We start from the raw sequence: 67,235 nt of genomic DNA, 5'->3' as shown, positions 1-67,235 counted from the left end.
TGACAAGTATCCCAATTCTTCGGAAACATTGCTAGAAAAATATGTTTTAAATATCTTCTATGTGGAGCTGGGCAGTTTTGGTGATTGGGGGCTTTGTCTAACTGAGAGACACAAGATTTATACCTAATGAATACTTGCATTGGCATGAATTGTCCCTAGCAGCCCCAGCACTTTACCGAGTGAAAAATATAAACCTCAAAAAGATTCAACATCCTTAGATTTGCAGCGGAAAGATGTAACTTGAGCCAGGACTGTTCTAAACCCAATGTTTCTGAAATGTTTCTACCTGTTTTTAGAATCCTTGATCAAATCCAATATACTGTAATATCTTTGACCAACTCCAAACTTAGCAACTCCATTGAGTTTTGTCTAAAACCCAACACTGTCAAAAGGTCTTAGGGTTGGAAGGTCATAGTTATTTAAATGGCCATAACCATCACTAATGTGCAATCTATGGTACTGTATTCTTGGGCAGGGGAATGTGTCTGCGTATCGGAATATTCAGGGTATACTTCTAGAGCAACGGTTGTCAATTGGTGCATGCAGGATTTCTTGAAATGATACCCAAAGACAACCTAACAGAAAACCACTATGACAACTATATTTTTCTATCCAGTCAAAAAAAAAAAAAAAGACTTTATTGAGTTTATAGAACAACTAACCATAAGCTTGGAGTCTATTGGAGTTAGAGTGCCTATAAATTATAAATAAAAAACAAACAAACATGCAACTAAGAAATGTAAGAATAATTGAGATCCCTTTTTATCATCTGCTTATTTAGAGTAAATAATTTTAAAATTTATCAGCAATAAGATGCACTATACATTTCCTTGGCCTGAGGAAGGAAACCACACCCACTTTTTCAAAGAGGTGAAGCTTAATATAAAAGACATTTGGAATGGTGTTCAGAAAGAAAAAGTAAAACTGAAGAATTGTAAAGAACATTTTAAAAGCTCATCTACTTTTTCTACTGCAGTGACTTAGTTTAAAATACACAGTGTCTGGTTAGTATGAACATTACTTCTGAAAATATTTCCTCCAAGAATAAAGAAAATCTGAAAAATCATATTCATTTAAGCACAATTCCTAGAATGAGATGCAATGCAATTTCTTCAAAACATCAATATCAGCTTCAGCTGTAAGGAAATACATTGGTGAAAAATTGGGAAGGGAAATTATAATTTCAATTTTTCTTTCTCTGGATAGCAATCAATAGATAGCACACAAACTACTGAATGCCATAATGTGCTGATTTAACAGCTTGGTGGTTTGTATGGCTTTTTAATCTTTTAGTTTTGTTCCTTGAGTAATATTCCTCTGGTTCATTTTTTAAAATCTTATTTTCCCAGGACCATCTCAGTGCACCTGACATAAATAGCCAGTTAAACAGTCAGCAATCTGCCAAATAGCACACAGCACTTTGGTTTTCGGCAACTGCAAAGGAATTAAATATTTCTTTAACCAATGCAAAACGGTTCAATTAAAATCAAGTATGTGTATGTGTGCAGAGCTTTTTCTTAATAAAGATAAGAATTGCCCTATGGAATGAATCTGTATATAAATATTCTGTAAATTTTTGTGATCTTGTTTTATAAAAAATATATTTTAATTATGGCTGTAAAATTATTTGTCTAATAAAGGACATTTTCCTAATTCATGACTCCGTATATTTTCTTAAACAAAGTTATGGGGTATTTTGTATGAAACTTCACTTGGATATGCAACACTCATGAACAGTTTGACACTGAATTGAATAAATCATTAGGTTACTTTTTAGTTCAGAGTTCTGTTAAAATAAAGTTCATATCTATGGAAATAGGTGGCATAAAACAGTCTCTAATGTAAGTTCCAGGAAAACCTTTCTTGTCATTAGAAAATTATTGTTATGACCTTCCTTGCTAGTTAATAGATGTGCTAAAATATCTCTCCATATATTTTAAACAAATATTCATGTTGAGATTCTTGCAAAAGTGTATTTTATTTATTTAATGTTGATTGATTATATAATGTGAATTTAGTTGCGATATATAAAAGAAATGTATAAGCTATTTATCATCCAAAAGGTCTAGGTGAATAGTATTATCTTATATATAGATGTTATCTTGCCCTATCTTACAATTCTCAGTGGCCAATGCATGATTTTTAAAAATCCCACAGAATTTTTTTTTCAAAAACCAAAATCATTGAAATAGTTTCCAAAATTACTATGGGTATTCAAATATTTAGTCAAATAAGGCAACTTTGTATATCTTGGTTCCAGTGAGATCTTTGGAACAATCAAGTTCAATAATCTACAACAGGCAGAATTGAGGCAGGAATCAAAATAGATCTGAATCTGTATCACTGAAAGTGAAACCCATGCTCTAAAATTAAGAAGATTGTGTTGGTTCTTGGCAAGGTCCCTATTCTGCACAAAGAGCATTTCCAAGTTGTCAGACACAGCTGACTCTGGAGCCTGATTGATTTTAGGCAGATGGATGTTGAGATTCAAAAGCCTGGAACAGTTTGAGCCCTTCTATATCTTCACATATCTGTGATTCTCCTTCCTGACCCTTTTGATGAGAACTGTGTAAGGCAAAGAGTTCGAATTTTATTTCCCGATGTTGGGGAAACATCACACAGAATGTTTTCCAAGATCCATGCATAGTGTTGACCTATAGGATCTGCCAATTATACACACTAACCTGGTGATTTCCATCTGCCAGATGTATGGTTTTTAAGGGGAGGTGGGCAAATGTATACACAGATAACAATGATATGATGCAGGCATATTGCAGGACAAAATAGCAATAGCAGTTAGACTTATATACCACTTTACAGTGCTTTACAGCCCTCTCTAAGCGGTTTTACAGAATCAGCATATTGCCCCCAACAATTTGGGTCTTCATTTTACCCACCTCGGAAGGATGGAAGGCTGAGTCAACCTTGAGCCTGGTGAGATTCTGCCAAATTGCAACCAGCCAGCAGTCAGTAGAAGTAGCCTGCAATACTGTACTCTAACCACTGTGCCACCATGACTCTTAACTGAGGGGTGTGGTGGGGGAGATCATAATGAAAAATCAGCTTGATAATCATATTCTTTGTCAATAAACCATGTTAATTTCTTGGATGGCTCATCAAATCATGAGCAAAACTCTGACCATTTTTAAAATTATTATATGGCACTCTAACACTTTTAAAAAAATTTCTATACTTAAAAAACACTATGGAAAAATTATTACTGTTTAAAAGAAGTATAGCATCCTGATGGGCAGTTTATATTCAGCTCAGCTCTTGTTTTTCCTGTCACTGGGCCAACACTGCAAACTACTTCTTCCTCTTTCCTTTAAGGAAATGATTTCAAATTACTTATTTAATCATTCAGTCCTCTCTCCTTGTATTCAACAATATCAGATAAAGGAGAGAGGGTTGTTGTTAAAATTCAGCATCCTCTTCCTTGCATCTTTTGTTATGGATAATCTTCTATAATGATGAGATTTTCATCTGCTAGCTGCTAGCATGTATGGATTTTTTCCCCCAGACATTCTCTTGAGCATTTGTAAACTAAGATTTATCAGAAAGACAAGTGCAATATTAGCAACAACAGAAATCCAATTTATTACAAAGGGGGATATCTGCTGCTTACAATTCTAATAAGCATAATAAAGCTGGAAGTTTTCTACACACAGTATAAAAAAAATTCCCGTTCAAACTCTAGCTCCAAAAACTAAGGGGCCCAACCTGTGATGAATCGTATGGCTCCAAGACTTAAAGAGCAAAAAATTTAGTACTTTATCAGGTATAAAACACAGATTTTATATTTCCCTTGTTAGTGGGCTAGTGGGTGACATTATCTGCATTTTTAATCATCCACCATACATTTGAGGACTAAAAACTAACAAAAATACAAATCTAAGAAAAGAAGTCTAAGCTGTTAGGACCCTGCGTACAAGCTTGTGTGATACAAGACTTATTGACAGATTAGTTTTTTCCACTGGTAGTCATTTTGTACTGAAGCCATAGAAGTGATGAAAGATTCTCAGAAGGCATGCTAGTGAACATTAAACCAGACACAATAAAGCCATGGTTCCATAGAAGCTGCTGTATTATGATTTTTGGCCTCTGTAGTCCACACATCTGGGATGTTATCCTGCACATGGATCTAGGAGAAACAGCCTAAGGATAGTAACTTGAAGACACAGAAAAGTATTTAATTGGAGTGTGTCGTGAATGAAAGTGTGTATACCTGATTGCAAAAATCATAAGATGCTCTTTCAAACAAAGTCCTCTTCTTTTTTTAAAAAAATAATTTTTTATTATTACACAATATGACAATCACATAACATACAACATATAAATATCTCCTCTCTTTTAAACAGTGTTTCTTCGTGGTCTTCCTTCCGTTTTATATTTTTCCTCCCATCCAGTGGTGGGATTCAGCCAGTTCGCACCACTTTGGGAGAACCGGTTGTTAACTTTCTGAGCAGTTTGGCACACTGGTTGTTGGAAGAAATCATTAGGGCAGAGGACCGGTTGTTAAATTACCTGAATCCCACAACTGCTCCCATCTCTCTCTTACTATTTCATTTTTTTTTCCCATTGTCCTTTTTCCTTTGGTTACATTGTATTTTCCAACACTGATAATCTTAATATTATACATTTCTATACACTTGTTAAAAACATATTTTATACTTTTAATTATAAGCTTAATTTTATACATTTCGATATATTTGTTATATACATATTTTATACTTTTAACTTCTTCCCTGTAGTTATTGTTCTTTATTTCTGGACTCAAGCCATTCATACCATTTGTTCCAAATTATTTAGTAATCTGTCTCTTCTTTTTCTTTAATTTCTTTTGTTAATTTGTCCATTTTGGCACATTCTAAAACATTTTTTATCACTTCTTCATCTGTGGGAGTCTTTTCCTGTTTCCAATTTTGTGCATCTATGATTCGTGCTGCCATTATAATATGTAGAATCAGATATTTTATTTCTTTGGTATATGTTCTCATAAATATTCCTAACAAAAAAGTCCTCTTCTTTGTGTAGGCAGAAACCCTTTTAAAAATCTAACCAAATTATCTCCATATTTGTTTAGCAGATCTGATCAGATAAAGCGATCTAGCCTCATGCCACTGAAAGCATCCTCTTGAAAGGCTTCCTGCTCTGTGTCTGCAGGAAAGCACCTCTTGTAAACATCGGAACTTACTGTGATGTATACATTGTAGGAGGTCAGCCCCCTTAGTTTATAGTGGCAAAAAAATCAAGAAGAATTCCGGTAACCCTCTTTTTGACTAACACCTTTTATTAAAAGTTCTAAGATCATCTTTCTGCAGAAGAGTGCTGTACCTGAAACACCGCTGAATCAGATTAATGGTGGGTGAGATTTTGGAGAAACATCTCATCTGGAGTGAATCTGGACATTGGAAAAAACCGATACAAAGCTTCACTTGGACCCAAGCCTGGAGTAGAGTGAGCCTTCATGGAGCAAAACAACAGTTGTGCCCACAAATCCTGGAACATGTGACTGGCTTTCTGCACTCAATGCCTGCTGGGCAGCTGGAGTTTGACAGCTGGAACAGCTTCACTGAGCGCGCCAGAGGTTAGTGTGGAGACTTACAGAAAGCCTATTCAGTGAATTCTTGTTTGGTCTTTAACAAATATCCCCATTCTTCCTTAGAGCAGCTCATGTTATGTAATTCCTCTCATTTATCCTCATAACAACATTATGAAGGCTGAGACTTTTTAATTTATTCCACAGCAGAGTTGGGGCGATGTCTCGGCTTAATCACTGTACCAGTCTTGCCCACCCTGGGAAGGGCGTGATTGGAGTTGGAAGTTCCCAGCCTACTACATCCAGCAGAATGGGCATGTGCAGATCCTGTCTTAAGCAGCGGCTGGAGAGTTGCAATTGCAAGATGGGTGGCTATATTTATTGACTTTAAGTATGAATTATTTAAATCAAAGTCCAAGACCCTTGGAGTGCAATAAAGGAAATACTGTATTACATCTCTTATGTATTCATATTATATGTTACAAGCAGCCTTCCTAAACTGATAAACTCCCATCATTCTGAGTCAATTAACTGAGGAATTTTGGACTTAATTACAAGAGGGATCACAGTGAGGATCCTCCCTGCAAGTAGTCTTTGATTTACAACAGTTCGTTTAATGACTGTCCAAAGTTACAACGGCACTGAAAAAAGTGACTTATGACCATTTTTCACACTTACGACCATTACAGGATCTCCATGGTCCTGTGAATAAATTTGAGACGCTTGGCAGCTGACTCATATTTATGACAGTTGCAGTTTCTCCCAGGAACATGCAATCCCCTTTTGCGACCTTCTGACAAGCTAAGTCAAGGGGGATGACAGATTCACTTAACTAAGTGTAATTAAGTTAACAACTGCACTGATTCACTTAACAGCTGTGGCAAGAAAGGTCGTAAAATGGGGCAAAACTCATTTTAACAACTGTCTCACTTTTAACAGAAATTTGGGGCTCAATTGTGGTCATAAATCGAGGACTACCTGCACTGACTTTAATATGAATTGGGTCTTCTACCCAATGAACTTTTGGAGAGGAAGGTTCTGCCCTCCAAAAAACAGGCAAAGAATGACCCTGGAAAGAGGAGGGAGAGTAAAGGCAAGGCGTGCCCAGAGGCTTTTTACTCGTGGAAAGGCGAAGCGACCGAGAGGCTAGCAAATGTTGCCGGGCACCAGAGGAGAGGACAAACACCTGCCTGACCTCTTGCAAGCTCACGTGGACCGAGCTGTCTTCGTGATCGTGGACGAAAACACCTCTCGGTGGAGCCAGCGAGGCACCGTCCTAGCCTTCCGGAGGTTTCTCCGGTAACTCCCGTTTGGCTTCTCCTGCCCCGGGTGGCGTCGGGATTCCGTCAACTCCCGCGGCCGCCCAGTTGAGCTCAGCGATTCCTCGGCGCCGAAAAAAAAAAAAAAGACAGACAGGCGGGCGGGCAGACGGGCGGCGGAGTGGCAAAGCCGGGGTCGAGCGAAGCAACAACCTTCGGACAGGAAAGGAAGTGCGTCTTGTCCTCTGGCAGGGCGAGAAGATCTTTCTCCGGGCTTCGACTGAGCCGCCCTCGGGCAGGAGAGGTAAGCGGCCGCCCGCAGACAAACTTCGAGGGAGCGAGCGAGCCCCGCCAAGCACTTCCTGAGCAGCCGAGCCAAACCGAGACGGCGCGCGCCAACAGGCAGGCCGACCGGCGCGCGGATGAAGACGGGACCTTAAGCCAACCCACCCCTCCCACCCACCCCCCGATGGCTCCCGTTCTCAAAGGGTCCTACGGGAGCTCAGACCGGGACCGCTCTTGGGAAGCCTTCGACACTAACCCCGGCTTTCTCGCCCCCTAAAGGTACGGCCGCGCCGAACGACTGCTCTCCCTCAGCCCGCTTTTCTCGCGCGTCCCGGGATCCCGCCGCTTAGCCCCCTTCCTCAGGTTGGACGGGAGAGAAAAGGACGAGGCGGAGAAAGCGGACTGTTTAATGCCCCTTGGACGAGGAGGTGCAGCGACGGCGCAGAAGAGGCCAGTTTTGGCGGCTCCTCGTTGGGTGAAGGGTCCTGAGGAACGCCAATTCTGCTTTTACAATTCTGGATTCTCCCAGAGAATCCCGGTTAAGAGAAAGCTTTTGAGCGGCTTAAGGACGGGGTCTCTCCAAAAATCTCTCTGGCTCTCCAATCGTTTGGGGTGGGGTGGGTGAGGGGCGAGGGGTGTTTTGGCGCAGATCTGGAGCGGGAAGGTTTTTTGTGTGGTGCGAGGGACAAAGTTGCAGTCTTTGGGAAGGAGGTGGGGGGGGGTTGAGGGAGGAAAAGAGGAGCCGCTCTCTCGCTCTCTCTCTGCCGGATATCGATGCTTCCGTCTCCTAAGCGACAACATAAGCCAGTGTCCCGTGCAGGGAAAATTGTCCCTCCGGCAACGGGGCAAGGCGGGAAGGGAAAAAATGCAGCGCGGCAGACTCGAGCCCAGTAAACAAGGGCCATCTGGACTGGAAGGGCCCGAGCGCTGGCGGGCCGGGGCTTAGCGACAGGTGCTTGCCAAAAAGACTCGGGGTTGATCCCTGCAAAATGGAGCCAGCGGTGCTCCCCTCCGCTACCCGCCTGGCAGGAGCGGGTTAATTCTGACTTGCGTTTTCAAATTCCTGGCAGAAACACTTCGCCCTTGTTTCCCAATTACCCTCCACCCTGGGACAGGAAAAACTGGAACAGAGGTGCGAGGATGGCTGCGATTGCTTTTGGGAGGCGGCTTGTCGGTTGGTTTGCGCAATTGCTAGCTTGTGTTACAGGGCCTTGTGCCCCTCAGAGCATTTCGCTGGATGGCTGCCCTCCTGCAGCCGGGGCCACATAGCAGCTTCTCCTCCTTTCATTTTACTGCTATTAATATAGCCCAAAGAGCCTCCTCAAAGAAACATTTAATTGACCAAACATTGATTCTTCCTGGCTTAAATGGGTGAATTGGAACTAATGGAAACGTTTATGTTGGAGGTGGCACCACAACTCTGTTTGTGATGTCTGAAATGTGCCCAGTTTGCTTGTTGATGTTTTCATGCACAAAGACCAGAAATTGCTTCATTTAGCTTACTGGCTGGTACTCATCAAAATTTTACACAATTTTCTTTCTCCCTACTTAGAAATGCCCAAAGGGTTGAATTTGGAACTTCTGCATGAAAAATCTGTGATCTATCAGCCTTTGATGTTTCTGCCATTAAAATGATTAATATTCATGTGAGCACCAATGCAATGAGTCTCTTAGAAGTTGTGGGAATTTCTTTCCCATCTAATTTCAGACTCTTTGAAGATTTCACCAAAAGTGTTGGTCCCCAAATCCTTATCCGTCAGCTGGTGGAAAGGCAGGAGTATAAGATGATGGTGGGCAAATGTGGCTTCAACTGATCTCTAGAGCTTGAAATTGCATGGATATGCTTTACATTTCTGTTAAGTTTGTATTCATTTCTTGTGGTTTTTGTGATCTTGATGGATCAGTTGCTTTGAGTGCTAGCCACACAGAATGACAAGTGCTTTCATACTCCAGTTAGGTGCAAAAAATACATTTAACCAGGTCACATAGCAAATTTGTACAGCTTAATAATAGTTCATTTGTTAGCAACTTGTTAGCAACCCAGCCCCTTTCATTAGTTTATTACTCAGTGAATTGAGCAAGTCCTGAGTCAGAACTTGGGAGGAATGATGAGACCTTGTCTCCATTGCTGCCCCAACCAATGTTGGACATGACCACTTCTGTGTAAAGTTTTGGAGGCAGAACTACTTTTACAGATGTTTGGATATGCTATTTCATTTTATGAACAGATTCAGCAACATGTTGGATTTCCTTCTGTATTATCTCTTCTGTTGATATTCTGAAAATGACACTGGAAATAACATCAGAGATGCTAAATGCCTTCTGGAAGTCCTCACCCCCATCTAATTAAATGTGATGAGTTGGAGAAATTCTCCAAAGGATCTTTCATGTTTAGGAACTGATGTGCATATCCTTCTGGCTAAAGCTATAATTCACAAAACACCTGATATATGGGGAAAGCTCGTAACTTTTAAAAACATCAACTCTATGAGAATCAATCTATTTTGCATTATATATGAAATCATAATCTCTTTTGCCAGCTTTCAGCCACTTCTTGGAATCATTACCACATTCTTTTACAAGTCACTACGTGTTTACTTAGGAATAAGTCCCATTGAAACTAGTAGGCTTTCCCTATGATAAAATATGCATGGAATTCCACTCCCAGTTTCTGGTTGTCGACAGCAATTTACCTGCTCTTTTTCTGCTCTGCAATATGCTACTTTTCTCCTTGGATGCATCATTTTACTACAGAAAGCAAAAAAGACATTGGTTGCAGCTTAAGACTAAAACAGGCCACTTAACCACTGAACTTAAAATATAATTTCTGAGCCATGCCCAACTGACATATTTTGTTGCATTTGTTTCTAAGGTTACCATATTGACCTTTACAGAGGGGGTATAATTTCTGAATTCTTCAAGATTATCTATAGTCCCGAAAGCATTACACAAATATTGTTGAGTTAAAACAAATGAGGTCTTTAAATGCATTTACTTAATTTAAATTAATGTTGAAGCTTAAATAATGTGTTGTCCCTACCCACTTCTCCTGTCTCCAGCCACTCTTCTGCAGTATGCCCTCCACATGTCAGTAAAAGATTAAATTAGCCTCTGTCCCAAATGCTTGTATCTGAGCTTTACAACAGTACATATAGTACCGTCTTTCAACTGAGGCTGTCTCTTCCTGGGTTTCCCCAAGCTAAATCCCAATATAGCAATAGACTTTGCAAGTTTTTCCACCCTCATTAAAAGGAAAGGGAAGACCCAAGCTAAAATTAGAATTGTATAGAAAATGCATTTCTCTGCAGTTCAGTATTGTATTGATGTCCTAATAAGCTTCTGATTTGCAGATGTAATTTCTTCAGTTTCACTTTGACATATTAAGCTACCTTTAACAAAAAAGGCTGTTGTTACATGTAAAAGTTAGGGCTTATAGTTTCTGGAAGCAAGGATAGAAGGTTGAGGCCAAACTAAGCCAAGCTTCTAGATTTTGATATTGATATATGGAGGAATGGGGTGGTTTTCCTAGTGGTTAGAATGAATGTATAGAATAAGGTAAAGTTAACTCTCGATTGAAAATATGCTCAGAAATCTAAGTAGTTGTTACAAAAAGTGTATGCTTTTGTAAAAGTTGCTTTTTAAAAATCTAAAACTTTCTGCTTTTTCTCCTGCTTTATCACTGTAAAAGATTTTGGAATTTGCAAGGTTGTTACTTATGTTAGTCTATACAACAAAAATCACAAGAAGCTTTATGGCACATGTAAGAATTAGCAGATATATTAGCCCATAAACTTTTCCTACATAAAAGGAACAGTTTTCAATGAGCCCATTGAAACTGCTGTGTAAAATGAATTTGCTACCTTATCAAATATTTTGAAACCAAATAGCATCTATTCTCTGAACAGATACAGTACAGATTCAAGACCCCTCGAATCTAGCTTGATTCTTGGTGACTACATAAACATTTCCACATAGTTAGCAAATGATGCAGGATCCACAGACCATTAGAGCAATAAAATAAATTTAGTAAAAAATGTAAATCACTTTACTATTCATCTATTCAATTTCATTAAACTTTAATTAGTTCCATAGCTTTTGTAGTTTTTAGTTTTCTGGAATTTTTTTATAGTTTTTATCTTACCATATTTTAATTCTAGTCATTGCCCTCTAATTTGCTAATTTCCTAACCTCTACATTTATGGTGGTCGAGGACAGTATACTGCAAAGTAAAGAAACAGTTCCTCAAATCCATTTTATTTCAGTGTGTTGAGTGGGATTCTACTTCTAACTGGATAGACTTGTGTTCCCATTTATGCTAGAGCTGAGTTGGAAGTGAGGTAATCCTTTTTTTTTTTTTCTTCTTAAATCTTAGTGACAATACACTAAACAACTATCTGAATGAAATTCTGGACCTAAAACCCATGAAGAAACATAAATGTGCCCTCCCCAAAACAGGGATTATCAGAATGAGGTAGGCCAGTATGACATCTTCAGAAAGATAACTCAGACAAGTGCTGATCTTTTAACAAAGCTATAGATAGAAAGAACTGGGTGCAGAAACAGCATATATTTTTAAAGTTTTGATATATAATCAGCACAAATCAAATTTCTAATTGCAGTAGGATATGATTCTGTGACAATATACAGCCTTGATGGTGAACCTGTGGTATGTGTGCCAGAGATAGCACACAGAGCCCTCTCTGCTGGCACGCACGCTGTCGCCCCAGGTCAGATCTCTGTGGTGTTTCTTTTGTGAGATTCTGTTTCCCTGCAAACATCAAAACAGAAGCTCACGAAAGAAAAAAATCTTACCTCTGCTGGTGTTGGGATGCCCCACCTCCCACCGGCCAAGCTGGTCTTTGGGTCTCTGCTGTGCATGTGCGCATGTCTGCGCATGCATACATTCACACACGCACGCACCTTTCAGTTTGGGCATGCGCATCTGCACAGTTTGGGCACTCAGTGTCTAAAAGTTTCGCCATCACTGATATACAGCTTGTCCTGCCTGACCTGTCACAGATCTTAAAGAAAGAGGATGTGAGCATTGTCCTATACAGGTAGTCCTCGACTTACAACTGTTCATTTAGTGACTGTTCGAAGTTACAACATCACTGAAAAAAAGTGATTCATGACTGTTTTTCAGTTATGACCTTTCCAGCATCCCCATGATCATGTGATCAAAATTCGGCCGCTTGGCAACTGGTTCATATTTATGACCGTTGCAGTGTCCAGGTGTCATGTGATCATCTTTTGCAACCTTCTGATGATCAAAATCAATGGGGAAGCCACATTTACTTAGTAATTGGGTTACTAACTTATCTACTGCAGTGATTCACTTAACACAACTGAGACAAGTAAGATCGTAAAATCAAGTGAAATTCACTTAACAAATGTCTCGCTTAACAACAGAAATATTGGGTTCAAATTGTTTTCATAAGTTGAGGACCACCTGTAAAAAAAAAGAGAAAGAGCAATCAATTGGCTACAGAATGGCTTGCTGTGATTCCACTTGCTAAAGAGGTCTCTTGTAAATTGAGCAATTCTCCTTGCTGTAAGTATGTGGAGCATAGGCACATACGTATTAAATATGTATTTAGGGTATACATATTAAATATGGAAAACACAGGCTTCTAGGAATACTAAGCTGGTATTCTGGATGTACGGTATGTTTATAAATATGGGTTTTTACTATAAAGTAGTTACTGGTACTTTATGATCGGCATCATTTCACTACTTATAGATAGATCGATGACATTCACTAGTCTGATGCCCTACAGATGTGTTAAAGTATGAATCCTATTATCCTCTAGACAGCATGATAGATCCCAAAAATAATATATCAATAACTTCCAGGGGGATAAAGAACAAAAAAACAGGTAGTTGAAATTGCCACTATTCTTTGTCTATGTATTGACTAATAATTTAAGGCAGTTCTGGCAAATATCCCGCATTCAGTTTTAAACATACTTTACATTATTCAACGGAACTTTGAAGTGAGTGTGCTTAGGACCACATGCAAAGTCAGGTTTCCTGAGAATCGTACATAAATAATAAAGAGATTGGCATATTACTTTTCAAGAATGTCAGTGAAAAACAGTGGACTTAGAAATCAAGGAAACCACTGAACTGTTTGCAAGATAAGTCAGTTTTTATTTCCTCAGATTTGAGCAACTACAAAATTTGCTTGGATTTAATTTTCTCCTAAAACTAGCAGAGGTGCATGTACTTTTTATTTTGCTACATTAGTCAGGTGCATAAGAATAAACAAAGGTAATGTTGAACAAGTGGTTATGCCAATGATGAAGTAAACCAGAATGCATGAGGAAAATTTCAAACTATTTTGATTGCCTGGAATGAAAGGCCATCTTGTGATTCTGAACCTTACTTATCTCCCCTCCCAAGTATGGAGCTCAGAACAGTTGCCTTATCTTAAAAAAAGTCTCAATGACTTATACACAGCTATGCGCATTGTACAAACTAAGCGTGTGGCTACAGTTAATATCTAAGAATTGTCTTCCAGATCCTCCGGAAACGCAGGGAAATGCTTCATTGTTTGCTGTTGCTAAATTTCAAGGTTTGAGCCAATGTCTGTTGTAGAATTGTTTCCTTAAGAGTTATGGGAGTTTGGAGACTGTTTGTAGCTTCAGCAGTCACTGATGGCCCTGACAAAAGGTGTAAAGAGGAAGTTTGTCTGCAACAACTTCTGCCTCGACTGGGGTCTTAAAATAGAAAACCGGAAATGGTTAGAGCTGTTTCTGCAATAAGGCCCACCCATGATGAGAAATGAAACTTTTAGTCCTCAAAAAAATTACTAGTAGAATCATTAGTAGAAATATAGGTGAAGTATTTTGAATGGACACATGATCAGATGCATTTTGCACTGTGATCAGTTCAAATATATTTTTGATGATTAAAATGTTATATGGATTGAAATTTATTAGCCCACATTTTGGTTTTGAAAATCTAATGCAGTAATGACTTCTACATATCCGAGATGGCGAACCTATGGCACGCGTGCCAGAGGTGGCACACAGCGTCCTCTCTGATGGCATGCGAGCCGTCGCCCCAGTTCAGCTCCGCTGCGCGTGTGCATGCACCTCCCACCGGCCAGCTGGTCTTCGGGTCTCTGTCGTGCATGCATGGGGGGGTGCATGCGATGCATATGAGCGCATGCATGGGATGCATGTGGGGGCCACATGTGCAGGAGTGGGGTGCATGCGGGAGCTGTGTGTGCATGCGCGGGGTGCATGCAGGGGCCACATGCACATGTGTGGGGCCACACATGTGTGGGGGCTGTGCATGCATTGCATTTTGGGGGTTCGGGCGTGCTTTGGGCACTCGGTCCAAAAAAGGTTAGCCATCACTGCTATATACAGTAATGCCCAGTGAGGTAAGGATTTAAGCCTCTAATAAAAGTTTAAAGAAAGTGTTGTATTGCTTCACCTTCATGAAAAAAGCAAGGTCTGTTTGTCAGTAGCATATAATTCTGGGGCAGTGGTGCAGTTGAACATTGCCATGTTTTTAGACCTTCTAGCCTCTATCAAGAACACTTACCCTTCCCATATTTGGCTTTATCCCCCCACTCCTTCTGCATGGAAAATTAACTTTCACCATCAACATAGCACCCACTCAAACTGTTTTTGTCCTTTTTGATCCCCTCCACATGCCTCTGCATGGGGATTGGCACCTCCACACCTCCAGCAGCCAAAGAAAGAGTGCCCATTTTCCTCATTTAGTAAGTTGTTTCCACAAAATAGAGGGAATTAGTTCATTGGGGAAATGCTACTTTTATCCGAAAGAAGACTATTCTAGCCTCAGTCTTATCTCTTTTGGATACAGTGGCAGGGTCAATTAGCTGAGATTAAATGGTTATCTCCATGACCCAGTTAAGCATGCTGTGCAAAGGGCCAGTAATTCTTCCCCTCAATTGCTATCCAATGGCAGGCATCCTAAGTAGAGGCTGCTTAGTGCGGTTTCCAAACTTGGCATCCCCTAAATGGCTTTAAATACAGATAAACCTTGACTTAAACCGTTTGTTTAATGACTGTTCGAAGTTACAATGGCCCTAAAAAAAGTGACTTTTGACCATTTTTCACATTCACAACCATTCCAGCTTCCCTGTGATCACATGATCAAAATTCGGATACTTGTATTTATGGTGGTGGCATTGTCCCAGGGTCAGGTGATCATCTTGTGCAACCTTCGACAAGCAAAGTCAGTGGGGAAGCCAGATTCAGTTAACAGCTGTGTCACTAACTTAACAACTGCAGTAATTCACTTAATAACTGTGGCAAGAAAGGTTGTGAAATGAAGCAAAATTCACTTAGAAACTGTTTTGCTTAATAATGAAAATTATAGACTCAATTGTGTTCATATATCGAGGACTACCAATTGTGATCATAAGTCCCACCACCCAAAGTGCTGCAAGCATGCCAGTTGGCAGTTGCAGTCCAATCTAGGTAAGAGAAGTTTGATCGAAGTTTTCAATTAGAAAACTGAACTCATACAGTTTCTTTAGGAAGAATTAGAACAACTGAACCATTTCCCACCATTTCCCAATACACCTCAAAGTACTTTGGGGTGGAAATATTTTGTTTGTATTTTCTAACTGCCTTCCTAGTGGCTGGCAAAATGGTAGGGTTTTTCCCCCTCTAATATCAGTGAACATTGCAGCTTATTAATTACATAAAAGTCTCTTGATTTCTTTTTCTGGTGGGAATTAACTCTTACACATGATTTTGTGAACAGCTGGAAAATTGCTTGGTACTCAAGATGAATAATGAGTAAATTAGTTGGGAAGGCTAAAGAAATAAACCATCAGTGGGTGGAAATATCTGGGCACCTTATCCCACATCTTTGTTTGCAAACTTCCAACTTTTTATAGCCACACAATACTTTGTTTTTTTTTTAATTCACAGTTATTTTTTTTAAAAAAAAACAGGACAGTGAAAGTACCATAAATGTACAATATGGAAGGAGATAGGGGAGTTGGCTATTGAGTTGCGTACCAGAGCTGTGCTGTCAAAAATGAATGAGCCCAGAACAACATCTAAATGCAATTAATTTTAAATTTAATAAATGCAGTTGCTGAATTTGATTATTATTTTTGTCACATTAAAAATTGTACTTTGATAGCAACATCCAAAGGCGCTTGGAAGGAATACCAATCTTCAGGGAACTGAATGAAATCTTCAGACTGCTACATTCCTATCCTTGTTTTATGCATTCATTGTATGAGTCTCTGAATACTAATGTCTCAAAAATATCCTGAAAGTTTACATTGATTTTGTTTCACAGGGGAAACATAGTTACTTCTCTAGAAATCTTTAAGCCCATGCCTTGTCACTTGAATTTTTGTGGGCATGTATACACGCATACTGATATTTAAGAGGAAAGTGTTAGCACATTTTGGAACAACCACTGGTATGAATCCACCCACATTTCAAAAGATTGTTGTGGTGGCACTTCTTATTTTGCAGCTGAGGAGAAATGAATGCCATTATCTTTGCTTGGGCTCACCGGGTTCATTCTCAAGGATGAATGCATGAATTCCACAGTGTAGCCCAGCATGTATGGTTTGGGGGGGGGCAGTTGATGTGAGGCTATGGAATAGCTAACAAGGAAAAACATTTTACAAGGTTGGCTTTATCATTAAGCTCTGGATCCAAAGATGCTGGATAATCGCCTCAAAACTGAGCCAATTACATTAGTGTGTGGAAAATACAGCAGGGAGACAAAGCCACTGAATCCCTGTGGCTTCTGGCAGGCTTATGGTGTCTTTTTCCAAAGAGCTTCAGGATGAAATTGGTCAGGGAGAGCCTGTGACAAGAAAGTTTCCATATCAAGACTCTCAAGGACACTTTGAAGATATTATCAGATATTGCAAGTATGATAATATCTGGCTTGACTCCTGGTTTCAAACATGTTAGGAGATCTCTAGTTTCAGGGCAAGAGGGAAGAGACAACACATTCCACTTTCTAATCCTTTCAAATATTTGCAGGTATTGTCAACACTGGTGAGGCAGGTAAAGCAAGTCTATTTTAAGTATGTACTTACATGATGGAAATTGGCAGGTTTAAACGGCATATTGCAGAAATCTGGCTGGGTATATAGATCCTGTAATATAAACGATTAGCTTATTGTTTTTTTTGGCTGTCTTTTCTCATGAGTTTCCTTATGCCCTGTATATCATACCAAGGTAAGTGAGACCTTCTCGATTTATGGCAGTCTCAGAGTGTTGTATTCAGAATCTTGCCATGCTGTATTTTCTACTGCCAGATCTTCACAATGTCATTTCCTATGCTTACCTTGGAAGCCATTTCAACATCATTTTCTGTGCTTGGAACCTAGGATGGGTCTATGCAACTGTATTTACAATTACAGGACAAGTATCCCACGGGTATCGGTCTGTTTAGGATCTTAGATAACCCCTGTTTTGTCTGCCAGCATCCTGAATAGCAATGGTTTGTACTACTGATGGCCGGCCTCACAAGATTTAGTGGTATTGTGGAATGTCACATATTCTAGGACAGTCTTCCTCTAATCTGATGCAAATTTATTGACTCCAAATTCCTACTATAGTCATATGATAAAGCTACTAATGGGATTGTAGTTCTTATATAGAGGGTGGCAGATCAGGAAGGCTATTTTAGGCCTGAGAACACTAGTAAAAAAAAGTGTATTGCACCAAGACAAGTTTTATCCCGTGAATATTTTCAGTAAAGGAATGGACAATGCTGCAGCCTCCAATATGTTTGTAAACAGAGCTCTGGAGGATTACAGTGCTGGGGAGTTGGGGTGGGAGTGGGCTGTAGCTGTAGGAGGGAAAGGAAATGTTATTTCATGTACTTGCGTGAGTGTAGATGTAGTTCTGAACACTAAATTGTTGTGGGAAGCAAACCATTTAATAACAGTAACAGAGTTGAAAGGGACCTTGGAGGTCATCTAGTCCAACCCCCTGCTCACTCAGGAGACTTATATTAGGGATTCTATCCTTTGCTCTTCCATGCAGCAATCTACAACCTTTGTCTTACATCATCATCTTATTTTGCAGAAGCAGTAGAGGAGCTGAGGCCATGCTGAGTGAAACTGAGTCCTCCGTTCATTTAGCTCTCCAAAAAGCGTGGCTACAGTCAACTCCTTTAAACACTGTCCAGATATGGAAAACCCAGGTTTGTGCTTGGTATTAAAGCATGAGATTCTAATTAGGAAGAGTGAAATGGTTTCAGTTTTCTTTTGCTATCCCTTCCCTATTGGAAAATGTGTGTGTGTGTGTGTGTGTGTGTGTGTGTGTATACTTATATTTTATAGGTATAAAAATATATACTTCCTCCCCTGCAAAACTACTATAGGCTTGATTAAGCTCACTTATTATAAAAAAAGGAACATTGTTGTAATTTTCTTTCCTCTTTATGGAATGGCTGATAGTAATTTCTGATGGGTTGTTTAAATAAAAAAAAAAACCATATCAGGGTGTGTTTTTTTACAAATTGAGTTGTTTACACATGGCACCCTTCAGGTTTTGTTTGTAAATAGTACCCAGGAAAGTAAGTGTGTATGGAAAATACTGCTAAAAATAAACATGGATATTTTGACTTTATAAAGAAATCCATGTTCTACAATATTGATCTACTAGTCATAACTGGCGCTGCTTATATCTCAAATAAGGGCTTGCTAGTCACGTACCTGGCTCCCTGCCATGTGGCAGCAGCCCTGCCTGAGCTGCTTGATGTTATAGCCGCGGTGGCTGTTGACACCCCCAGGCTTATGGTCATGGGGGATTTTAACCTGTCATCAGTTGGCGAGACATCTGAGGTGGCTCGGGAGTTCATGGCTTCCATGACGGCTATGGACCTGACCCAGTTAATTTATGGCTCTACTCACATGGGGGGACACACACTGGACCTTGTTTTTGTCTCTGGACAGTGGTTGAGTGATCTCGAGATAGGGGATATAGTGATTGAACCCTTGTCATGGTCAGATCACTCCCTCCTTCGCCTGGACCTTCGAACCGCCACACCCCGCCACAGGGAGGCGGAACCGACCAGGTGGTTTCCGCCCCAGGCGCCTGATGGATCCTGAGAGATTCCAGATGGAGCTTGGGCCATTTCCTGAGGTTCTAGCACACGACTCGGCTGAGGATTTAGTGGCCACCTGGGATAGGGCGGCGGCTGATGCTTTAGACCGAGTCGTGCCTTTGCGGCCTCTGACCCGGCGCCGGTCTCACCTGGCTCCTTGGTATACTGAGGAGCTGAGGGAGATGAAGCGCCGGAAAAGACGCCTAGAGAGCAGTTGGAGGGCTAGTCGTTCTGAATCCGACCGAACACTGGTAAGATCTCATATTAAGAATTATCTAGTGGCGATAAGAGTAGAGAAGAGTAACTACTTTTCTACTCTTATTGCGTCATCAGATAATCGCCCAGCCGCCCTGTTTAGGGTGACCCGCTCTCTGCTCCATCAAGAGACGCGGGAAGACCCCTTGGAGGGTAGAGCTGAGGATTTTGTACAATATCTGTATGACAAAATTGCTCAGATTCGTGAACAGCTAGACTCTGACTGGATTGATCCAGAGGAGATGACAGGGGCAGGTCCTGAGAATATTATTTGGGAAGAGTTTGATCCTGTGACTCCCGAAAACGTGGACAGGATACTGAACAGACTAAAGGCGACCACATGTTTATTGGACCCATGTCCATCCTGGTTGGTACTGGCCTCCCGAGAGGTGACACGAGGCTGGCTCCAGGAGATTATAAATGCTTCTTTGAGTGAGGGTGTCTTTCCCACCATCTTGAAAGAGGCGGTGGTGAGGCCCCTCCTCAAGAAGCCCTCCCTGGATCCAGCTGTATTAGCAAATTATCGTCCTGTCTCCAACCTTCGCTTTGTTGCAAAGGTTGTTGAGAGTGTGGTTGCACGACAACTGCCTCAGTACCTGGATGAATCGAATTATCTAGATCCGTTCCAGTCGGGATTCAGGCCCGGTTACAGCACAGAGACAGCATTGGTCGCATTGGTTGATGATCTCTGGAGGGCTCGAGACAGGGGTTGCTCCTCAGTCCTTGTCCTATTAGACCTCTCAGCGGCTTTTGATACCATCGATCATGATATCATGCTGCACCGGTTGGAAGGGTTGGGGGTGGGGGGCACTGTTCTACAGTGGTTCTCCTCCTTTCTCTCTGACCGGTCGCAGTCTGTGTTGACAGGGGGGCAGAGGTCGACCCCAAGGCCCCTTATATGTGGGGTGCCACAAGGATCGGTCCTCTCGCCCCTTCTATTCAACATTTATGTGAAGCCACTCGGTGAGATCATCCGTGGTTTTGGGGTGAAGTACCATCAGTACGCTGATGACACCCAGCTGTACATCTCCACCCCAGACCACCCCAATGATGCCCTCGAGGTGATGTCCCGGTGCCTGGAGGCCGTACGGATCTGGATGGGGAGGAACAAACTCAGACTCAACCCATCCAAGACCGAGTGGCTGTGGTTTCCGTCGTCCCGATATAGTCAGTTGGCGCCATCTCTGACTATTGGGGGTGAGTCGTTGGCTCCCACAGATGGGGTTCACAACTTGGGCATCCTCCTGGACTCACAGCTGTCTTTTGAAGAGCATATGATGGCCGTAGCCAGGAGGACTTTTTATCAGGTTCGCCTGATTCGCCAGTTGCATCCCTTTCTGGATCGGGACTCGTTACGCACGGTCACTCACGCCCTTGTCACCTCACGCCTGGATTATTGTAATGCTCTCTACATGGGGCTCCCCTTGAGAAGCACCCGAAGGCTCCAACTGGTCCAGAATGCGGCCGCGCGGGTGGTAATGGGAGTAATGTGGCGCTCTCATGTAACCCCCCTCCTGCACGAGCTGCACTGGCTCCCAGTGGTCTTCCGGGTGCGCTTCAAGGTTTTGGTTACTATCTTTAGAGCGCTCCATGGCTCAGGACCAGGGTACTTACGAGACCGCCTCCTGCCACCAATAGCCTCTCACCGACCAGTTCGCTCCCATAGAGAGGGACTCCTCAGGGTGCCGTCGGCCAAACAATGTCAACTGACGGCCCCCAGGGGGAGAGCCTTTTCTGTGGGGGCACCTACCATCTGGAACGGGCTTCCCCCGGAGTTACGAAACATCCAAGACTTACGCATTTTCCGCCGAGCCCTGAAAACATTTCTATTCCAACAAGCTGGTCTGGCCTAACTCTCCCTTTTTAATTGGCTTTTAAACTGTCTTTTAAATTGGGTTTTAAACCTCTTTAGATAAATTTGGATGTTTTTTTAATCTTTGAGCCTAAATTACTTAATCTGTTTCTTAATAGTTTTTAACTTCTATATGTATTTGTATTTATTATGGCTGTTCACCGCCCTGAGTCCTTCGGGAGTAGGGCGGTATACAAATATGAAAAATAAATAAATAAATAAATAAATGGGAGGTAACAACACTAGTGGTATATAACTAGGATTTTGCCTTTGATGATGGGGTTATGTAAATGTAAATTTACATAAGTTTGTATGAAACTAAAAAATTAGAAATCATTGAACCTGTTGATTTCCTTTTTTGCTTTAAGAGGTTGAGTCAGACTTTCTCCGGAGTGTGCATGCCCTTCTTCGGGAACTTGATGGCCATCATCCAGCCTTCCAAAGTGAGAGAGGTAAGATCACTACAGATAACCAGCCTTCCAAGAGATTGGTTGTGATGTGTTTACACCTCCATTCTGTCAAGCAGGGGAAATCAGGAAGTCCAGGCAGTTCAAATGAATAGAAAGGACTATAGCAAGATTAAGCTTTCTTCAAGAATCTGAACCATTAACTAATAAAGGAAATTAGTGGTAGATAAGAGCCAATGGAATTCAAGGTGGGCTGGACCTTGTGGCATGAAGGGACTCAAGACTGAAGACACATTTGACCCCTCCCTCAGGCTCATCTTGGTCATCTACATGTTCTGCCTACATAATCTGGAGGAAGGAAAGCTTGACTGTCCATGCTTGGATGTCATTCACTTGGAATTTGTTTCTGGATACCTTACTTGGTGAGATACTTCTCAAAAGATGAAGTAGTTGATCTGATCCTAGAGAACAAATCTCTGCCCATTAAATTCTTCCTTATTACCAGTAAAACTACAGAGAAGAAGCAATCACTCATTGTCAAAGAGCATGTTTTGTAAAGATGTAATTTCCATCTGTTATCTCTAGTTGAGATATTTCAGGCAGCAAGATAGCAGAAAGAGCTTTGCCTGAAGAAAAGAAACTGCCAAATGTCTGGGTAGAACATTGATCAAATCCATTGTGTGGATTCCCAATTGGTTTGGCTTAATGTATGCTAGGAATAATTAACCCACATAGGCTAGGTTCACACAACATGCTTAAGTGGATTACAAGCAGGCCATTTAGGTTGAAAGTTTAACCTAAACACAGAGTTAGGTTAACACTCTGCTTATCACCCACCCAGAAATGAAAGTTAACATAGAGTTAACCCACTCTGCTTATTACACACCCAGAAATGAAAGTGTAGAGCAAAACCAGGGCTTCTCTGGGAAATAATTCACTTTATTATTTTCATCCCATAGCCAAATAGGGCAGAAAAAAGACATGAGGACAGCTAAGTTTCTGTCCACTATGCTTCTGATTCCAATTGGGCCTTGAGGAATTTCTTCCCAGGTTTTTCAGAGGAAAATTTAAAAAGCAGTAAGTGACAATCTCACTACTTTCTATGAAGATAGCCACTCTTTATCTTTGGACATCAGTTCACAGTAGTGATATATTTGCCTGGATTAGTTATGTTGTGCGAAGATAATTGCAACAAAACATTAAAGACAGATTATGGTGCGTTCCAACCAGTGTCGATATCCATTTCTCTTAGCTTTTTTTACCCTGTGCTATCTGGCCATTTGTATGACAGGATTAGTGCTATTCCATAACATTACAAATGCTGTATTGATAACCTGAAGTACTTAAGTAAGTTAAATTAAAGCAATGTAATGTCCCAAAGGTACTTTTCAAAAGGCAACTGGACTTTCGTGGGTTTTTTTTTTTTTTAATATTTCACTTCTCATCCAAGAAGCTTCTTCAGTTTTCCAGTTCTTAGATGAGAAGTGAAACAGTTTCAAGGAAAAAACCAAGTAAGTCTAGTTGCCTTTTAAAAAGCACCGTTGGGACAACCATGACCTGAATGATTGAGAATCTTTATAGACAAAAGGCAATGTAAGTGTTTTTGTTCAGATTTTTTTAATGCAATACTACAGCTTTTAAAAAACATCTTAGAAGCAAATTCCTATCCTAGGTGGAAATGCTTAGCGCATTGTAAGCCGCCCTGAGTCTCCGGAGAAGGGCGGCATATAAATCAAATTTTTTTTAAAAAATGAATATCTCAGTTTTAAGGACTGGAAAGAATTATTAATATGTTTAATTGTACTTAAAACAAATGATCACATGGATGAGCCCTTACCTGTAAAACATACTGAAAGACACCTATATCCTTTTCCTGAACATATTGCAATCCAGCCTTCCCTCTCCTGTGAATTCCATTCTTTTATATACTATATCCTTGGATTAATAAATGAAACATTAATAGATACTTTGATTTTGATCTCACAGGGATGCTGAGATGGACCTTGCACAAGAAAATTGACCGGAATCCCCAAAATGGAATCCTCTGGATTAAAATTTTGGTGAAAGAACTTGAAAGAGTAAGAAATGAGAACTACCATGATTAATAGTAAATGCGTTGGATTAGGACCATGGAGATTTAGGTCAAGTCCACCTTCATCCATGGAAACTCAGTGGGTGGCTTTGTTACTCAGTCGCTCACTTGTAATCCAACCTGCTTTAGCAGGTGGTGGTGGTCTTTTTAATAAAATAAATTGAGATACGAATGTAAAACCCCTTAATCTCCTGAAGAAAAAGTAGAATGTAAATCTAACAATCAAGTAAATAGGCAAGTGACCTTACTTATGCTTGGGGGGTAGTCTTATTAACCCAGACAGACTTCCTCATGAATATAAAACTATGTTTTATGGTCAATCCTTACTCTTCTAGATTTAGAAAGAATGAAATTGGCTTTCTCTCAGGGACTTGGGCATTGTAGCCTGAGGGAGATGTTAGCAATGCTGTCTTCTCTTGCAGCTGACACATAGGGATATTTTCTCTGGGGTCCTTGGTGCTCTCTGAGCTTGGTGGTTTTCTTGTGCAGACATTTCATTAGCAAACTAGGTTACATCATCAGTGCAACTTATTGTCAGCTAGAGCAGGAGTGAACAACTCTTGGACTGGGAACTCATGCAGCCACTCCCCTAAAATTGCACTGCTAAAATTCAGTTACAAATTGTGAAAATTCATCCCACAGAATGTTTTTTAATCCATTATTCTAAAAAGAAATGACAAAAGAGTCTATCCTAAATCAGCCAGAGCAAATTTGTCTTACTTTTCAAAATCTCACAATTAATAATTAAGGAGACAAACATTATGGTCCAACCTTTTTGTGGGTGCAAAGTTCCTAAAAATATTAAGTAGCCCTTGGCTAAAGGAAAGGAAAGGAAAGGAAAGGGAAGGGAAGGGAAGGGAAGGGAAGGGAAGGGAAGGGAAGGGAAGGGAAAGGGAAGGGAAGGGAAGGAAAGGAAAGGAAAGGAAAGGAAAGGAAAGGAAAGGAAAGGAAAGGAAAGGAAAGGAAAGGAAAGAAGGAAAGGAAAGGAAAGGAAAGGAAAGGAAAGGAAAGGAAAGGAAAGGAAAGGAAAGGAAAGGAGGATGTCTGTATTGCTCTAGATCAGTGTTTCTCAACCTTGGTAGCTTGAAGATGGGTGGACTTCAACTCCCAGAATCCCCCAGCCAGCTGGCTGGGGGATTCTGGGAGTTGAAGTCCAACCATCTTCAAGCTTCCAAGGTTGAGAAACACTGCTCTAGATTAAAGTCTCATCTATTCCTTTCTTGAAAGAAGCAAAACAAGACATGCTGCTTACCAAATCCCAGTGTAAACGCAATTTTGCACTCTTTCAAGGTCAAGAATTCATAGCATCAACATCTAATTTGCAGGTCCATTTTCTTTCAGATTGCTTTATCTCAGTTTATCACACCTACCATGACCTCTGCAGGGTGGACCGGAGATTGATGTTCCTTAATTTGTCTCTTCTGTCTTGCTGCTTTGTTCCTTTTCATTCCTAGCCCTTAATTTTGAGAGGAAAGGATCATCTGGCTAGAGACAGATAATATCAATATTGTTTCCCCAAAATTATGGCAGGCTCATTTGAATATACATTCATTTCACAGTTCCTACTGAAAGTAATTCTTCAGTGTTTTTGTAAAAATTCAAAATGTAATGTCAGTGGAAAAAAATACATTACGAGCAACTCTGTCTTTGGCATAGTAGTATCATTTTTAAAAAAAACCTTTGTTTGCAGTAAATCCTTTCATGTGTTTTATGATTAAAAAAAACTTTTGTTTTAGTTTTCTAGGACCAGTTTTCTCCAACACTATTCAACTTAGCTTATTCTCCTTTGGATATGGGATATATGCCTAGCTCCTTCAAACTTCCCTTTAAATTACACATTCCTATAGCTTTCAACCCTTCACCACATTTTTTTCAGAATGTATCAGAATAAGGAACAGACTAGTTATTAAACAGCAAAACACAAGGGGTGGGGGTGGGTCTCAGATTTTCTTACAATGGTTGTTAAGTATTCTTTCAGAAGCATTGCTGCTGCAGTGCTCTGGCTGGCTGCCTATCTCTCTTCTGTGATTTTATTTTGGAAAACTTTGCCTTTCTTCTTTAGAAAACAATTCAATATTTAGAATATATTTAACATAACTGTCTGCTTTTTCCAGGCAGAAAGATGTAATCATCAGAAGCACATCATCCCTCTGGTTCACACACTGATGTATACACTGATCAAAGTAAGAATCTTATTTCTTCAGGACTGGGATTAATAGGTTACAATGTGCTGATACCAGGCATTAATTTTGGCACTAGAACTCCATACCCATTTCAAAGGGAGGAACTTGTAAAGAATAGTTTGCTACGTATATGCTATGCTCATTATTAAGAAGAGAACTAGTGATGTTAAGGCATCCGGCTAGAAACTGGGAGACTATGAGTTCTAGTCCTGTGCAGCAGAAATTCTTACACCTCTGAGAATTAAATGTGTTCCTTCTGAAGGATCGGTGACTTTAGGCCACTCACTGTCAGCCCTAGGAAGAAGCCCTAGGAAGAAAACCACTCTTAAAAAACCTTGCCAAGTAAACTGCAGGAACCTGTCCAGGCAGTCTCCAGTGGTCAACACTGATTCAAAGGCACATTTGTGTGCATTCACACAGATTAAGAATGCAGGAACTCTGATTTTAGGACAGGAAGCAGAGCGTTGTAAAGATGCAATGGATACTTTCATAATCTGCTTGCCTTGACAGATACAGATAATAGTATGCAGTGTATTTATGAATGGCCATGGTGGCCCCTACAGTATTATTGTATACTGCATTATTTACTATATCAATGGGAAAAGAAAACAAACAATAACATTGATTCTGTGATGGTATTTAGATTTAGTAGATTTAGATTTAGTAATGTAGACTACTTATAAATGGGGATACTCTAATGCTACATGTTTAACATAACTAGTACCTGCAGCAGAAATTCTTACACCTCAGGATTAAATGTGTTTCAAATGAAGAAACTTCTACTTGGACATTTACTGGGTTTTTTTTCCAGGTGCCTTGTTTATCTGATGACCTATATGAGAGGGTCTATGATTTCTTCAAGAAGTTGCTTACTTTGCCCAAGCCTTTCTGCACTATTGGTTTGGATTATGCTTGCCAATTGAAACTAGAACGAGCAATCCCAGGTAGGCAAGCTTTATTTATTTTAGTTTGTTGTATTTGTTATGATACAGTGGCTATTTATTAATAAATACGTAAAATTAGCATCAAATGAAAAGAGATCAGAAAGTATGGGAGAATTATGATGGACTATTCTTTATACATGCAGTGATGCATGGACCTCTCTCCAAGAATGCTTCATGAATAATGCAGGAAGATTGCACAATAAAAGGCTTATCAGTAAGCATACTTCATGCTTTTGTTAAGACTGCTTTGAAATTATTCACTGTTCAAGCTGTCCAGTAGCTTATGATGGCGGTTTTGTGCTTTATTTCCTTAGCCAATTGATTATTAGAATCAAAATCAGACCATGGACATTTGCATTTTGATTGCTATATATGTGTTTATTCACTAGGGATATTATACCAAAGGAAAGTCTCTGCAGAACAAAGCCTCAAAAATGACTCATTCCCTTATCAGGATAAGTAAGTATGCTGCTTCCCATGTCCCTTTTGTGCCTAAATCTATCCTAAAACTAGGACTTTGTATCATATGATGGGGCAGTGAATTCAAAAGTATATGAAAACTCTGGGTGCTCTATGGTCATCTGGCTGAAAGAAGTTTTCCAAGTTGTTTATTACCAGGTTTTTAAGTATGCTTGTATGTGTGTGATATTACACGTTTGTTGCAGAAGAACATCAGTCTGACTCCTTAAGATACCTTTTGTTTGATTTCTATTTAAGTTAAGCTTTGTTAAATTGTAAATAGATTTATGATTTTTCTTTCAGGGTTCTTTTTCCTTATGGTGCTATCTAGTTGAATAGCTTGTTGTTATTAAATTTGTGACAAAACATCCACATGAAAATAAATTGTTAGAACAAAAGATCAAGTGTCTACACCAAGATGAAATCATTAATACTGAAGGGACATTAACGTTACTGAATCTGGAATATTGTGGATTTAATCATAGAAATGATTGTTTACAGAGCCCCTTTAGTTTCCCATGCAGACTCTTGGATTCACTTTCATATCTACAGCTAATAAGTTCTGCTTATGTAATATATACTAACTCTTCATTCCCTTAGGATTTTCATGTTTGTTGATCCAGATTTGCTCTCTGGGGCTGTATGCCAAGCACTAGTTGATGAAATCAAGGCTGCTCAAATGTTCCAGTGTGCCAGGTCCTGCATGATCTATGTGATAGCACATGCCTTCCAAACAGGCCTGAAGGAACATTGTGATATGAGGAACTTGCAGGAAGCATTTCAGGTATTGTGAAGAAACAAGGGAGTTTTGGTTTTGCAGATCAATGATTGATTGAATGAATGAAGTAACTAAAATTCCTTAAAATAACATTTTTACTCTAAATAGTATAGATGGAGATTTTTAACTTCCTTCTTTCTCAGAGTGCTGCATCAACTTCGGCTTTCATTTTCAGTTCATAAATAGATACATGTGTACTGCTCAAGGTTGCCGAAGAAAGACACAGAATTCCCTTACCTTCTTGGACATCAACTCACATAATTTTCAACAGGCTGTGAACTGTTGAAGTTGAAGTCTAACATACCTGGAAGCTTTCTGCTTTTTAAAGAAAAAGAAATGTATTGGAATACATAGAAACAAAAGACCACATTTTTTTTCTTAAGGTTAAAAAAAAGCTGTACTGAGAAATAGTAATAAAGCCAGTAATCCTACAGATAAAAGACTAATTCTTGGAAATGTGCTTGTTTTCCTGCAAACATTTAGCCCAAGTAGAAGCTTTGTTGGTATTTAGCCACCAATCTGATAAATATACTGTGCTCTAGATTTCTTGAAGCTAAACTTCACAATAATAAAAATGAGCTGCATTGCAAAAGGTTTAGGTTGTCTGCTTCCCTGGGAACATTTTGTGAAATAAGCATTTTTATAACTTCAAACGAACTATTTTCTGTAAGATTTTATAATAACTGAGAAAGACATAGAATTAGATGAGGAATAGCTTACTGAGAGTTTGATATCACATTGCATAAAATGTAGCAGGTTTGTCATCATTGTGTACAGGGCTAAAATATGGATTTTCTACATTAAAAATGTTCCCAACTTTTGTTGAACAAGCCTCGATAAATAATAGGGCAATCCTAAATATAGTTAAGGAAAATAATGAAACTTTAAATCCATTACACCTTCCAAAGCCCTGTTGACTTAAAGTGGAGATTGTCCTTGATTAGTTTTTCTTAATCCATCACCTCCCTCCACATTTGGGGAAAATATTGCTTTCTATTTCAGAGGGTGAAATAGAGAAGTCCAGTGCTGTCCCCATTTCCCGAGATCATATGGGTTTTGAATTCATATATAACTTTTGTCATCCATTGGTTTTTGTGGGGCATATAAATTAGCACATTCTTGGTTATTTGGGGCAATAAGCAACTCATGATAATCGCAAAATGTCATGTGTGTAATGATACTATCACACAAATGCAGTAATTATGTACTTGCATCACAATAGTTGCATGACTCATGCAGTGGGGGTTTCAAATTTTTTTACTACTGGTTCTGTGGGCATGGCTTGGTGGGTGTGGTATGGCTTGGTGGGCGTGGCAGGGGAAGGATACTGTAACATCTCTATTCCCACCCCACTCCAGGGGAAGGTTACTGAAAAATCCCCATTTCCTCTTGATCAGCTGGGACTTGGGAGGCAGAGAATAGATGGGGGCGGGGCCAGTCAGAATTTTTACTACTGGTTCTCCAAACTACTCAAAATTTCCGCTACCGATTCTCCCGAACTGGTCAGAACCTGCTGAAACCCACCTCTGGACTCATGGTATTTCCATGATGTCATCACTCATAAGCCATTATTTGCCTGCTCTGCATATACCCATATACAACATGTTCTCACTAGGATAATTCATTTGGCAATTGGGAAAAGCTCTCTGCCCCATCCTAAGCTCCTCAACCAACAAATCATTTTTATTTTTTTTTTACAAATCAAAATATTCCTGTAATTTGGAATCATGGAGTTTTAAGTGCCATCTGAGTCTCACTACTCTGTGCCGTGATCTGAATTAAAGTAGCCCTGAAAAATGATTCTCCATCCTCTGCTTAAACACATCCAAAGAGGGACATTGGTTTATCTGTTGAACGGATTTTTCTGTTAGGAAATATTTTATAGCATTCAGTTAGGAATCTGACTTTCTCTAAGTTATATCCATATGTATATGTCTTGTGCATAACATATGGAACAATGTGGAACAATGAATAAGGATTCTTTATCCATTGTCTATGTAATTTCCTTTCAGGTATTTGAAGAATGCTATTTATGGTCCTCAAGCTTTTTTTTCCAACACTAAACATATTTACCTTTATCCATAGGATTTAGTTTCTAGTCCTTTGATCATCCTAATTACCCTCCTCTGAACTTATTCTAGTTTCTCTGAATCCTTCTTAAAGTGTGATGCTCAGAATTGGATGATAAGTGGGAAGGGATCTGACTAAAGCAGACAAAATTAGAATCATTATTTTCCATGATTTGTAAATTATATTACTAGGCGTGCAGTGTAAAATTTCATTTGCCATTTTGGCAACTACATCACATTGCTAATTCATATTTAACTTCCAATCCACTGTGATTTAATCTCTTTCACAAATACCATTTATGTTTCTAGTACAATTTACTTTTATGGGATTATCCTTGCTAAAGTACAAAACTAATATTATTATGAAATGTTGATCATAACAAAATTCCATTTAGAATTGTACATTTTAATGACATTGAAAACTGATTGGTTATATTATTAATTCATCTTAAAATCTCTTAAATGCTTGTATTCAGTGATGTAATAATCAAAAATGGACCTGTCCCTTTAAGCCCCCTTCAGATTTTGTTTGAAATAGGCTTCTGGATTTAATGCCAATAAGAACTATGAAACTTCAACATTACTTTGGAGTAAGCTGTATTAAAATTAGTGGAAATTAGTTTTAAAAAAATGTGGCTAGGATTTGCATTTCAGCAAGCCATAATTAAAACAGGGAGCTGTTTATTTTCCACAACTGTTTGTTTAAACAACTGTTTAAACAAAACTGAGTATTATGACAGTAAAGTAGATCTATCTAAGCATCTGCTTATTTTATGATTGAATAAAGCTGAATTCATTTTGCAAGCCACAAATTTCATTCTAGAAGTTCGTAAAACCTAATTACATCTTTGTCCTTTGATAGACAAAGCCCTTAGATGAGATTGAACACTGTTTCCAGGAAGTGATGGCAGCAACTGAACATGCAATTGAAGAAATGAATGTGGAATATAGTCAATATGTTGAGGCCCTTGAGAACATCTACAGCACATTGCTGAGTTCTTCAGACAGAAGTAAGTGCAGCATTTTGGAACTTGGAAGAAGGTGGTCTTGGTCGGTGGGATGTTTTTGGGAAGGAGATTTGGGAACTTGTGATACCCTTTTCTGTATGCTTTATTTTTCCCAGTACGTGCAGCAGGATGAATATATCCAGTCTGTTTTATATGGAGCTTTACAGTCCTTGGCAGCAAAAAGCAACAATGTCAAAATCAGTCCCATAAGAACTGTATTAGTTTGTTTGTTTTTTTTAAGAAAAAGAAAGCTAAACCAGCAAAATGCCAATAACAACTGGGTACAATTGGTAATAAGGGGCAATTGAGATGTATTCCTATCCCCAAGTCTGAGTTTCTCTCTCCCTCTATAAAAATGTTTCTACTTGTAAAGTAGCTACTCATCTAACATTTAATCAGATTTTTCTGTGTGATTTTTCTATGTGAACATTATTTTAGAGAACTAAATGTGAGGTTCCATAACCCAATGCAGAGCAAACACCAGCCGTTCCAACATTCTCACAGATTAATTTTCACATCTCTGATCTCTTTCTAAGACTTTATCAATGTTTCTTGACTGGCCAAAACTATAACCTGAAGTGATATATAAACAGCAAGATTTTTGTATTTTACAGGGGTGAAGTCTTCAGTAGACAAAAGTTCAGACATCCCTTTGCCCAACCCTAAAATCAGTTTCCACCTATGGACTGATGAAGACCAACTTTGTAAGTATCTGAACTCTGACATGGGTTATGGAACTATAGCTAACTGGCAGAAAAATAAAACTATTTGTTGTGGAATCCCCGCTAATCTCTTGTAGTGTCTTGTAGAGAAGCAGGCCAACTTCACTGCTTAAGAAGCAGGCCAACTTCACTGCTTAAGAAGGCTTCTTAAGTACTTAAGGTGATACATGAACAAGGAAGCTCCGGATCGGGAAATTATTTAATTGAAGGAAGCTTTGGATGCAAATGTCTATGGAGATTCTCAGTCATCCAGGTCATGGTTTTTCCAAAGGTGTTTTTTCAAAGACAACTGGACTTTGTTTTTCCTTAAAGATGTTTTGCTTCTCAACCAAGAAGCTTCTGAGTCAGGACTGAAGAAGTTTCTTGTCTGAGAAGCAAAATGACTTCAAGGAAAAAACAAAGCCCAGTTGCCTTTTGAAAAAGTACCTTTGGAAGTTTGGATGCAAATATGTTATGTAACAGGAAAAGAAACAATAAACAAACAAATAAATAAATGGCAGATAGCATTGCATGTCAATAGTTGGGGCACAAAGAAAGTTTTTCTAAGACTGGATGCTGCAGCATGAAAAGGACTGATAGATTTCTGAATGATTTCACTTCCCCCATGAGTCAGAACAGTGGTTTGGCTGTCATGTGAATGCTATTGAGGAAATATATTGTATGAAAATGAATAAATAGGCTTCATTACCCTATAACAACAATGCATTAAAAATAGCAGCATTTTAAGTGCACATTTGAAATGATTGTGAGGGGTAGTTCGATTCAGCGTGTTTTATTCTGCTATATATTTTTTGTGTGCTCTTTATCACTTAATGGTGTTACAACATGCAATCATTTGTATAAAAACAGCTCATCATTTTTTTAAAAGAATGAATAAATATTTGAAAACCTGCCACATTTTTAAAAGAGCAAAATTATAAAATAAAAGCAAACCTTTTAAACCTATGACTTAATTACAACTAAACGTTTATGTTAAATAGCTGTTTTTATTTGGAATACAATCACTTCTCATCAGGATTAGTACCTCATTTTCATTATCTTTACCATGGCTGTTCTTCATCCTTCAGATATATTGTTTACTGCAAAACCCCAAAAGATAGTATTTTCCCCCCCAGCAGAACATTTTTAAATTTTAAGCTCTAATCTGCCCAAGGAATAAGATATTAAGGCTTTTTGTGGCAGCATGACCATTACTTTATGTTCAGCTATGTTACCTTCATTAACCAAAGCTTCAGCCTAAGAATGTGAATAAAATATTTATTTAGCACAAGAAGCCATTGTGTACTGGCTTCAAGCTTGTGAGGGTTTTCCCAAAATCTCACACTATTTCCTCATTTTAGGGAAAGAGCTGGTGCAGTTTCTCCGTTCACCGAGTCAGTGTGGTGAACAGGATTCTCTCAGTCCAGGACTGGATGGCTTTGAATTTCAAGATCTGGTGCCAGACTATGACTGCTGTGAACAGATACGTTTCTCTGTGCTCTCCAATGACAGTGGGATTGAGCGGGACTTGCCCCTTCTGGCTGATGACATGCCAACTTCCTGCAATGCTGAGACTGAGCATTCTCGACTCCAGAGAAAGGGTTGCATGAAGAAAAAATATGCAGATAGCATAGCTTTGCTTCAAAGTAATTGCAGTGGCCAAGGTGCAAAGCAGACTGGGAAACTGCACCGGAAATCTGGTGGTAGTACCATAGAACCAATAGTTAAAGTGAAAAAACTGCATACAGCTCGTATCTTGGTGGTGGGTGATGACAGGGTACTGGGACGCCTTGCCCAAGCCTATCACTCTTTGAGGTTAGTATTGTATAATTCAGATACTTTCTCCTCAGGCGACAACCAGGTAGCAACTAGGGTACTATGTAAACCAGAGGTGGGGAACCATGACCCCTTTATGACTTGGGGACTTCAACTACCAGAATTCCTGAGCCAGCATGTGTGAAGTCCCCAAGTGATAACAGGGCCATAGTTTCCCACCCCCTGATGTAGACCATATTCCCATAGCACATCAGATATAATTTAACAGTAACCATAATTAAAACACTCATCTAGAGCACTTGTTACCAGTGAGATGGCAAACAATGATTGCCTTTCTTTTTTATTATTATTCCATCTTTCTATGGCTGCTAGCTGCTTCACAAAAGGAAATTAGTACTATTTCCTAATTACTTAACTGCTTTTTTTTTCAAACTGATGTATTTTTTTTCGTTAGCACATCTAAACTGAAAGGGTAGGAAGTGGGCTTTTTCTACAACTTTAGTGACATACATACATACATACATAAATGAGTCATCCCGGCAAGCTTTAAATTATGAAGTACAATAACAACAATAATAAAGTGTTTTAGGTACTGGCCTAGAAACCAGGAGACAGTGAATTCTAGTCCTGCCTTAGGCAAAGAAACCAGCTGGGTGACTTTAGGCCAGTCATCCTCTCTCAGCCCAGCCCACCTCACAGGATTGTTGTTGAGAGGAAAATAGGTGGAAGGAAAAGCATTTGGTATGTTCACTACCTTGTGTTACTTACAAAGTAATAAAGGCAAGAAGGGGAAAAAAACAAATAAATAAACCCATTTTGTATGAAATAGATGCCTTTTATTGAACAGAATATATGCCCTTCAACTCCAGCAGAAGAAAAATGTGATGTGGCAACAATTAAGTCACATTGCCCATGTTTTGTTCTGAAAGATTAATGCTGGATGTTAATGTAACTTGTTACAATTCATTATAATTCATCCTAACAAGTCTGATGACATGATATTCCTCAAGTGATTAGTACTTAAAGGGAGAAAGTTTACAATGGAATTGCAGTATCTCATTGTAGTGGATGAAACCTTTTAACATGCTGTAGAATGTAGTTTGCAGTGGTAAAATCCAGCCAGATCTAGCTGGCTCGCGTGAACCAGTAGAGAGAGGCTCCGCCCACTCTCTGGGATATCATTATGTCCTGTTTTTTACCCTCTGTGCATGCTCAGAAGAGGCGCACACTCTCCCATTCCCGAACCCGTAGTGAAGGTAAGTGGATTTCACCACTGGTAGTTTATGTTGATCAATTGTAATATTATGCTAGCAGTAGAAGGTCATATGAGGCTTGGCAACATCAGTGCTTGGGATTCCCCCCCTCCCCACTATTCTATAAAAAGGTGTAGGGAAGACACAAGAAAGAGGCAGCCACAAATTGAGAAATAATGAAAGAATTTGCTTTTTTAAGAGAATGATATAGATTCTTATACACCAACTTCATAACTCAAAAGGATAAAGTCAAATCTCCTTTTGGTTAATGCTCAACACTTGATAACTTAATAGACATGTTGTTTTGCCCTTTTCCAAGATACTGTCTTCCTGTCTTCCCAGTTTAGTCAACCTGATCTCTCTTGATGGTGTCCAATTCAAATATTAGTCTGACCCTGCTTAGCTATTTCAAATACCTAAGTACTGTCAGAATACTATAGCACATTAATACATCTTCCAATATTTTCTCAATCAGAACACACACACACACACACACACACACACACACACACACACACACACCACACACAAAGATATAATGTAGCTCAGGACTGAATTGAGGAGCCTTTGGTGCTCTATGAGCTTGGTTGTTTGATTGCTAACATTTCATTACCTGACTAGGTAACATGGATCAGTAGTAGTGACTATGGGGTTTGCCATTTATATAACCACCACCTTCATGTATCTCAGTGTTCAACTGTAGAGTCCTTAGCGCTGTCCAAGTTTGGTTGTTTGAATGCAGACAAACTTTTATATATAACTAGAGAGAAAAACCTCACACTCATTAACACTGATTGTGTTCTATAGTTGGGTAACAAGCAGGCAAATTACCAGCTCAGAGTGTGCGTGCCAAGGACTCCAGAGAGGGAGTGATCAGTTGTTACTGAAGAAGCCTCATCAAACCTTATTTTTCCCCATGTCCAGGAAGCGAGAAAGCAGGCGGGTGTTTCTTACACAAAGGCTAAAAGTACATTTTTATTATGTGCCTCTTGTTGAAGAGCAACCAACCTCTTCCCTTATTGAGGTGAGTGACTTACAACTAGTAGTAGAAGAGGAGGAAGTCCTCCATTTTTTGCAATTGGATCTTGTCTGTGCAGTATTGAGTAAAACTTGCTTCTTTTTTGTCTGCCAAAACAGGGAGAGCCATGTGAGTTGGCTGCCTATCTTGGAAGAGCTGATCCGTGGTACGAGAGCAATATTAATTCCCTCTGTTACACGATTCCAAAGCTGGCCACCATGGTACGAGAAAAGCCCTTCCTTCTGTATGTGTAGAAATAGCTATGAGATTTTCTGACCCATTCTTGAGATAGCAGAAGAAACCAGCAATATTTCCATCATGAAGTTGCTTCTCATCATCCCTTAATCAGAATCCTCAGCTTGTAATAGCCAACTTGACATGAGGGTTACATATAATCCTGCTTTCATCCTATGTGGGTGAAAGGCCACTTTCTATATTTGGGTCATAGCCCTACCATTAACTGTCTTTTATATTTCATAAAGGTGTGGTTATCGTTGTTGGTGTAATAATGGGGGCAGGGGAATAAAGAAATATCTTACTTTCTAGTATTTTAGATGAGAGAGTCTATGTGATTCGGTTAAAGAGTATTTTTCTTAATCATACTCCTATATTTACCAGCATGTTGCTAGAAATAGCAGATATAAATGGCATAGACTGATGTAATCATTTTTGATTCCATGCAGCTTTCCTCACCAAGCAAATCCACACTCTCTGAATTGTTCATTATTGATGTGATTGCATATTATGTGCGTCTGGGCTTACAGCCAGTTTTCTTCCAAGTCTATGCAGTGAAGGTCAGTAGTCTTGAAGGATGAAAATACTTATTATCAGTTTAAATAAAAATGATTACATTTCACCCAGTGAGGAAGGATTCTCTTGTCTTTCAGATTTTTTTTAATAATACTGCCTTGGACCCAGTTGAGGATATTTTCCTCACTGAGTTAAGAATAAATTTTGAAGAGTTCAACACTTCCAAAGGTCAGTATTTCATTTCAAGATTTACTACCTATTGCATTTTCAGTTTTATTTTCAAAACCTGTAATCGGTCTTCCTCGACCAATATGTTAAAATACAATGTTCCTTTCATCTCAATCTAATGATCATGCTGTAGTCTTTTATATTTAAAAATAACCTCAGACAAGCTGAGCCTATTTAATGTTTTCTCCTCTGATTACATCTGAAGCACAACTCTTTGGCCTTTTTCCTCTCCTCAACAATATTTAGATAAAAGTTCACATGCCATTCCCCCGCCTCTCACATCAATTGCCCATTAAATTCAGAACAAACAAACAAAAATTTCAAGTAGAAGAGCACTGTGTGTCTCAATATTTAGTCTGTAAACTAACTGGAAAATTATCACTGTCTTAATTGCTTGAAAGCTATGTCTTTTTCTACTAGACAATTTACCAACAAAGAAGAAACCAACAATAGAATTTCCTGGTGCAGAACTTACATTATTATATAAAAAGGTAAGACACGTTATAAATCGTAGATAAAAGTGGGAAACTATATTAGACTTTTAGGAATTGGAATTAAGTTCCAGCAAAATATTTCACTTACATCAATAACTTGAGTTGGAACTATTGAAAGTTATGTTTCAAATTTATGTAAAAAAGCAAGGTGACCTAATTATTTTATCTCACATTAGACTTAGAAGTTAGCTGAATGTAAATGCTTTATGTTCTTCAAAGACAACCATTAAGAAGAAAGCAAAGTAATTTCACTTATAGACTAGGACATTATAAAGAACTGAAAGAGATATCAAAATAGGGTTATGCAAAGCATTCAGAAGAGACGGTTCACAAAGCACATTTATTTTTTATTTTATTTTTTTTATTTTATTTATATGCCGCCCTTCTCCGGAGACTCAGGGCGGCTTACAATGCGTTAAGCAACATTAGTACAAACGAAACCTTTTTAAAATATTAAAAGCGCTGCATTTTTCACAAACCTTTGAAAGCTGCTCGATTTTCTGCTGGTATGTGTTCATGTGGAAGCAACACTTCTGAGCTCTCCAACAAAGTGAAGTGGCCATAGTTGTGTGTGTAGCCAGACACAGTTTTTCAAACAGTCAGCTGGAGCTTGTGAAGAACGCTACTGCTTTAATGCTTTGAAGAGAAGTGTTCTTTTGGTGCTGATGTGCTTTGTGAAGCACTGCTTTCAAACATTCTGCCCAGACTTATTCAGCACAAGAGGAAAAGTGTCTATCTATTCGATGGCTGAATAGCTCATTCATTTTATAAAGCATAAATGCAATTACCAGAATAAAACATTTCTCTTTAGGTTTTCCTGAGTAACCGTGAAAAGGATGAGATACTTTCTTTGCGATCTACAGGCCTTGTTATAAAAACCATTCCTTCACATGAATTTGAAGGTAAAAGTTATGGTGGGTCGAGATGAGAATATATGTGGTTTTATTTGTTGGTAGGGTCTCTAGATGAGAGTTTTGCAATTTTGAAGAAATGCAAAACATGTATTTTTCCCATTATTTCCGTATTTGCTTGATTGTTTAGAAGTAATATATCTCCAAGGAATAGGGCAGAAAAAAACTATCTTGATCAGAGGAATAAACTGTTTACATATTATCATGGAAGGGGATGATGGAATCATCATATTCATTAAAAAAATAAAAAATGGATAGAATTGGGTTGATTATGATATACAGTAAAGATGTATCATCCAGTAATAAATATGTGTCAATGAAGTCCATGCAAAACAGGCAGGAAAAATATTTCTATAGAATGTTTCCTATACATTTTTATTTTTTAAAAATCCAGTGTGTGTCTTCCTTACTGAATATAAAAACTCACATCTATAAAAACTGTTCAAAGATGGATTATCTTCTTACTGAGCTTCTCTGTTGCATTTGTAATGAAATTTATGATCACTTTCTTCGTAGAATTATAGATAATAAACTGGGCTATATAAACACATTTTACACTTAGCCTCAAGTCCCAAAGGCAATGTTGCATCACTTTATAATTTTATTTACTGAATTGATTTTTCTTCTTTCTGCTAGTTTTATCTTACTACTGTATGACCAATCTGTATCATTTATTTTTTTAAATGTTTTTAATTTACTAGTACTGTATACTGTCCAGAGAATTCTAACTTTTGAATGATATAACAGTAGAACCAAATAAACTAAATTAGGATGTGGCTATTACTACTGCTAGACAGGTGGAGGGAAGGTCAGGACAAGGTCAGTACTCATTAGTTCATTTTTTTCCATTGTAGATCTAGTGTGCTTGACTGTAAATATTGATGAAGTCATAAAAACCTCAGGACGATCATATTCTGTAAGTGGTACTATCATTTTCCTGGAATAGAAGCCATAATGCTAATCAGTACTAGGGGAAACGTTAGGGGAGAGGTTTCTGGATTAGTTTGGCAAATCAGGAATTTGCAAAACTATTTCAAATGCAGTCTATTGCTAAATTGCTGTTTGTATTTGCTTGCTATAGGAGATGTTGCTTGATCAGAGTTTATAGAATTTCAGTTGGTTTGGTAATTTGCGCTTTTATTTTTTCCTTTTTTCACTGTTCCTAAAAAAATTAAACTTTCTCTTCAACTGGTTAAAGTTTATGCCTATTAAATGTTTTATATCGATAAAATTATTAAAGCAAAAAAGCCCTCTGCTCCCTTCTCACAATTGTCTATAGAATATATAGCAGATAATTTAAATATTATAGTATAAAATGTAGTTCTTCCAAGAGTATTCAATGTATGGCTTTTGATTTTAAAAATCTTATCAGGTTATATGTTATTATTCAGAGAATATAACAAGCTGTTTTGCTGAAGCTCTTATATAGGCAATGATGAAAAAGAAAAATTAGCTAAGAACTGTTTATTTAATATATTATTGAGTGATATAAAGTAAATAGTTTCATTGAACCTTTAACAAGGACTATTTCCAGTCAAACCTCAGAATGTCTTGTATTTTCTGCCACATTAAAAAAAAATCTGTTTTTAGGGAATGATGATGTTGCAGAAATGGTTAACCACCTTATGTCTAAAGTCCTTGCTTAATGATCAATCATTTTACAACCATTCAAAGTTATGACTGCCACAGAATGGGTGATATGATTTGTAAGGCACCCCTGGCCATCATAAATGACACTGCCCCTCCTCTGTGGTCATATGATAGCATGTTGCGCACCAGTCAATTTATGACTGGTTGTAATATTCTGCGATCAGATGACCACAATTCACAATGTTTTAACACCCTTTCAAATGAATAGGTTCACTTAACAACCATGGCATTCACGTAATGACTGGAACAAAAAATTACTTCTGGTCACACGGGTGGCTTGACTTATGATCCAAATGACTTAAGATGGTATTTCTGGGCTCAATTATGGCTATATGTCAAGGACTACCTTTAATGCTAGAGCTCCAATCCATTAATAATTCCCTGAGCAAGACAATATTATTTTAAACTGAGAAAATAATCATAGTTTTTCTGTGTTACATCAGGTTATTTTTAATGAAGAACAGCTTTCTAAAACTGTATTTTATGATGTCAGACATTACTCATACAGTTTTCTGTGGTCCTAACACATGACTTATTTAGCTGTTTTGAGAAAATGCTTAAAAATGGAAAGCAATTCAATACACATCTTTATTTATTTGGCTATACAGTAGTTTGGCTGAAGTCCAATTTTTATAATCAGAACATCTTTCATTTTCTTTCAGTTAATGACAAATACTATACGAATGCGCGACATCAGTCTCAGAAGTACAGAACAAAGATCTTTTACTGTGTTCCTTGACAAGGATTCCAGGCGAGCCTATAAGAATGTTACTAGGTAGCCTTTTTTTAAATGAGCAATAATTATTGTTTCTTCTCGGTCAGTTTCTGAAGTATGAGAATGTAAAGCAAATCACCCTAAAAACATTCTTATTTACTGTAAACTTTCAAAGTAATTAAAAATACTTTGGATATGTATGCTTAGCTGTTCTGATCAGACATTCTAGGCCCGTGATGGCGAACTTATGGCATGCGTGTCACAGGTGGCACAAGGAGCCATATCTGCGGGCACATGAGCCGTTGCCCTAGCTCAGCTCCTTTTCGGCTGGCCCTGCCCACGCCGCCCCTCCCCTCTCAGGGGTCTCCACGCGTCCTGTTTTGGATGCCAGGTAAGTACAGGGCTTGTGTGGAGGCTCTAAGAGGGCGTTTTCGGCCTCTGTGGGGGGAAGCCATTTTCACCCTCCCCAGGCTCCAAGAAAGCCTCTGGAGCCTGGGGAGGGTGAAAAACGGGCCTACTGGCCCACCAGAAGTCGGGAAATGGGCTGTTTTCACCCTCCCCAGACTCCAAGAAAGCCTCTGGATCATGGGGAGGGTGAAAAACGGGCCTACTGGGTGCACTGGAAGTTAGGAAACAGCCCATTTCTGGCCTCCGGGGGAGGCGGGAAGGCAGTTTTCGCTTCCCCAGGCTCCAAGAAAACCTCTGGAACCTGGGAAGGGCGAAAAACAGGCCTACCAGGCCCACTGGAATTCAGGAAACGGACCATTTCCTGTCTCTGGGGGGGGCAGGGGAGGCCGTTTTCACCTCCCCAGGCTCCAAGAAAGCCTCTGGAGCCTGGGGAGGGTGAAAAATGGACCTACTGGAAGTGTGGAAACAGAGCGTTTCCAGCCTCCGGAGGCTTCAGGGAGGCTTGTAGGCCCAAAATGGTGCACGGTGGGGTCGTGCGTGCATGCACAGAGGAGGGTGGGGGGTTGCGCAGGGGGGTGAGGCATGTGGGCGGGCATTGAATTATGGGTATGGGCACACGTGTGTGCACTATTGTGCGCACATCTGCACTTTTGGCACCTGAGGGAAAAAAGGTTTGCCATCACTGTTCTAGACTATTGATTACAAAAATTATGTCCATTGCAAGTACAGGTAGTTCTCACTTACCAACTGCCTTGTTTAACAAGCATTTGAAGTTACAACAGTTGAAAGAAATCCAGCTTTGCATCCAAGTCTCACACTTATGCCCATCACAGCATCCCATGGCCATGCAATTGGCACTTGGGCACTTCACCATTGCTGCATAATTGTGTCTGTTACAGTGTCTCTGTCACATGATTTGCCATAATTATAGAGAATGTTGAAGTGAAATTGCAAGACATGGTCATGTGATGCCTCACTTAACAATCATGGTGATATGCTTAATGCTGAAGGCAGAAATGAAGTCATAAGTCTGGCATGGTCACATGGCATTTTGCTTAGTGACTGCAGCGCTTAGTGACGTAATTGCCTGTCCCAATTTTAATCAGAAGGTGAGGCCTACCTGCATTAATGGGTATAAGACATCTTAAGTCATCTTACATAACTACAGGTCAGTGTTGACAAGTGCCTTCCTACACCAAATTCACTAGAAAAAATAATTGAAAACAATTGTAGCTAACTTATTCTAGCTAAGTGTTATCTAGTTTTTTTCTCAACTTCATCATCAAATATTATAAATTATAAATTATTGTGTACTTAGAATACATGGATTGCTAATTAAACAACATTCCCCAATTTTTAAATGATATGTGCACTCACAAAGGGATTTTTGAAATTAGAACTATGCTTGTATCTTACATATTTAGTAATTGAAACTGTATTGGGTTTTGTTTTTGTTTTTTGCAGTATTCAAGTGTTTCCCTGCCTAGAACCTAGCTACTGTTTGCAAAAATCAAGAACAAAACAGACCAACTTGCAAGAGGAAAAAGACAATGATATAGGACTGGCCAAATACTTACCTAAGTCTTTACTCTTACCCATCAATACTTTTGCAGGCATTATTCGATAAAGAAGCTGACAATCCCAACCTTTCAAAATCTTTTGTTGAGTTTCATTAGGAATTGTTCCAATGAAAGAGAGGTGTCAAGATGAAAAGAAACAAGTACTGCCAAAAGAACAAGACAGGGTTTTAGCCTGAATATCCCATCCAATATAGGAATGTTTTGTAGCTTTGTAATAGCATGTCAGGCGCAAGGAACAGAACAACTCCACAAATAAGCCAAAGCAGTTTATTTATTGTTGATCACCTGTTTACAAGAATCTTGCCAGACTGACTGCATTTCCTTGAGAACCGGGGAATAACGGCTTCACTAGTCTGGCCTTTGTCTCTTCCTGCCACAGACTGACATAGCACTATTGCATCTCTTTACTCCCCCCTGTCCTTTAACCAGTGATTCTACCACATTGCATGAGATAAAGGAAAATGAGCTCTGATGCAAAAGAAAATAAGGTATGAAATCTTTAAGCTACTATACTGTGTTTTCTTTGAATACAGCAGTTCTTTTTTAGCAGATGAAGAAAGAATGGCTTTCATTTTATCATGTGTATGGTAAATGTAATTAGATTCCTTACAGAGATTTAACTGAGTTAAATCTCAGTTGAGGTAGGTGTTGTCGTAAATTTATCACAGATAAGATAAACTTATTCTATAAAAACCATAGATAGATAAGCTTTGTCCCAAAATTAAGAATTTAGATTCAATACAATATTTGCAATGTTTCTTTCATTAGAAAATAAGTGGAAGAATGTTAAATAAATGTGTGCATTTGTTACACAAATGTGTGCATTCTTATCATATAAGAGCCATGGTGGCGCAGTGGTCAGAATGCAATACTGCAGGCTATTTCTGTTGCCTGCCAGGTGGCTGCAGTTTGGCAGTTCGATTCTCACCGGCTCAATGTAGACTCAGCCTTCCATCCTTCCGAGGTTGGTAAAATGAGGACCCAGATTGTTGGGGAAAATATGCTGATACTGTAAACCATTTAGAGAAGGCTGTAAAGCACTGTGAAGCAGTATATAAGTCTAAGTGCTATTGCTATAATGGTAGTCAAGGAAACAAGAAAAATTGTAAATTGTATAGTGACTGCCTTTATTTCTGATTGGCACCTTTTGCTTATCTATGAGCTATTCAGTACATTCAATACATTTCCAGGAAGCTAATGTTTATTTCGGCAAGTCTTGCATAGCATCTCTGCTTGTTTTGGCCATCTTGACCCCAATTGTCTCATATTGCAAGAAACCTAAATGTGTTACTTGAATGCTCTGTTGTTATTCATCCCTCTTTCTCACTTCATCCTAAAATAATATCTTTGTGACCTTCTATCCAATTGTTTTCCAACTTTATTGACATCTTTTTTCTGGCCCTGGAGTTACCTTAAGCCTGTTTCTCACTTAATCATGGGTCCCCTGGTTGTTGTTTTTTAAACATTTTATTCGGTTATAAGATACAAAATACAAAAGTAAATAGGAAGGCGGGGGGGGTGGGGAGAAGGGGGAAGAGAAGCTAGGGCTGGAAAAAAGAAAAACAAGCATTGACTTCAGCCTCCCTTTGTTGCAGTAAAATAAAACATTAACATCAAACCATAACTTTTTGCTTTTTCATAGTAATACAAATTAGCCATTTCTGTAAACATCTATGGGTCCCTTGGTTTTCATCTTGTTTTATGTCCTGTGATTTTCTGAGTCTCATTTCAGTTTCTTTTCCTTTGTTCTCCAGTCACATTCTGTGTCTAAATGTGATAAATATGTCCTTGAATCATCCCAAGTGAGTCCATGCAATTTTCTTGGTAATGTTACAAAATAGTTTGTCACTGCCTTCTTCAGGGTCTTACCTGCACCACCACACCTTTGCAGTTTTAATCTACTCTGGAATTCCCTAACAACCCCCTCATCTAAAAACTGACAGGGCCAACTGCTTAGCTCTTAATATCAGCCAGGCTCGGCTGGCTGCTGCCATCTACTTGTGGTTTTATTGAGGTCTGTTACTATACAGATCTATTACACAAATTGTGATAATATATAAAACACTATTTTGCTGCCCTAGTGGTTTTGGGTGCTGTAATTTTATGAAATGCAGATAACCCTACCTGAATCAGGTTGCTGAAGAGTACTTTGATTGTGAAGTCAACAGTAGGTGACTATCCTGAGGCACAGGTATTATAAATGAAGGGATCATTCCTATATATGATGAACAGGAGGACTAAATGATCAAAGTTGAATAGAGTTCAGGAGTATGTTCCTGCCTCCTACAGTATTCTTAAAATATTCTGTTTTTCATTTTGCTTACTGGCCCTCATTGGGTCTTCAGGATAGTTTAGGAAATAATACTACTGGTAAAATGAAATGACAAAAATAAAAATTATAATAAAGTATGAATATCACAAAGGGAGAAAATAATCATTTTAGGGATATTACAAAAGTTTATCTGCTTTCTGCAGCCACTGCCATTACATTTTTTATGTTGCTTTCTATTCAAACCTGATTTAGCTATTAATGCACACTCTCCCTATATATAATATGAATAGTTTACATGAGAGGAACAGACTGCAAGTTTTATGCAGCATGATGTTCAGAGTTCTCAAAAGCAGCCTTTATACAGTTTTGTCTTTCTGTTTTTGTAAGTAATGGATAGGTATGGCCATAGGGTTCCTTTCAATTGCTTAATCATTGTAAATAGACAAAACCTGGAATATGGAAGGGATCACATTCAAGAGAGCAATAATACAAATATATTAGGTTGAGCAATGGCTGATGGAAAAGCAGATAATATAAAACTAATATTTTCATAGCTGCTGTGAAGATCTATCTATTTTTAAGAAATAAAAGATAGAATTTTAAGCATGTATTAAAGGGTTTCCTAAACATGGTGCTGCAGCTAAATGTTTACAGCCCAAAAGTTATTAGATTGTTTTGGCTATTGAGTTATTTCTGTATTAAATGGAGATGTACATTGTGTAAATACATTATAAATTATTTGTATAGTTATAACATCTGCTGGAAAGTGGCAGTCTTTAATTTCATTAAATTACTTTTTAAAAAGTTTAACACTATGTTTTTCCTGTCATTTTTCTTCCTTAGACAATTGGAGGTTATAAATTATTGCAGTATATAAATATAACTACCAGTGAATTGAGATATAAGGATCCAATATTGCTCCCAGAGTTATTAGAATTTGGGTAGAGGGAGGGAGGGAGGGAGGGAGGGAGGGAGGGAGGGAAGGAAGGAAGGAAGGAAGGAAGGAAGGAAGGAAGGAAGGAAGGAAGGAAGGAAGGATCACATGGATAAATCCTTCATTTAAGACAAAGTAGCAGAATCTTTAGCAAAGCTAATATTTTTTCACTTTATTATGCAATGAAATATAGTTTTGTGGGATTTTTTTCTCTAAAGAATTCAGTAGTTACATCAATTCAAAATAAAAGTAAACTGCACTAGTGAATAAACATATCGCTTCCATCAAAAATATTTGGGACCTTGGAATGTTGACAAGATTGCAAGACGTTTTCATTCTAAAATAGGAACTGTGATTTTAGAAGATGAGCTTTTAAATCCGTTTTAAAATGGTAATAATCCCTATCAATTATGTTTAATTTCAATTTATATATTCACAGCTGGCTGGTTGTGACAGTATAATGAGCCTAATATTGTACTTGATCGGCTTCATTTGAGCTGGGATATGATATCCTTGGGAAACTTGGCAAGGGCTCGTCATTATGGTGCCATGTTTTGTTACTGTTGTTCTAAGATTTTGAAACTTTTAAGTTTCACAGTAAAACCTTTGTCCTACTTTGTTGCTTGTTATCCATGCTCATTTACATTTTTACTGATTTGAATGACAGTTACATGTAAGTTAACTGCTCTGAGAAAAATTGATCATGGTTGCAGGATAGCCGAATTGCAAAATACATGTTTAGTAAAACAAATCCTTAGAAGGGGCAATACAGTTGCACAATAACGGTAAACGTTAGAAGAAGCACTGTGACACAGGATAAAAGTACGTGAATATTAGGAGGTGACAACATATTACAGGATAAGAGAAAATTAGTAGAGGTAATGTATTACAGGATAAAGCAAGTTTTACCTTATAGGAAATGGAAGCAAAAACAGAAACTGAAGATTTTCGCTTCTCTGCCCATTTCAAGTCTTTTTCTTTCCAATTTGTATTCCCAACGAGCAAGAATTTGAAGTTCTTTAAGAGCAAGGGGCGCTTACTTTTGGAGTGAGCTCCGTAAAGTATACTATATTTCAAACCCCGAGAACAACTACGCGACCATCGGAGGGAAGACTTTGCAAAGGGGAAGAAAAAGCGACAGGCGGAAGGAAGGCAAAGCTGGTCTCCGGCGCCTGAGCGGCGAAGGAAGGCGGACAACGTGGCCGGGCGCCTTTTCGTACTTCCCAGAATGATTCCTCGTATCCTAGCAACGGTTTGTCCCTCCCCCTTCCGACGGAGGATGAGGGAGCGTTCCAGCAGCTGGGCAGAGGCAGCAGGTGTACACCGCTCTGACAGGTACACCGGCGCATGCGCAGTCAGCGCGCTCGGGACCGCAGGCCGCCTAGAGTAGCGGAAGAAGCCGATTGCCCGTTGCTTTCAGGTAGGGGAGGCCCCGTGTCGGCTGCTGGAGTTCAGCGCCGGAGAGGCAGGCGGGCGGCCGCAGAAGTTGCCATGGCAACGTCTCCAAGGTGCGGGGCCGAGGAGGGGAGTCCCCCGCGAGCAAGGAGATGAGGCGCGTGGGGGTGGGGGGAAGGGGCCGCCGCCCGCGCGGGGCGAGCCTGCCGTTGCGGCTGGTGCTGAACCGGGTGGAGGGCCAGGTTCCCAAGGGGCTTCTTCACTCACGGGCATAATAAAGGGTCTCATGGGCCACGAATGACCAGAACTGGCATCAACAATCAGTATTCCACGGCCTCGATTTGCACAAACAAGGAGAAAATGGGCGGACTGTTATCCAGATATGCAACCGTCCTATCGCAGAGATTCTCAAAGCCATTTAAGTTTTTTCCTAAAAAGACGAAAGGCAATATTATTGCCATTAGAATAGAATAGATGGTTGTTAATATACAGCAAGGACTGTTTTAAATGGTTGGATAGACAAGGCTTTCTAACAGAATGCCCCTCCCTTTAAACATATCATTCTCTCAAATATCCTTTTTGTGTGTATATATATATCTGTATGTGTTTGTGTGTGTATGTGTACCAAAAGTGACACACAGTTAAATTTTACGTAGGCGCTAATGCTGCCTTCATAAAATGAGTGGAGGCTATGGTTTTTATGTATAATGGCCCAACTGGAGCTACAATAGGAATCTGGTTATTTGCCGGATTATCAATCTCAATCTGTAAATTCCAGCAGGGTTGACATCCTCCAGATCCTGGACATCCTTAGATGATGTCATCTGATGTGACCCAAGAGGCCTGTTTTCTCTGCCACAACATTTGATTTATGGAGCACCCCCCTGCTGCCCCCCCCCAGTTTGGTTGGCTACAACATGGTCACCTTTAACAAGATCTACTTGCTCCTCAACAGGCTGATCGAGGATGGTATATGAGTGTGTGGCAACTATTATGAGTTGTTATCTATCTGGCACTCATACAGCATGTTTTATTATCTTTATTATGTTACCTTTTTCCTTTATGTTTTTAATCTTTGTTAGTTGCTCAAAGTCACCTGGCAAGTGGGCAGATATAAACACTGAAAGATAAGTCCATCCATCTATTTACCTGCACTGCAAAAATCCAGAGGATGCTGGAAGGTGGCTACAGAAAACATTAGCACTGGTCTTCTGGACTTTTGCAGCCCAGCTATGCTACTTTTAGTTCTTATATTTATAAGATCATAGATCCCAACTTAATCCAACATTTTCTTAAAGCAATAGCCATCTGGCAGTCCATAAATAAAAGATAAAGACAGACCCACTCCCCCAATTGTTATCCCATAACTGATATTTGGAGACTTACTATAATTAATCTATAGACAACATTTTATCTTCAAGACAGATAACTTGTAAGACCAGTTCTCAGTGATTTTTTTTCAATCTTTAAATCAATCCAAATTAGTGACTGTTGTCATATTTTGCACTAATGAATTACAGACATTATGATGCACAGCAGAAGTGCTTTCTTCTACTTGTTTTAAGTCTCCTTCTAATCAGGTTTATTGGATGACCCTAGTCCTGGTGTTCTTAGAGGAGGAGATAAAATCATATCCTTTTTCAGCTTTCTGAGCATTATTTTCTACATAGTTACATTGAATGATGTTTGATTGGTTATTCAAACAATTTGAAGAGAGTCTTCTGGAACTCTTCTCAATTGTGTTTGGTTCAATTTTCTCTGCAAATATGGCCAGCTTACTGTTTCCTCCTAATTATCAGTATTTGTAAAACACTCATTTCAGTTGCACTTTTTACTTCCTTATCCATGTACTGCAGTCCTATTTTTACTTTCTGTTTATAACTAGTTTATAAGCAGGCAGTTTCTTTCATCCCATGATTATTGCTATGTTTATTCAAAAGCTTTTGATGAGACACTCACAAAATACAAACAATTTCTAATAAGTACATCACATGAAACCACAAAGAAAAGTTGTGCCTATGAACACTTAACTGTTCCACAATCCTCCTATAGATGTAAATATAGTTTCTGAAAACAAAGTTGTTCATATTTCCTACTTGAAGAGTGGTTTTGTTACACCTACCTTACAGCTCTCACTATGTTTTCTTTACAGTTACCAATACAGTTCAATATTTGTTACTAGACAAAGACTTTTATTGTTTTCCTCTACAAAGGAAACATGTCATTTTTCTGTTCTAATTCATGTGATCCTGTGTGAATAGAAGCTTCTGATATTACCTGTTCTCTAGTTGGGGTAAAATTATATAAGATTTCCAGCACACTACAATGCAATTGACTCTGCACTCACCCAGCTCCATTTAGTTCTGAAACAGGAATTACATCTTCATGTTTGTTGTTTGAAGGAGTCTTTTAAGAAGGACTCCTAGCATTTTTATTATACCATTTTCTAAGGCAGGGCATTAAAGAAGTATTGTAGCAGATGCAGAATAATGCTGTAAATAGTAATGCTTTTTAAAAACAGATTTTTACAAAACTCTGAATTTATTTCCATTCACATAGGATCGACAGGCATCTTACACTTTTTTTCATGGTTTTACAGTATAAGGTCTCAACCAGCATCTTCTCTTTCTACTAGACATTGTAAAATGCTTCATTCTTAAGGTTACCATCAGGCCCATCTGTCCCCAGCAAGGAAGCTTATTTTTTAAAGGTAGTGGAAAAACTTTCAGATTTGGACCTTTGAATTTGAAATGCAACAACAGGATCATGGTAATGTTTTGAGCTGGAAAAAATACTTTGAGCTTAAAACATTTTGTTTTGTATTAAAATTTTCCAAAATGATGGATACAGCCAATTTGGAAAGAAAACTGCTGTTTCACACTCAAGTCAACTGATTTGTGTATTACAAATTCACTTTCAAAACATTTTGTAAAACTGTAATTTTAATATTACAGTTCAATTTCCTATTTCTTATTCAATTTACTGATTGATATGGGAGTTTGGTGTTATTTATATTTGATTTGATTCTAGAATTCTAATTCTGTGCTAATGCTAAAGCTAATGCTAATCAAAAATTTGAAATATGTGTTTAATAATGTTATCTCTAATTATTGCTTTTTTTTTGTTTCCATAATAATACAAGCTAGTCCGAAGTGTTTTATTTTTGTCTTTTTCTCCAGTCCTAGCTTCTAAAATATATCTAATGAAATAGATAAATTCAGTAACTCAATTCTTAAAATTATTTTAAAATGTGTCTTATCAAAAAAGTGCTATTGTATATGTTCAGTACTCCATGATATGAATTTATATACTATATATAGCAAATACAATGTTTCTCATTAATTGTACTGGATCCCAATACTTGGATTAACAACACTTTCCAGCATAAATGGTAACATTTTTCCTCTAAAAATAATTTTTGCTTTATGGCACATATATTAAAAATTTTGGAATATTGTTTAGTTTTCACATTCTGAATCATTTCTTTAACAATACTATTGGTGACTGATGCCACTCTTTCATACATCATAATATTATATTTTAAATTTACACACACACACACACACACTGTTTTGGGTCTTTAGCTTTTTTTGTTATTTTTTAAAAAGGATTTTGTTGCAATCCTATATGTAAGAATCCCTTTGAATTTTAAAAATTAGTTAACATTTTATATTATATAATCTTATATAAGAAAGAAATGTCATTTATTTTACTTTGAAAAAGGCTTAGGATAAATGTAATCCTAATCAAATTGAGACATGTAATTCTGCTTATCTACAGTACTCTGAAATAAGCATCAATAAATTAAATGGGCCTGGTAAGTGTATAGAGGATTATAGTTTAAGATAATCAACACATTAAAAAAGGTATTTTCTTGATTCAGAACTTAGGTTTTTCTTTTTATGAATTCCTTAAAAATATATCTTATAAACAATGTTTTTCTGTGACAAACCAGTTATGATGTTATTGCTATTGTATTTATAGTTGCACTACAGGTTTGATTAGTGATTTGCAGTCATACCAAATTAAGAAACTTCAACATATTTGTCCTATTTTATGGTGTACTGATAAATTTGTCTTTGCTTTGTTAATTTGCAGGGCAAAAGTGGGAACACAGACTGCTTCTGAAGCCATGAGTACAAATAACCAATGGGATGTAAACAAAGCACTTACTCTTGCTAGTCTTTTCCATTTTCTTTATGGTGCAGGAAATGCTTGTGCAATCCCATTTTTAACTCTCTACTTTCGGCAGCTTGGTCTGACTGCACCTCTAGTAGGGATTATAATAGGACTCAAACATTTAATCACTTCTCTTTGGGCCCCACTATGTTCTTACCTATCAAAAACCCACAATAAAAGGAAAGTATTTATTAGTGGATCATTATTTTGCTCAGTTGGAACAGGTTTGCTACTTACACTCATCCCACCAGTGAGCAAAGATATTATCTATAAATATTGCAACATGAGCCAGCATCCCACTAAACAACTGACTACAACGCAAGTGCCTGATATAAATATGAACCATCTGAGTGCAATGAATGGTAACTCTTTTGCCAATAACAAAATATGGTCTACAGAATCACTTGGAATGATCTCAAAGGAACAAGAGTCTACGAGAAAACCAACAGTAATGTATACCTCATTCAAAATAAAAAGTATAAAAACTCCTATAATAAAACAAGGTGGTAATGAGGTTAATATAAAGCCACAGCAATTCATAGATGCTTCTTCTAGTGTGACATCTGGTATTTCTGGGGAAGCTATTGTTCCAGCAGAACAAAATTCGGAAAAAACTACTGTGAATGTGCCTTTGAAAGGAACTGCTGGCATCGTGACTAACAAAGAAAATGCTGACAAAAATGACTCAAGAAGAAATAGTAACTTCATACTTTACACAATCCAATTACCTGTTACAGAGGTACCTTATGTACTGAAAAATGTATCAGGGCGCAGGGAAAGAGCACAAGATGTAAGCTCTCCGTTACTTCAGGGTACTGACTTCCTGGACAGTGAGCATCAGGTCTTCCTTATGGTGTTAGGTGCTGTTGTCCTTTGGGAGCTGCTGGCCGGACCTCTTGAGTGGATGGTTGATGACAGTCTCTATGAATACCTTGACTTTGTGGATGCTGCTGACAGATATGAGAACCTTTGGATCTGGAGCTACTTAGGAGCATCTCTGGGTGTCTGTAGCACCGCAATATTTGTGGACCAACTGAGTTGCTTTTTGAGTAATAATATTCCACGTTTTGCAGTGCATTTCTATGGTTATGCCTTGTTCATGACACTGACGTTACTTGTCAGTACCTTCTTTCCCATCTATGTGTCAGAAAAAAATGAACATGTCAATAAAACAGCTAAAGCTTTGAACCTCATTGGGAGTGACGGTCGAACCATCCTGTGTGCTGTCACTGTCTTCCTCACAGGAGCTATTGGGTCAACTGTGCAGAACTTTCTTTTCTGGCAAATGCAAGACCAAGGCAGTCATGAATTATTCATGGGCCTCTCGGTGACTATTGGACTAATTGCTGAAATCCTGCTCTATATCTTCAAAAGCAAACTGCTGAAGGCTCTCTCTGTTGGTGGCACAGTTGCCTTGGGATTAAGTTGCCTGGCAGCACAACTGCTCTACTATTCTTTCCTCTGGAATTCCTGGGCTGTGCTGCCAATCCAGGTCTTCTGCGCCTTCAGCAATGGTGCGTTATGGTGGGCAGTGAACATGCTGACAGACGACGTTGCCACTCCTGGCACAGAAAGGTCTCTGCACTTGGTCCTTCAAGGCCTCTCTCATGGATGTGGAGCCAGTTTAGGCAGTTTTGCAGGAGGGTTTGTTGTGAACAGCTTTGGTTTAGCAATGCTCTACAGAGCATGTTCCATTACCTTAATATTATGGCTAGTTTTGTTCTTGGTTGTTCAATCTAAATTACCACGACAGAAAAGGATTAATTATTCCCGTCTCTTAGCTGCGGATTCTAGTGATATGAGTGATTCTGATTATGATGAAGAGAAAGAAAGAGACTGGCTTGTAAAAGCTATGAAAGATGACAACTTTACTAGGAATTGGTAACTGATACTGGATTTCAACGGTCACTTCATCAGAAAGTAGACTACGGCGAATTAGGGTGAAGTTTTTAGAAATAATCCATACCGGATCTGTATTGGCAGTTGATTTTATGATGTACATATTTGCTCAGGAAATTATTATAAAGATTTTATAAAGATTTTATTTTCTTAAGATTAATTTATTGTACATATTTATAGCAAGTCTGCTTTTCTAAAATGTTTATTTTCAAAACTAAGGAAATGGGGCTTTCAACAGAAATACTGTGGAGTTTGTTTTTCCCTTTATGAGAATTGGCTTTATGGAGACATTTTTTAAAATACAGAATTCTTGCATAAAATGCTTCCCTTCTTTTAATCACAATTAGTTACTTTAAAAATGTTCTGCTTGCTTTTATTTTTTAAAATTAAAGGTCATTGCAGATATTTCAGTATTTTGAAAACTGAGCTGAAATTCTAGGACACCATCTAATTCTTTAGAATGGTATTTTTCTTAAATCTACAAGATACATTTGATCTAATGTTTAAAATGTTCATATATTATAATATCTTTTCCCAATAGTTGAAATATGACCATAAAACTCTCACAACCTATACATTAGGGGTTATAAATTAGAATGGTCACTTATTTCCTGTCCAAATGGAAAACAAACATGCATAGCATTTGCACATGGAAATTTATATTTATACATTGTAAATCTAGAGATAAATGGAAATATATATATCACCATAATAAAGGAGCCTGTATAATGAAGGAGTATTAGGTGCTGATGATTTTAGCTGCTACTTTCCCTTTTTGTTGTCTTTTAAATCAGATTTGGCCTTCAAATAGGAGATTCTTCTCTATAAAATGTGTTCACACAAGCAATTTACACTTGGGTTTAACATTCTATATTGCATTAATAATATTTAGAAAATTCTCACGTTTCTATATATCTTCAGGATATATGGAAAAGATTATTTTGATTTTTTTCCTGTATGTTTTATTCTTCCAGTATAAAATAGAATCTTTTGTAAGTATCAGAGAGTTTGTCTAAATACACAGCTGTAATACAATCTGGTTTAAGAGATTTCTTTGTTCAGAACAAAAAGGCAATAATAACAAACTGCTTTGAGGGCTATGGTCTTACAGTAAAGTACCTGATACTCGACAAGCTGTTTATTTAGAAAATGCACTATTAACAATAATTGCCTTTGTATGTACAATTACTGAAGAATGGACTAAAGTTTCAGAAGAATGTTGTAAGAATCATGGAAAAAATAATATTTCCAATTTCATGGTAGAAATAAATTCACATGCTATCTCCACAAGTTTTGCTCCATTTGGCAGTTAATATTAAGCATCGGCTCACTCTATTTTTCCAATAAAAACTGTTGCTGCTAACAAGTTGCCTTTTCATTGGAAGAAGTTTGGCTTCTCATTACAACAAAATAAAAATCCATCTGTAGATCTTGGGAATGGAAATTGTTTGGGTGATTTTACAGATACTTTTATTGTTTTATTTAAAATCTTACATATTTAGCAAAAGAATGTAACTTGGAAGATTAGAAATAAATAAAGGAGTTCCATTTTTGGAATCTGCAATGTCATAATTTACAGAGTTTAAACTGATCAATCTACAGATTGGTAGGTACTATAGGTCTACCTCCTTTTGCCATTCTCAGCTATTTTTTTTAAATAAGGTGCTTATCATGATTTCAAATTGAAAATTCACCCAATTCCATATGTATGTATTATCAAGCAATTTTAAATAAATGTTTGTGTGCATGGTATGCATAAATATTGCATATTTATACTTAGCTAAGAAAATCGTATTAGTGCATTCTATATGTATAAAATATACTACTATACTTCTAAGATTCATCACTGGAGGTCTGAATGCTGGTGCTAGGGAAAGAGATAGAGGTAATCCTCAATTTATGACCACAATTGAGCCCAAAATTTATGTTGCTAAACAAAGGAGATGTTAAGTAAGTTTTGCCCCATTTCTTGCCATAGTTGTTAAATTAATCACTGCAGTTGTTAAGTTAGTAACACAGTAGTTAAGTGAATTTGGCTTCCCCACTGTTCCTTTTTATAACTTGGCACCATATTTTTTGAACATTACACACCCTTCACAGACAAATTTATTCACAATGCAAACTTTGAAGGACTGTTTGTTGAGGAGTGATGCAATTCTGCATGAAAAGGTACTTTGCATCACTCCTCAACAAACAGTATCACCTCCATAGTGTGAAGCATCTTATTTAGGCAAAGTAATGATCCAAGAGAGAGAGAGAGAGAGAGAGAGAGAACTTTCCTGGAAAATCTTGACATTCCAACCTGATTCTGCCTAATTGCATCAATTTTTGTGTAAAACAAAGCAATCTCATAATGTGCCAAAAGTTTGCTAGTCATGCCAATAACAAAACATTCAGCATTGCTCGCCAAGGACTGATAATAAAACATATACCGCTTGACTGACAAACATTATTTAAAAGCATTTTTATGTAATTTGCAGACAAATCTCACAAAATCTTAAAATTTCAGTTTGCCAGGTACCAGATGTCTCAATATATTCAAGAGAAATATATTAACAAAAAAAAAAAAAAGACTAGGAGAGTTGCTGCTCATAATTTGTTCTGAAAATACATGAATCAATCTGACTTTTTCCAAACTATTTGCTATACTCAGCAAAATAAATTTGCTGAGAAGAAACTCAGTGGTGAATTTGTGATGAAGTATATGCCTGACATATTTTTAACTGCATATTTTTCCCAATTCTGCTTTTAGCAAATAGGTCACATTCTCTTTTTCTATGGAGCAGGTGACAGCAACAATATTATTGGTTCTCCTTCTCTAACTCCTCTTCCAATATTGTCCATAATTATATTGAATTTTAAAATATCAAAATGGGGTTTTTCAATGAATGACTGTTGATCAAAGCTATAATCAGGATGCAACTATGAAATGGCGGATCCAATGTCTCTTTAAGCTGTTTTTCTGCTAGTTCTACTTATTACTTCTTAACTGATGGTAAGAGAGTGGTTAATCAGGCAATTCCCACCTGGTTCACATAAGGCTAAAAATCTGAAATTTCATGAAAAAAAATATCCTTTCTGTTCACAGGAGCTTCTGTTTCTGAAAAAGTGATTCATATTTGCCTATTTTTTTTATTTAAATACTCATTATTGTCTTTCCTATTCATAATGGGGTTATAAATATAAGATGACACAATGTTGAAAATTCTAGGCAATGCTTCATTCAATGAATGAGTCATTTTCATAGCTTGGAACATTTCTTCATTTTACATATATAGTACAGATGCAATGCCATCTTAATTGCAATTTATTTACGTAATTACAACAATCCCTTAATTAAGAAACTTATGCAGAGCATGATTTCCAGAATTCTTTCCAACCCTTTGTGATTAAGAGGGATCAGGGAGGAATATTTATACTTGGAGGAGTTAATGGTATTCTGAGCTTTAGTCTTACTGCCACTCCCATAGGGAAGTATTGGAAAAAAATTAGCTGGAATGTTTTTCTCCATAGTTTCCAGTTGGATATGATTTTTAATTTGCTGGCTTCTCCCTCCAAAGCGTATATGTTCAGTTTTTGAAGAATTATTCTAATTTTGGACAGATCAAATTCTGAGTCCCTTACCCTGTCAATAGTACCAACTCCCAGTTTCGATAGCTGGTTGTTGTTTTTTAGCAAAACATCTTTGGTATAATCTTTTGTTTTGGAGGTAGGTTTATTTGTTCGTTTGTTTAATTCAAAAAGCTTTATTGAGGTCTTTGACCAGTCTTGACAGTAAAAGAGTACAGTAGAAAGAGTGATAGCTTAATACAGCAGCTAGTTATTAAAATAATGATAGGGCAATAAAATAGTGTATCTAATTAAAAAATTTGCACAGTAGTGTAACTTGGTGAAAATATTTGGCCACTTGATATATGAGTGTAGGGTTAGCGTCCCTTAAAAAATAATAAACATAAAATTTATCTGCATGGCTCTCATATTTGGGAATGATTGGGGCAATCAGAGGACATCTTGGGGCATCATAGAAAGGGTACCAGATGAGAACTATTCTCAAGTTTTCTTTACTTACATTATATACTACAGGATAGGCTATAGAAAGCCATGCGTCTTTGTGAATCTGCATAAAAACCCACACATACATTGTCTATGGAGATTCTCAGTCATTCAGGTCATGGTTGTCCCAAAGATGCTTTTTCAAAAACTGAAGAAGCTTCTTGGATGAGAAGCGAAACGTCTTCAAAGAAAAAACAGAAAGTCCAGTTGCCTCCTGAGAAAAAGTACCTTTGGGCCAAACGTACATTTTGCTCTAATAGTTGATAAGTAAAAGTTAAGAAACATACAGTCTTAAAAACCAGGAGGGAACTTTGGGGAGAAGAAGGAAAATGTTGATAGAGAAAGTGTAATAGCTGGCAAGCTAAGATGACTCTAGTTAGTATTGGTAGTTGAAGAGATGTTACTGGTTTTAATTAATAGCAGTATTGGCTGGTAACCTGAGATCAACAAAAAAGAGATATACTGCTGAAAAGGTGCAGGTTTGAGGAGAGGCTGAGTTAGGCAACTTTCTCAAAAGTGGAGCATGGAACAACCCATAGAAGAATGCTGAAGATAGGGGTCTAATATGGGACAGATTCTGTCCAGCATAGAGGACTCTGGGGAAGCCAAAAGACCAGAAGAGGAGTGACCAAGTTCTGTTTTCCCTGTTAGGCAAGAACAGGCTCCCAGAGGGAAAAAGCACCCAGTAAGTTATTCAAACAGGAATAGTCTCTTTAGAAATAGACAAGTATGTATTCAGGTAACTACATTAGAAAACCTTTAAGCTACACAATTTCCAGTAGAGGAAAAATAATATTTTACAGTACATTTTAAATCTAAAGCCATGGCTTCATTCCGGATCAAAATATGGAAATATCCAGGACTGGCTCACCCAGTAAACAATTTTGCTAAAGAAAATTGCTCAGATTGAAAGTATTTGTTTTAATAAAACAATGCAAAAGACCTCTTGTTTTAATCAAGAGGTCTTTTGCATTGTTTTTCACCAAAATGGATAAAAACTATGAAACCAGTATTATCACATTCAGCAGTCAACTTTAAATTCCTTGTTCACCTAAAATTATTATTATTATTTTACCACACAGTTTCTCTAAATCAACACACATACAACAGACTTTCTCATACATTTCTCCATTACATGCTGAAAATCAAAATTCTGTTCTACACACTCTCTACTCAGGGCAACGTTATACTGCACACAGGGTAGCTAAATAAGTATCTGGGCTCAGGAAATGTCAGTTAAGGAAATGTTAAGGAGTTGGCACCAGGATGTGACTATGACTATCTTAGAGGACAAATCTCAATTCACAAATGACCAGAAATGATAGACTTGAACATTGAACCAAAGTACTCTCAAAAACATAAACATCCATGGTAGATCAGATTGTGCCATCATTCAACCCCAATGCTGTCTAGTGGAATTCCCTACTGGAAAATCCATTAGGAGAACATGAGCTCAGTCACTTTCTCCTGCTTCCTTCCCAATCAGGTATCTTAGGAACTGATGTTTGGAGGCATGTTTCCTTGGATACCAGGATAATAGATAGGAATAATCTTAATATTTGTTCATATCTCTTTTTAATGTCTTCTAATCTGATGGCCACTGCTAGAGAATTAGGTAATTAATTCCTCAGTTTAATCATGCCCATGGAAACTGGATTATCTTGATACTCAGGCTGACTAAAAGCTCTCCAGTCCACAGTAGCATTGGCCAAAAGGCTTATACCTATCATTTTTTAATGTGAATTTAGCATATAGAATGATGACACAAAGTGAATGGGGACATCATTTCTAGGACATTCATGGATATTTATTTATTTTTGTGGGTACTTTCTGGATTTTTAAAAAATTGTTTTGGAAATTATGTTAACTGTATCCAGAGACTTACACTGACATTTTTTGAGGTTTCAAACGGCACAAAATCATGCTACCAGTTTTTAACCACTAAGGTAAGAAGAGATAGACAGACATGGGGGTGGGGTAGGGAGGGAAGGAGTTATGAAAGAAAGCCCTTTTAAAGAAGCAGAGAATTCTGGGATATCCATTCTTGTCCTAGAGAAAGACCACAAGCATCAATCTTTCCCAATTATACAACTTTACAATTGATGTTAAGCAATATTTCATAATTATCACAGTATAAAAAGTGCTTTAGACATTATAACTTCTGATAATTTAACTGTATGAAGTGTGAAGAAAAATACTTTTGACTGTTATGAATCTTCCACCATTCACTGGTTAACATTTTAACAGTCTTTCTCTGCCTGAAGAAACAGTAGAAGTTAGTTCTGGACAAGTTAAGAAAGAAAGGCAAAGGATGTGTTGCTTGCAGAGGCAGTTCAGCTTCCAAATGCTCCTATTAAGAAAGTAACATATATAGAAATGGTCTTAAATATTCCAAGCTGAATTTAAGACATGCTTGAATTGCTTGGACAATTGGTTGTCAGAAGTCTAGGTATGTCAAGTATTTCTGTGCTACCGTGCATCTTTCCTTGAATTTACTGCAGGGCCTCAGCTGGTGCTCGAACTCCTTTGCTCTAATAGCACATTTAGAGTTTGTAACTTTCACAAAAGTATTATGTTATCTACTTCTTCATAAACACAAAAGGGCGGATGAGCTGAACAACATGTTCTCCTCCTAAATAAAGACAACGTTCAAGACAACAGAAATTCATTTCATTCTGCACAATAGCTTTAGGAATTCAGACATGGCTTCTGAGAAATCTAAACCATGTGTTTAATGATTTTATATAACACAAACTAGGAGTTAGCTCAAAAATTTTGGGGAACAACAACCAAAGGATGGGGTGGGGGGGAGACTGCTGGAGCATATTGTTCACTCAAAAACATGTTTTTCACTCAGCAGTCTAAACTTTCATTAAACCTGTGTTTTTTCCAGCTGAGCTGTAATTTATATTTATTTATTTAATATATATTTATTGATATAAATTACAGCTCAGCTGGAAAAAAACATAAGAAAAAACAAAATTTATTGATAATCATATGTCAAGCGCCAGGGAAAACCAGAGATTCAGGCAATTCAAATGAGTATATTTATTGCACATTCTCTACAAGAATTTGACCAACTAGCGGTCAAGGGAAATGAGCGGGAGATAAGAAAGGCATTCAAGGTCAGCTGGACTTAGCTCTTTTGAGGGAGTGTCGTATGATATGTTTGACCCCTCCCTCGGGCTCAGCCTGGTCATCTCCTATATCATAGTTACATTTAATCATTTTGTGCCAATTAACAGAAAAGGTAAAACATATCCCCAAAACAAGATCAATACACTTCAGTTAACAGACCTGTTATCTAGCATGTGATAGGATTGTTCCCTAATTAACCAAATAAAGTCCTTGGAAAAATAAATAAATCATTCTATAATCCTTATAGATTATGAAATAACTACATATTAGAAATAAATTTTTTTTAAAGGTTTACTCATGGATCAATTGAGACTTCCTGTGCATTCAAATATGATTTTAGGGAAGCAGTGGTGCAAGTCACAATATGTGGTTTTCTGGTTAAATTTGGCAGCTTGAATAACTGAGCCGTTATACACTATTGCATGGTGATAACAGAATGTCTTCTGAGCTTCAGTGCTATAAAATTCTGAATGTGTTCTTTCAAATTCAATGCCATAGTAAAACCTTCAGTATAATTTAGAAGATCCAGTGCAGCTTTACTTTTTGGTTCAATGACCATCTCTACTAATAATAAACTGATGTTAAAAGAGAAAATGGCATTCAATTATTGCAGCATTGCTAGGAATTGTTAATGCTGTTTTAACTAGAAGACCAATGAGGAAATACAGATCCAAACTTCATGACAGTCTGCACCACCAATGGTCTGTCTTGAATAAGGAAGTGACCCAACTGAAGTTCTGTGCTTTTTTCTCTTCTTCTTTTTTTTACATTGCTCAAGAACATGTATGAAAATTTTAGAGTAGATTCAGTGACTCATACAGCATACAAACAGCAATAGAATGATACACTTCCAAACAACATTGAAAGTGTATTACTCTCCCTGCCTGTTTCCTTTTCTGTACCCAAAAAAGCCCAAGCCAAAATTAAATTAAAATTCCATCCACCTTCTTGTTTCCCAAACATACAATTAGTGTATTTAAATAAAAACACTTCTAGTACTTCTAGTACTTCACTAGTTCTCCCCCCCTCCTCCCCCACTGTCCTGATAGAGTCAACAATTCAAAGACTATTTGAATTGTCAGAGACTATTTAAAGTCTCTACTCCAGGAACTAAACTCCTGGTCATGGCAAAACAAATCACCTCAAAATGAAGACTGTTCTATTCCTGGTGTGTGTTTAGCCACCATAAAGATGACTAATATGCACATTTTGCAAACAAGAGGAAAGTGGATTTGGTGTTTACCTAGCAGCTGCCAAAGAACATGTCTTTATTTGAGGCAGCTTCAACTATTCCATTTAGCCAGAAAACTTTATTGCGGAGAAGAAATGTGAAGGAGTTACTGGTAGTTTCCCTTCCAGCCATGGGCCTGCTGTGACAAGAGACTATTGGACTCTCTTCTTGGCCCGGGGTTGTCTTATGCTGCTATAAGTAAACACAATCCATATATTTTATTTTATATGACCCAACTTACAGAGACTTTGGGGAGGGGGTTAGATGATGACTATGATGATTGATCATTGCACAGTCAGCCAGATGTTCAGACTGGGTTTGGCATTTTTGTCTACCTATCGAGTCCTTACCAAGGACCTGGGTTAGGCAAATCTGGATGTTTGACAGTGTTACTGATATCGTTGCAGGATGGAAGCTGTTCCAAGTAAAGCCACCTTCTGCAATTGACCGATTGCAAAATTTGTTCAAGTGGTGCTCCAGTTGTTTTGGGATTGCACCTAAGACACCTATTATTATTGGTACTATCCTTGCTTGCCTTTTCCAGAGTCGTTCTATTTCTATTTGTAGGTCTTTGTATTTTGTTATCTTCTCTAGTTCATCATCATCATCATCATCATTATCATCATCATCATCATCATCATATTATTATTATTATTATTATTATTAATAATAATAATAATAATCATCATCATCTCTTTTATTCATTAATCATGAAACTCAGTCAAATGATCATTTAAAAATGTGTCACAAATACCACTGACTGGTGCTAATGGTTGATACAGATTGCTGCCAGCATCCTAGGTTTCAAACAAGTATCTTCTTAAAATATATGATGTTCCAAGTAGCACAGTTTTTTGCAGTTCCTCTGGTGTTATTGCAGGAAGCTGCAATTTCTTGATGTGTTTTGTAAAATTCTTGGACATGGTACCAAGTGCTCCAATGACAATGGGTATCACTGTCACATGTTTCATCCATAATCACGTACTGTAGTTTTGATGGCCAGGTTGCGATATTTTGTGATTTTTTTTCTAGTTCTTTTTCTTCAACTCTGGCATCTCCTGGTACAGCAATATCAATAAATTGTACGCTTTGGTTTTTGATGACTGTGATATCTGGCGTGTTGTGTTCTAAATGATGACCTGTCTGTATTCAAATGTTCCACAAGATCTTCACCATTTTCGACAACTTTTTCCACTTTGTGTTCCCATGACTTTTCGGATACAGGTAAGTCGTGTTTTTTATATAATGCCCAGTGGATTAGTTTAGCAACTCGGTCATGTCTGTTCTGTCCCCGTACCACACACGCACCCCCACAGATGGCCCGGAGTTAATAAGCCACACGACAAAACCCTTTGAAGATAAAGCTGGCTGCAACCCAGTGGCTAGCTGCAAATTCAGACTTTACTCACACAAAACAAAGATTAGACTGCAAGCATTCCGATAAAACAGGCAGAGTTTCAACAATACAAGAATTAATCCAAATGCAGTCCAATAAAGCAGGCAAAGTCCAGTAATGCAGAGATCATGGATTATTTCCAGTTTTTGCTCGTCACAAACTGAACCAGCCACCACACCCACATTTATACCCTGTGGGGTGTGGTCCAGTGACTCAGCTAATCTCTGGCACGCCTTCCACTCTGCTGCGCACACTTCTCCCTGCACCTCTGCCGAGGGTCCAGCCAGCACTTATCTTCTTTGTCACTGTCCACCTGTGGCTGCGGGGACGTGCTTGGCTCTGAGCCTATCGTTTGGCCTTTGGTGTCCTCCGGAGGCATTGCCAGAGAGGAGGGTCCTGGAGAGGGAGGCCTTGCCAACTCCTCTCCCTCACTCTCAGAGTCTGCATCTGTCGATAGCCCAGGCTCAGGCAAGGGAGCCACAACAATGTCTTGCTTTGTAATCAGTTTGCGTGATTTTGCAAACACATATTAAATGTGAAACAGTTTCAACTTTGTCATTGCAAAGTCGACAGTTTGGATTGTCAGTGGTTTTTTATATCTTCATTTTTATGGTATTAGTTTGTAGTGCTTGTTTTTGAGCAGTGAGTATTAAATCTTCCGTTTCTTTCTTGATGGTTCCCATCTTAAGCCATGCCCATGTCAAGTTGTTATCACATTTTTATTCAATGTTTTTCAAATACTGTCCAAAGCTTTGGTTTTCCATCTATTTAATCTGTCATCTAGCTGTTTTTCCTTATATCCTGCCTTTGTTTCTGTTGTTTTAATAATGTTCTCCATTTTCACAGCCTGCAGCAATTTTTCTGTACTTTAGTTCACACAGTCATTCACACTTCGCTTTCCTTCTTCTACAGTTTGATGGACTTGCAATAGCCTTCTGCCACCTATTCTTCTTGGCAGGTACAACCTGTCGACATAGTTGTTGTTGTTGTTGTTGTTATTCACAGATAAATGTTAAATGATGGAACTTGCAGACTTTGGTGAAAAATAGAAATCTTTACCAGCTTTCAATCAACCTGAATTTCTTTTATTGCACTTGGTCATTTCAAGTCCCAGCAAACTTAGATTTTAATTTTTCTACTTACCAGAAAGTAAAGATAGTAGACACCTGGGAGTTTTGTTCATTTTCCACCAAGATTATGTTAAGAATAAAGAGGGGAAAATTCTCTGTTCTTGTGGGACTTTAGTTCATATCCTTTGTAGCTGAAAGGATTAGTGCGGAATGTCAACAATACATGGAGGGGTCCACCAGAGGCTGAACACAATGAAAACTTGCTGAAAATTGATGTTGGGAAAATGCCATAAAGCTCAAGGCTTACTATAGTAAAAGAAGTAAAAGAAAGAAGAACAAAGCTTCTGTCTTCCAAACTGAAGATAAATTTACATTTTGTGTCTGATTATTCTTGTTCTTTGCTCTCTCTAAAAAGGTTGAGGAAGAAATGGACTTAGGTATGTCATAATATTGAGGAAACTCTTGCAGCAATCTGCAACTTAGGGCGGGCTTAGCTTGCTATATGGCTATTATCTGAATTTATTTAGAAACAAAGAAATATTTATGCAGGTGATTTTATACTGTTTGCATGGAGTTAATTGAGTGGTTGAGTTGCAGGCAACGAGATGGGACAAAGTCAGTGGAATAAATAAATAGGGGTGTTTTGCTTTTCTGAAAGTCTTTCAAATGATAAAAATAAAAGCTTTTTATTTAACCACCAGAGGGCACCTCTCGGTGTCATAATAGACCTTCATCTAGTCTTCTGCAGCCTCAGATTCTGCTTTATCCCTCGACAGATGTACAAGAGCATCGCGGTATGAACTGATGGTGGGCGGCAGCTGCCAAGCTGGGACCCGACTTGGCTGAGATCCATGCTCTTTTGATTCCTCACTAAATGATTCCTTGATCAAAAGCTGAGCTTAGCTTCGGGGCAACCCCTGCTCCTTAGAAGTCCTCCTCCTTAGGGAATTCTGACCATTTAAAAAAGGGGGAATAGGGGGATTTTAAAAACCACAGCAAGGAGCGAAGATGGAAAAGGAGAGCAAGGCATCTACCCAGTATGGATCCCTGGAATCAACCAAGTGGACTGCAGCAGATTCAGGCAAAGGTGAGCTTACTTTGCACATCTGGGGCACTGCTGAAATACCAACTCAGTTCTATGACCTTTACCTCTAGCAACAGGGCACAAATCCCTGCACCTCTGCAGGAGAAATATATGTTTGTATGAGTATTGTGTGTGTGTGTGTGTATGTGTGTGTGTGTGTGTGTGTGTGTGTTTGTATCCATGGGTATTAAACACATGGATATTCATGTGTTAACTGTGCATGGTCTCCTATTCCTTGAAAGTTTTATAGTAGTCAAGAGAAGATTGATGGCTCATTCCTCTATCTACTTCCTATACCCACCCCCCCAGCTGCTGGTGATGTTGTGGATTACAGGAGGGGCTTCTTGGTCACTTGTCTATTTTCCTGGCAATTGAGACAGAGAAACTTGCCATTAAGTAGTGATAGGCAGCAAAGAAGACAAGTATGAGCAAGAACATCTGGCTGAGAACCAAAGGTTTGGTTCCTCTTCACCCCCACCCCCACCCTTCCAAAAGAATCTGGAACAGATCATTGCAGGATGGAGTTTGTTTATTAAACACTCAAGGGAACAAGCTCTTGGAATAATTGAAGGGCCACAGATTATCCCTGGAAGTTAAAAACACATGATTCAGAGGTTATGAGAAAAATAGCACCTTCATCCTCTGCTAGGATGCCTGAAAATAGTCTTTATTTTTCTAAAGGAATTCAATTATTGCTTTCAAATGTGGTTTTGAACTCTAAGTAAGGATTTATTATTTATTTCTTCAGGGAAAAGCTCCCAATTTTTGTGAATGGGAAAGCAATAAGCCAGCTCTGACAAACTAACTTCCCATTGCTTAATGACAGAACAGACCTACTGCATCTATTCCTCTCCTTTTCTCTTGTAATTATGGATTTAAATTATGTAGCAATATTATTAAATCGAGTGAGAAGCATCCATCTATCCATCCACTTTACTAAATTTATGCAATAAAACACAAAAACAGTTTCAAGATAAGAAAATGACGTAAGGACATGCATTTCAGAAATCTGCTAGTTTCACCTAACTACATGTCAAAGAAGACCCTGCCAGTTTGAAAGGTGGCTCTGATCACTTGCTGTAGATAGGGCACTGAGTATGGGTCATCTCATAGTAAATATAGCTCCATATTGACACCCCGCTCTGAAGGCAGCATGCCAAATAAAGGAACCATTTCCTGTTCTTCCATGCAAATTGAGAGGGCACTCAAGTATTTCCTGCAATGACTGTGGGGGCACCTACTATTTGGAATGAGCTCCCCCCAGAGATATGGAGGATCCCGGATCTACACACCTTCCGCCGCGCTCTCAAGACCTTTTTATTCCATCAGGCTGGCCTGGCCTAATTTTTTCCCTTTTTTCCCTTTTTAAAATGCAAATTTTAATTCGTTCTTAATTTATTGGGTTGTTTTAAATTTGTCTTCGGCCAAATTGTTTAATTCGGTTTTATTCAGTTTTAAATTTTGTATTTATGTGTTTTTATCTTGTGGCTGTTCACCACCCTGAGTCCTTCGGGAGTAGGGCGGTATACAAATCAACTAAACTAAACTAAACTAAACTAAACTAAACTAAACTAAACTAAACTAAACTAAACTAAACTAAACTAAACTGTGGGAATTTTTGGAACATTACAGCTGCATGTCATCTCTCCATCTTCATGCTGCTTCACTTAAGACAACTAAAAGTCTTGAGTCGGTCCAGATCAAGTGTTAATATGCTTGGAGATGTCTTGGTTTATGTAGAAATCTGAGTATCTCCTAGGCCAGGGGACTTTTAAGACAACTTTTAAGACTTGTGGACTTCAATTCCCAGAATTCCCCAGCCAGCATAGTAGAAATTTGTGCCAGGGCTCATATTTGACGGAGGCACCCAAACCAGAGCATTCCCCTGTTAAT

General features: G+C 38.3%; 3 protein-coding genes across 3 annotated transcripts in view; all 3 read left to right on the top strand.

Moving 5' to 3' along the window:
- Positions 1-18,169: 18,169 nt before the first annotated feature.
- On the top strand, positions 18,170-42,738 carry PIK3R6 (phosphoinositide-3-kinase regulatory subunit 6). The gene is made up of 20 exons (XM_070934485.1): positions 18,170-18,255; positions 21,637-21,720; positions 21,987-22,097; positions 23,662-23,753; positions 25,882-25,950; positions 26,762-26,894; positions 27,284-27,353; positions 27,954-28,137; positions 31,063-31,210; positions 31,822-31,911; positions 33,270-33,723; positions 35,862-35,961; positions 36,075-36,176; positions 36,639-36,749; positions 36,843-36,933; positions 37,354-37,424; positions 38,239-38,329; positions 39,193-39,254; positions 40,651-40,763; positions 42,576-42,738. The coding sequence occupies exons 1-20, from the start codon at positions 18,243-18,245 to the stop codon at positions 42,736-42,738; spliced, it is 2,352 nt and encodes a 783-aa protein (XP_070790586.1). The 5' UTR covers positions 18,170-18,242.
- Positions 42,739-47,125: 4,387 nt separating this feature from the next.
- Positions 47,126-53,356, top strand: MFSD6L (major facilitator superfamily domain containing 6 like). Its single transcript, XM_070934480.1, has 2 exons — positions 47,126-47,232; positions 51,391-53,356. Exons 1-2 carry the CDS (start codon positions 47,126-47,128, stop codon positions 53,354-53,356), a joined length of 2,073 nt encoding a protein of 690 aa, XP_070790581.1.
- An 11,910-nt stretch (positions 53,357-65,266) lies between these two features.
- LOC139310319 (bMERB domain-containing protein 1-like) overlaps positions 65,267-67,235 on the top strand; it is a 12,605-nt gene continuing 10,636 nt past the window's right edge. The window contains exon 1 of the mRNA XM_070934478.1: positions 65,267-65,345. Coding sequence (XP_070790579.1) covers positions 65,267-65,345 — 79 coding nt within the window. The remainder of the gene's footprint in view (positions 65,346-67,235) is intronic.

This window comes from Pituophis catenifer, unplaced genomic scaffold (genome assembly GCF_029215685.1).
Source record: "Pituophis catenifer annectens isolate HBS135680 unplaced genomic scaffold, rPitCat1.0.hap2 SCAF_2, whole genome shotgun sequence".
NCBI lineage: Eukaryota > Metazoa > Chordata > Lepidosauria > Squamata > Colubridae > Pituophis > Pituophis catenifer.
This window is presented reverse-complemented; position numbering and strand designations above follow the sequence as displayed.

What these genes read in the sequence shown, in the direction of transcription:
- PIK3R6 (XM_070934485.1), top strand. An exon ending in TGGTGAAAGAACTTGAAAGA is followed by an intron (nt 23,754 to 25,881) that starts GTAAGAAATGAG and finishes TGCTTTTTCCAG; the next exon opens with GCAGAAAGATGTAATCATCA. An exon ending in TTACATTATTATATAAAAAG is followed by an intron (nt 37,425 to 38,238) that starts GTAAGACACGTT and finishes ATTTCTCTTTAG; the next exon opens with GTTTTCCTGAGTAACCGTGA.
- MFSD6L (XM_070934480.1), top strand. Translation starts at nt 47,126, where the DNA reads ATGATTCCTCGTATCCTAGCAACGGTTTGTCCCTCCCCCTTCCGACGG. An exon ending in GGTGTACACCGCTCTGACAG is followed by an intron (nt 47,233 to 51,390) that starts GTACACCGGCGC and finishes GTTAATTTGCAG; the next exon opens with GGCAAAAGTGGGAACACAGA.